Below are 72089 nucleotides of genomic sequence, written 5' to 3' on the forward strand. Positions count from 1 at the left end.
ATTTATTTGAGAGAGAGAGACAGAGGGCATGGGCAGGCCTGAAAGAGAGTGCAAGGGGAGGGGCAGGGTGGAGGGAGAAGCAGGCTTCCTGCTGAGCCAGGAGCCCAATGGGGGACTGGATCCTAGGACCCTGGGATCATGATCCCAGTCCAAGTCAGACCCTTAACTGACTGAGCCACCCGGATGCCTCCAAATATCTATCTTTAAGTGTTCAGCCAGAAACCCATTAAGGGCTTAGCCAGTCCCATTTGATAAGGAAAAGTATACTTGAGTCCCAGGTCTCCATCTTACAAATAGAGGCACAGTGCTGCTTAGTGGGCTGGTTGAGAACTGCACCTCTAGATGTATGTGTGGTTTGGAAAGCCTACAACTGCATTTTTTAGCTATTAAGAAGCAAGACGGTTTTTCTTAAAGTTTTGGATAGTTTGCTGTCCTAGAAGCACTGGGATGGACATATCATCCTGCCCAAACCTCACTGCTTACTCCTAGAGAGCAGTCCCAGAGCACTGCAGGGGATGCGATGTGGAGCAGAAGAGGAAGGAGGAAGGGGCCATGAGATGGAGAAGATTTCATACCATAGAATATATCCCAGGGAGAGCTCTAAGTGTGTTTGGAAGAAATTCTTTGATAAGCATCTTGGAGAGGAGCCTAGGGCGTCAAGGTCCTGCTCAGGCAACAGACAATGTAAGCTAAGCAGATATGCATGAAGCAAGAAAAAATATTTTTTGCTCCTGAAAAGGATGAAAATGTAGAACAGAGGAAATGGACTGAACCAGTAGGACAGCAGAAAACCTTACCTTCACCAAATCCTCAGAAAATCCTATAGAATCCACAAGCACCTGGTGTCAGTTGGTTTCCTGTAGTGATTCATGAAGGCAGAAGAGCAAGGAGACCCCAGCTAACGTCTGGGCTCCTTTCGAGAGCCGCATCTGGTCCTGACTGTGAAGGGGTGGGTGACAGTAACACGAGATAAACCACTTCCTCGGTCTCTCTGACTAGTCCCCGGCTTCTCCATCTCTTTGCCTCTGTGTTTGGTAACCACGTTATTGACCAGAAGGTAGGCCGTCGATTCTAGACAGCGACTGTCCAATGGCACACAGAGGCGTGAAACAGGTGTGAGAATGATCATCCCGTCCCGAGGAGGAATGAAGTATCACTACGCGATTTGCTAAAACAACACTGAATTTATCATTGGCGCCATCTGAATTTCTGCCAAGGAAAAACATCTAATCAGGGTGATTGCGCGAAGTGTTTCTCGCCCACTATGATGCTGCTGAAGTTAATCAACAAGCATTTATTAAGTACTTAATTACATGCCGTGCTGTGCTGGATATCCTCAGAGAGAACTGTGTGCACAGGCCCCTGCTCTCTGGCAGTTCACACATGGAGAATTGCGTAGGGGTAGGGGAGGAGACCCAAAGGAAGCAAAAATGCCGTGAGTTCCTCATATGGCCAAGTCCATGTACAGATTCGACATGCGCTTTTCTTGTAGATAAGGAAAAGGAGGTGCACAGGGGTCTGTCGTGGAGCTGAAGTTCAAACGGAGTTTTCCAGCTCTGAGGCTCTCTCTCCAGACCACATTGTGGGAGGAGGGCAGGCTGACGTGGGAAAGGGTGCTCAGAATAAAAGGACACCTTATAACAGTAAGATGACTTCTAAGCATTTAGGGGTGCAAGGCAGAGATACGTATGTTGCACGTAATTTGTGATCAAAGAAAATGTGCCGCGTAGATACTTTGTCTCAGGCCCTAAAATTTGAGATGAAAACATTCTACTCATGATCTCAGGCTTGAGGAGCGCTGTAGGGCAGTGGTCTGAGAATTAGCTGCGCTGCTCTCTCCTAACCCTCCCAACCCACCCCCCAGGTTATTTAAGAGATTCTGACACCGCCTTTAGGATTTTCTTTTTATGCCTTGCCTTGCCTTTCTCCTTGAGTAAGGTCAACTCAGCCACCATTTCTTGCATACTCAGTTCTGGGCTGTGTGTGATGGATTCTGACTTAGGATGTAGTAGGGGCTGGAATGGGGGAAGTAAGGCATGTCCAGGCAACTTTTAGTGATTACAGGGAATAATTATTATTGGGAGTCAGACAGGAACACCTGTCTCAGTTGGTAGATCATGTGGCTCTTGATCTTAGGGTTGTGAGTTCAAGCCCCACACTGGGCATAGAGATTACTTTAAAAAAATAAATAAAATAGAGACCTCGAGATGGCTCAGCCGGTTAAGTGTCCAACTTTTAGTTTCAGCTCAGGTCATGATTTCAGGATTATGAGCTCAAGCCTCAGTCCGGCTCCACACTGGGCATGAATCCTGCTTAAGATTCTTTCTCAGGGGCACCTGGGTGGCTCAGTGGGTTAAACCTCTGCCTTCCGCTCAGGTGGTGATCTCAAAGTCCTGGAATAGAGCCCCACATCAGGCTCTCTGCTCAGCAGGGAGCCTGCTTCCCCCCTCCCTCTGCCTAACCTCTCTGCCCACTTGTGACCTCTCTCTGTCAAATAAATAAATAAAATCTTTTTTTTTTTTTTAATTATCTTTCTCCCTCTGGCTGTATCCTGCATGCATGTATGCTATAAATAAATAAATAAATAAATAAATAAAATATTGGGAGTCAGACAAAAATGGTATGTGCTTGTATCTAAAGAGATAAGAAAGATTTTTGTCGTCTTTTTAGCCCTCTAAACTGTGAACACCTGGCTTAAAATTTGTTCATTTCTCACTCGATAAAAGATAAACATTGGTTAGAATAATGTAAAGAAAGAAAATGATACTTTTTAAAAAATTCAGGGTTATTACTTTCAAGTGGCTGGAGAAATATTGTTAGGGAAGGAAGAGGGAGTGGCATGTTGCTAACTTTTGTGAGTGTGTTGAGTGGGTAGACATTATTTCTGATAAGCCAGAGATGACTCTTGGTCTCAGCTCAGGTCATGATCTCATGGGTCCTGAGACCCAGAAGACCCCCCCCCCCACAACTCCCCCACACACTTCACCCCCCAGGCTCTGTGATCAGCAGGGAATCTGCTTAAAGATTCTCTCTCTGCCCCTCCCCCTACTTGCATGGCCACACACACTCTCTCTCAAATAAATAAATCTTTATATATATATATACATGATTTATATATAAATACATATATAAACTTCAAAAGCTGACACTGTTTCAGACATGGACTATGAGGAGGGTTCTTAACTCATTTTTCTCCAATTTTATTTCTCTTGGCTACTTTGCAATGACACACAAAAAAACACTTTAATCTTTTAGATATATATTCTATTTATATTGCAGGATATTTTTGTCTAAAAGAAATTTTTCTACCTATTTTCCAAAGCATGATTCTTTTCTAAACTTTTTTTTTTTAAGATTTTATTTATTTATTTGTCAGAGAGAGTGAGAGAGCAAGCACAAGCAGACAGAGTGGCAGGCAGAGGCAGAGGGAGAAGCAGGCTCCCCACCAAGCAAGGAGCCCGATGTGGGACTCCATCCCAGGGCGCTGGGATCATGACCTGAGCCGAAGGCAGCCGCTTAACCAACTGAGCCACCCAGGCGTCCTCTAAACTATTTTTCATTGTAAAACTAGAATACCTGCTAGAGAAATATACCTCTACTTATGCACTAAGTGGCACAAAGATACATAAAAAAAGAGGTAGAAGAATGTTCACTTACTGCATTGTTCAAAATAACAAATAACTGAAAGCAAACTAAATATCCATTATTTAATGACAGGTTAATAGACTATGGTATTCATAACTAAAACACTATTCAACAATTTTTAAAAATGAAGAATGTTTGGGCGCCTGGGTGGTTCAGTGGGTTAAGCCTCTGCTTTCAGCTCTGGTCGTGATTTCAGGGTCCTGGGATGGAACCCTGCATGGGGCTCTCTGCTCAGCAGGGAGTCTGCTTCCCCCTCTCTCTCTGCCTGCCTCTCTGTCCCCTTGTGATCTCTCTCTCTCTGTCAAATAAATAAATAAAATCTTTTAAAAAATTTTAATAAAAATAAAAATGAAGAGGATCTATTATATGTCATAAAAACAACAACAATCTGGTTCTGTAATGTAGGAAAAAATAATTAAAATATAATTTTATTTCTGGAAAAAATGTATATGGACTAGAAAAACCAAATGTGTGTGTGTGTGTGTGTGTGATTTATTGTTTTGTTTTGTTTTGTTTAAAGTAGGCTCTATGCCCATGGTGGAGTACAACACTGGGCTTGAACTCACAACCCTGAGAATAAGACCTGAGCTGAGATCAAGAGTCAGACACTTAATCAACTAAAGCGTCCCCAAAAACAAATGTTTTAATAAGCAAATATATGTTATAAAAGTGTACAAAAAAAATCTGGAGAAATACAAACACAAAGATGCTTATAAGTAGGCTTGAATCACCTGTTCAAAAATTTAGAACTTAAGTGTTTGAAAAGTCATACGTTGTAAAAATTTCAGAGTGCAGAAAAATTTAAAGTGGAAACAAAACATTTCTCTACATCCTCAGTCCTACTCAATAGAGGTAACTGAGAATGATTCTTGTATATTCCTATAGAACATTTTCATAAGTATACAAAGACAAATACATGAATAGTTATTTTGCCTCAAGTGAAAATACTTATGTATAATTGCAAATTGAAATTTTTTACTTAATATATCGTTCTGCAGCACATATTTATCAATGCATATCTATTCCTGTACTTTTTAATGGCACGTCTCATCAGCACAGTAATTTATTTAACTAGTTTTCTATTGTTGGAAATTTAGATTGTTGCTGTTTTTAATAGAGAATGTTCCAGAAACAATGTTGCAACAAATGTCCATAAACAAATATCTTTCTTATTTTTTCTAGCATAACTTAGGGAAAAGTTTAGCTACAATTAAAAAATAAATGTCTATTTTATTTTTAATTTTTTACGATAAATATTTAAAACTTGGATAAATGTTGATTTGGTAAGTTTGACACACTTTGCAAATTGTTCTCAAAATGTTGCTGTAATTCACAGGGTTTCTAACAGTGTGCAATTCTCACCAATACTTTTCATCTTTGTCAATCTAATAAATAAAATGGCATCTTTTGTTGCTTTCATTTGCATTTTAAAAATTATGAGTGAAGTTTGCATTGAACATTCTTATGTTGTATGCATTTCTATTTCTGTGAACTACTTTTTGTTTGCACATTTTTAAGAACTTTCTTGTTTGTCATTAACTTAGAAAGCTTTTTGCATAATAAAAGAATTGGCTCTTTATCACATGAGTTAGCATTAGGATCATGGCATGATTCATAATTACAGAGTAAACAATTTTGTGTTTGTATTCCAGACTTTTAAAAAACTATTATTTTTATTGTAGTAAAATATTTATAACATACCATTTGCCCTGTTAACCATTTTTAAGTGTACAATTTTGCGGCATTAATTACATTTATAATAATATGTGATGATCACCACTATTTATTTCCAAAAATGTTCATCATCTTAAACAGAAATCTTTAGCCATTATGGAATAATTCCAGTTCTCTCCTTTCCCCAGCCCATGGTAACTTCTAATCTACTTTCAGTTTCTCCTAGATATTTCACAAAAGTGGAATCATATAATATTTATCCTTTTCGATCTCACTTATTTCACTTAGCAAAATATTTTCAAGGTTTACCTCACCCACATTGCAGCAAGTATCAGAACTTCATTCCTTTTTATGGCTAGATAATATTCCATCTTATATATACATACTTTATTTTGTTTATCAGTTCATCTGGTGATGGACACTCAGGTTGTTTCCACATTCTGTCTATTGTGACCAGTGCTGTAATGGACATCTATGTACAAGTACCCATGTGAGTGCCTGCTTTCAAATTCTTTGGTTATACACCTAGAAGTGAAATTCTCTTATGGTAACTTTATGTTTACCATTTTGAAGAACTGTCAAACTCTTTTGGCTTCATCACTTAATTCCCATCAGCAATATACAAGAGTTCCAATTTTTCTACATTATCGACATTTGTTATCTTCCATTTTTCTAAGTATAGTAATTTTTGTCGCTGTGAAGTACCATCTCATTGTAGTTTGACTTGCATTTCTTTAATTGAGGAAAAGAGTTGAGCATATTTTCATATGCTTCTAGGGCATTTGGAGATCTTCTTTGGAAAAAATGCCTGTTCAAGTTCTTTGCCCTTTATTTTAATTGGGTAGTTTGGTTTTGTTATTATTATTGTCAGTGTTGGTGTTGTTCCTATTTTTGAGATGTAAGAGTTCTTTCTATATCCTGGATATTAAAACCCTCTCAGATATAGGATTCACAAATATTTTCTCATTCTGAGGGTTGCCTTTTCACTTTCTTGATAGTATCTTTTGATACACAAAAGTTTTTAAATACAATGGTGTCCAATTTATCTATTTTTACTTTTGGTGTCATATTTTTAAAACCATTGCTTAATTCAATCAAGGTCAAACAAATTTGCCTTATATTTTAACAGTTTTATAGCATTAGCTCTTAAATATATCCTTATTTATTTGTTTATTTATTTGAGAGCAAGAGAGAGAGAAAGAGCATGAGCAGGGTAAGGGGCTGAGCAGGGAGCCCTATGTGGGATTCAGTCCCAGGATTCTGGGATCATGACTTGAGCTGCAGGCAGATACTTACGGATTGAGCCACACAGGTGACCCTTAAGTTTATATCTTTAATCCCTTCTGTGTAATTTTTGTATATGGTGTGGATATTCAGCTTTTCCAACACAATGTGTTGAAGAGATCATCTTTTCCCTCATGAATGATCTTAGTATCCATGTTGAAAATCAACTGAACATAGATGTGTGGGTTTATTTCTCAGATATCAGTTCTATTCCACTGGCCAATACATCTAACTTTATGCTAGTAGCACACTTTTTTTTTTTTTTTAAACAGTGATTTTTTTCTTTAAAGGTTTTATTTATTTATTTGACAGAGAGGAATCACAAGTAGATGGAGAGGCAAGCAGAGAGAGAGAGAGAGGCAAGCAGGCTCCCTGCTGAGCAGAGAGCCCAATGCGGGACTCGATCCCAGGACCCTGAGATCATGACCTGAGCCGAAGGCAGCGGCCTAACCCACTGAGCCACCTAGGCGCCCAGTAGCACACTCTTTTGATCACTATGGCTCTGTAGAACGTTTTGAAATCAAGAAGTGTAAGTCTTCCCAATTAGCCCTTTTTTTTTTTTCAAGAATATTTTGGTGATGCTGGATTCCTTGAAATTCCCTGTGATTTTTATAATGGGTCCCATTTCTGAAAAAAAAAAATATTGTTACGCTTTTCCTAGTGATTACTTTGAATCTATATTATCCCTTTGGATAGTATGTGATCTTAACAATATTAATTCTTTTTTTTTTTTTTAAGATTTTATTTGTTTATTTGACAGAGATCACAGTAGACAGAGAGGCAGGCAGAGAGAGAGGAAAACAGGCTCCTTGCTGAGCAGAAAGCCCGATGCGGGACTCGATCCCAGGACCCTGAGATCATGACCCGAGCCGAAGGCAGCGGCTTAACCCACTGAGCCACCCAGGCGCCCCAACAATATTAATTCTTGCAATCCATGAACATAGGATGTCTTTTCATTTGTTTAGGTCTTTAATTTTTTTCAGCAATATTTCTTAGTTTTCAGTGTACAATCTTGAACCTCCTTGGTTAAATTTATTCTTAAGTGTTTTCTCTTGGTTTTGGCCCTGATCATGATCTCAGGGTCATGAGATTGAGCTCCACATCATGTTCTGTGCTCAGTGTGGAATATGCTTAAGAATATCCCTCTCCTTCTGCCCCTCCCCAATGTTCACTCTCTCTCATAAATAAATAAATATTCCTAAGTGTTTTATGTTTTCTGTTGCTTTTGTAAATGGAATTACTTTTCTTAACTCCTTTTTTGTAGTGTTTGTTGATTATATATAAAGATGCAACTCATTTTTTGAATTGACTTTATATCCTGAATCTTCCATGAATTTGTTTATTAATTCTAACAGTATTTTAGTAGATTCTTTAAAGTTTTTTAGATATAACATTATGTCTTCTTTTTTTAAATGATTTTATTTATTTATTTGACAGAGAGACATAGCGAGAGAGGGAACACAAGCAGGGGAGTGGGAGAGGAAGAATTAGGCTTCCCACTGAGCAGGGAGCCCAATGTGGAGCTTGATCCCAGGACCTTGGGAAGGCAGACTTTTAATGACTGAGTCACCCAGGCACCCCAACATCATGTCTTTTAAGAATAGAGGTAGTTTTAGTTTTTTCTCCCCAGTTTATTTTTTTAAGATTTTATTTATTTATTTGACAGACAGAGATCACATGTAGGCAGAGAGGCAGGCAGAGAGAGGAAGGGAAGAAGGCCACGCTGAGCAGAGAGCCTGACTCAGGGCTCCATCCCAGGACCCTGGGATCATGACCTGAGCCAAAGGCAGAGGCCTTAACCTACTGAGCCACCCAGGTGCCCCTTTTCTTCCCAGTTCAAATGCCTTTTATTTTTCTTGCCTAATTTCTCTAGCTTTGTATACTTTCATAGCATATATTTGCATATCAAAACATCTTTTTTATATGTGTATTCTTTTTTCATTAAAAAAAATAACATGGGGTGGCTGGGTGATGGACATCAGGGAGGGTATGTGTTGTGGTGAGCATTGTGTATTGTATAAGACTGATGAATCACACATCTACACCCCAAAACAAATAATGCATTATATGTTAAAAATAATTTAAAAATTGTTAAATAGAACATGACTATTATTTTGCTACTATTACTACTACTTTTATGACACACTATATTACAGAGCCTCTTTTTGCCAACATATATAGAGCTATCTTATTTTTAAAATTGTTGGATGATACCAAAGGGGAACCTGCACCTCAAAGTTTAGAGCAGCAATGTTCACAATAGCCAAACTATGGAAAGAGGCTAGATATTCATCAACAGATAAAAAGATAAAGAAGATGTGGTAAATATACAGAATGGAATATTATTTAGCTATCAAAAAAGTGAAATCTTGCCATTTGCAATGACTTGAATGGGACTAGAGGGCATTATGCTAAGTGAAATAAGTCAATTAGAGAAAGACAATAATCATACGATCTCACTCATATGTGGAATTTAAGAAACGAAACAGAGGATCATAGGGGAAGGGAAGGAAAAATAAAGCAAGATGAAATCAGAGAGGGAGACAAGCTATAAAAGACTCTTAATCATAGGAAACAAACTGAGGTTGCCAGAGGGGTGAGGAGTAGGGGAATGTGGTGGCTGGGTGATAGACATTTAAGAGGGCACATAATGTAATGAGCACTGGGTATTATATAAGACTGATGGGGACACGTGGGTGGCTCAGTGGATTAAAGCTTCTGCCTTCGGCTCAGGTCATCCATCTCAGGGTCCTGGGGTCGAGCCCCACATCGGGCTCTCTGCTCAGCAGGGAGCCTGCTCCCCCACCCCCGCCTCTCCGCCTACTTGTGATCTCTCTCTCTGTCAAATAAATAAATAAAATCTTAAAAAAAAAAAGACTGATGAAATCACTGAACTCTACCTCTGAAACTAATAGTACACTATATGTTAATTAATTGAATTTAAAATTAAAAAAAGATTTGTATCCAAAATCTATAAATAACTTATAAAATTCAACACCCCAAAAATTAATAATCCAGGTAAAAAATGGGCAGAAGACATGAATAGACACTTTTCCAAAGAAGACACACTGGTGTCCAACAGACCCATGAGAGGATGCTCAACATCACTGATTATCAGGGAAATGCAAATCAATACAATGAGCTATCATCTCACACCTTTCAGAATGGCTATAATCAACAACACAAGAAACGACAGGTGTTGGCGGGGATGTGGAGAAAAAGGAACGAACTGCACTGTTGGTGGGAATGCAAACTGGTGCAGCCACTCTGGAAAACAGAATACAAGTTCCTCCAAAAGTTAAAAAATAGAACTACCCTATGATCTAGCAATTGCCCTACTAGGTATTTCCCCAAGGTATACAAAAATACCAATTTGGGGGTGGATACCTGCTCCCCAATGTTCATAGCAGCATTATCTACAGTAGCCAAACTATGAAACAGCCAAAGTGTCCATCCACTGATGAAAGGATAAAGAAGATGGAATATTACTCCTCCATAAAAAAAGAATGAAATCTTGCTATTTGCAGCAATGCGGATGGAGTTAGCATTATGCCACGCAAAATAAATCAGTCAGAGAAAGACAAATACCGTATGATTTCACTCATACGTGGAATTTAAGAAACAAAACAAATAAACAAAGGGGGAAAAAAGAGAGAGAGAGGAAAACCAAGAAACAGACTCTTAACTGTAGAGAACAAACTGATGGTTGAAAGAGGGGAGGTGGGTGGGGGAATGGGTGAAATAGATGACAGGGATTAAGGAGTGCACTTGTGATGAGCATTCGTCCTACGGAAGTGTTGAATCACTCTATTGTACACCTGAAACTGATACTACACTGCTTGTTAACTAATTGGAACTTAAATGAAAACTTGAAAAAAAATTGTTGGATAATATCTAGGTATGGATACATAATTCACTTAACTATTCTACAAACAATAGATATTTGGGTTGTTTCCATTTACTTGGCATTTGACATTTATTTTATTTTTTTTTAAAGATATTATTTATTTATCAGAGAGGGGGTGGGGAGAGAGCGAGCACAGGCAGACAGAATGGCAGGCAGAGGCAGAGAGAGAAGCAGGCTCCCTGCCAAGCAAGGAGCCCGATGTGGGACTCGATCCCAGGATGCTGGGATCATGACCTGAGCCGAAGGCAGCTGCTTAACCAACTGAGCCACCCAGGCGTCCCATGGCATTTGACATTTATATTTTAATTTTAAGTTGTCTTCTTCTTTCCCATACAGAAGTTTGAAACTTTATGTAGTCAGATTGATTGCACTTTTTTCTTTAGTGCTCCTGGCTTTGGGGTCATGCATGGAAATTCCTCCTTTTCTTATAGACTATGTTACAGTATGTTTCCCCTAGAATTTTTGTTAATTTATTTTTAAGCTTGAATGTTTGAGCTATTAGGAATTTATTTTGGTTTAAGAACTTTGGGAGTGGGGCACCTGGGTGGCTCAGTGGGTTAAAGCCTCTGCCTTCGGCTCAGGTTATGATCTCAGGGTCCTGGGATGGAGCCCAGCGTTGGGCTCTCTGCTCAGCAGGGAGCCTGCTTCTCCTCTGTCTCTGCCTGCTGCTTTGCCTACTTGTGATCTCTCTGTGTCAAATAAATAAATAAAATCTTAAAAAAAAAAAAAAAACTATGGGAGTGATCCAGCTTTATTTTCTTCCAAGTGGCTAGCTGCTTTCCCCAATATCATTCATTAAATAATCCATCAACTTATAAAAGATATCTTATAAATTATACTTATAAAAGAAATATAAAGTTCAAGTTGAAAAAGGAGTAGGGCAGAGGTACCTGAATGGTTCAACTGGTTAAGTATTTGCCTTCAGCTTAGGTCACAATCCCCGGGTCCTGGGATAGAGCCCTGCATTGGGCTCCCTGCTTAGTAGGGAGCCTCCTTCTCTCTCTGCCCCACCCTCTCTACTCATGCTCTCCCTCTCTTTCTCTCAAATAAATAAAATCTTTTAAAAAAAGAAGAAGAAGGAGTAAGATCTTTTCACCCCCACAAGAGTTATATAGGCAAAGACAGACTCTGAGATTAAGTTTCCTTACTCTCAGAGAGTGAAGATTACTTACTTATCTTTCAGAATTGAATCAGAGCCAAATTAGGGAGCTCCTGCTCAGCTCAGTGTGGAAGACTATAGCTTCTAATTTGGGTTCTCTACTCATACCCTTCCGTCCAAGTCTCTCTCTCTTTCTAGTTTTCTCTGTGAAACCCAACTCAGTTGCCACTTCATCCATAAAGAAATTATTTCTTCATTCCCCAAAAGTTTATTTTTGGGGGCGCCGAGTGGCTCCGTGGGTTAAAGCCTCTGCCTTCAGCTCAGGTCATGATCCCGGGGTCCTGGGATCGAGCCCCACATCAGGCTTTCTGCTCAGCGGGGAGCCTGCTTCCTTCTCTCACTCTGCCTGCCTCTCTGCCTACTTGTGACCTGTCTGTCAAATAAATAAATAAATAAAATCTTAGAAAAAAAAAGTTTATTTTTGCTCCTGGTCTACTTTAAACACACATCAGAATGTCCAGCAATCCCCTTCAACACTTGGGTCCAAGACTAGAAAGAGGAAATAGGAAAGGGTTGACAGAAGATACCAGAGAATTGGGCTGAGGCTGGAGACCAGAACATAGTTAGAGAGCATAGTTAGGGGCTGCCTGTGTCGCTCAGTGGGCTAGACCTCTGCCATTGACTCAGGTCATGATTTCAGGGTCCTGGGATTGAGCTCCGCATCCGGCTCTCTGCTCAGCAGAGAGCCTGTTTCCCCCTCTCTCTCTGCCTGCCTCTCTGCCTACTTATGATCTCTCTCTGTCAAATAAATAAATAATTTAGAGAGAGAGAGAGCAGTTAGGAGAAAGCTGAGACCCAATGGGAACTCATGAATATAATTTACTCAGTCCCTGTGGAGGCTCATTTTAAAGACAAAAGGATAGGCAAAATCTGAGATTGGCATTTACAAAGACTAGCCAGAAAGCAAGGAATAGAAAAAAAGAAACATAGAACCTACTGATTGTTTTAGTTTCCTACAGGGCCTACCAGTGTCCCATATTGGAGATCTTTAATAAGTACTTATTGAGGAATGAAAAAATGAATAAGAGAGTACCAAACATAAAATCAAACTCCAATTCTATTATTAACAAGTGACCTTGGGCAAGTCATTTAAATTCTCTTACCAATTTTTTCAACTGTAAAATGCAAGTAATAATATTACACAATCCCAGCTCTGAGGACCGTCATAAGGACCAAAATAGTATGTTGTTTTCAAATGTAAACTTGAAAATTTTTGTAAAATTTTGTAAGTTGTCATGCCCACATAAACACTGCACCTAGGATCCTTCTTAAGGAAAGACAGGACATATACAACCCATGTACAAATTTACATATTATTTGCTTTTGTCTTTTGTTTTCTCTCCTTTTTAACACTCTAAGTAACTTAATTTTCATTTACTCTAAAGAATAAGTCCATGTCTTATATTAACTAAGGTGTTATAAACAACAGATCCCTGTGTATCCTAGCTTATTTCACATTGGTTCAAACAACTTCAGAGACTTAGAAGCTTTGAGGTTTTCTAAATATTGGAAAAATCAACGTAATTATTTTATAAGTTATTGGGGGGACATTTTCAAATGTGCTTCAAACTTCAGCACACAGAATTATGAATTGTATTTTAAAACAAAATTTTTAGGGGCGCCTGGATGGTTCAGGTGGTTAAGCATCTGCCTTTGGCTCAGGTCATGATCCCAGGGTCCTGGGGTCTAGCCCTGCATCAGGCTCCTTGCTCAGCAGGGAGCCTGCTTCTCCCTCTCCCTCTGCCTGCTGCTTCCCCTGCTTGTGCTATCTCTCTGACAAATAAATAAATAAAATCTAAAAAAACCCCCAAAATTTTACTTCTTACAGCTTCATTAAGCAGGATATCACTGCAAAAAGCTTAAAGCCCCATCTTCCAGTTATTCTGAAATAATGAAATCCTTCATGAAAATGCAGAAAACTAACCTGGCTGGATTACAGAACCTGGCACTTAGCATTACAGTAGAGCCAGAAGGGAGCAGAGATCAGATGAGGTTAGCTCTAGAATTACTAAGTAGTGGCCTTGATTTTCATGAAGGTTATAAATGAAGGTTACACTTTCATAAAGGCTACATTTTCATCCTGAGTTTCTGTAAATGTTTCTCTAAAACTTTATTTTTTATAAGATTATATTTATTCATTCAAGAGAGAGAGCGAGAGAGCGCAGTGGGGGAGAGGGGGAAAGGGAGAGGGAGAAGCAGACCTCACGCTGAGCAGCAAGCTCAACTCAGGGCTCAATCCCAGGACCCCAAGACCATGACCTCAACTGAAGGCAGATGCTTAAGCAGCTGAGCCACCCAGGCACCCCTGTTTTTCTAAAACTTTAAATGAAAACAATTTTTTTGGTCTAAAACTTCATATATTTGGTATCTATCCAAAAATAAATAATTTTTGGAAGTTTTAGCAAATTTGTTCTCCCACTCCCGAATTAGTCAGTGAAACCAAAATAAACTTTTCTGCCTTCAGAAACAAGTGTGTTTTTAAATGTCAGTACAAGAACTTTAGGAGAATACAAACCAATAATGTGGGAGGAGGTGATGGGTAACACATCTGAAATTTCATAGGTTCTGAGGACTTCTAATATACCTTTTTCATCCAAATATGAAATGTTTAGTTACAATTGGATCTATTTGTGGGACCTGGTGCTCTCAAAGGCCCACATATTTATGGAACAAATAAATAGAAGCTGCAGAATATTTCTGAGTGCTCACAATATCCTTAAATTCCTTTCTAGATAAAAAAAAAAAAAAAATTCCAGGAAAAGTATAAAAGCAAAAATAATTTGATATACTAAAATAACTGTTGACTTACTTTTCTGTCTGTTCATTGAAAGGGAAATTGTCAGCAGCATCTCTCTGGGTATCTAAGAGACACTTAGCTAGAAAGCATTATCCAAAGCCAGAGCTTGGGATTAGTGTATTCCTGACAGAAGAACGGGGAAGCTTAAGAGAATCATAGAAAAGTCTAGCTAAGATTGGCTCAATCTAAATTTTGATTAAAAAACCAAATTAAGGGCGCCTGGGTGGCTCAGTGGGTTTAGCAGCTGCCTTCGGCTCAGGTCATGATCTCAGGGTCCTGGGATCGAGTCCCGCATCGGGCTCTCTGCTCAGCGGGGAGCCTGCTTCCCTCTCTCTCTCTCTGCCTTCCTCTGTCTACTTGTGGTTTCTCTCTGTCAAATAAATAAATAAAATCTTTAAAAAAAAAACAAATTAAAAAAAAAATTTAAATTTAAAAAAATTAAAAAAAATAAAAGAAAACAAATTAAAATCAGTATTAGTAGCTAATGAGATCTCACTAGAGGGCGCCTGGGTGACTCAGTGGATTGAGCTGCTGCCTTCGGCTCAGGTCATGATCTCAGGGTCCTAGGATCGAGGCCCGCATCGGGCTCTCTGCTCAGCAGGGATCCTGCTTCCCTCTCCCTCTCTCTGCCTGCCTCTCCATCTACTTGTGATTTCTCTCTGTCAAGTAAATAAATAAAATCTTAAAAAAAAATAAAAAATAAGAAATATTAATTGAGCAACTATTGTTTACATGCTACATGTTACTATGGTCGGATGAATAAGGGAAGTTGTATTAGCAACACTATAAAGTGAATTAAGGACACATTTTACACTGATGTTAAAAAAAAAAGGAGATATTATTAACACTTCAATATCTGTGATTGGGCTAAGCACTGCTCGAAATAATGTTGATGGTGATAACACTTATAGCAAAGATAAAGCTTCAGACCTGAATCAAAAGGTCACCTGTTTGGCAGAAAAACAGTTTCTTCCTATCTTCTTATTCCTCAAGGTGAACAGATATAAGAACTTTCACTAAAAATATTTCAATCATGCCACAATGAAAAGTCACGTACCTTTATAAATATCATTTCTTTACAGGGTTTTGCTTATTTAAATTACTTTGATCAACACTAGAACATTATATGGACATTTTAATAATCTTTCCCGATAATGACTAAATTTTCATTCCCCATACATGTCATCTGTGCCTGAGTACTATAATAAATCCTTTTCAAATTTTTGGAGAGAGATCCACAGAACTGTATTCCTGCACCTAACCTATTGTTTCTGTTTATATCCCCTGAATATGAATATCAATGTCTTTTAGTGGCAATCATATGATTTTCTTTATCTCTAACTTTTGACCTGGGCATAGTAAACATAACTATGCTTGCATGGCTAGGCCTAAAGAAAATGATGAGGCAAAGACATATCTTCTTTCTAAGGACGCCAAGGTGGATCAGTCAGTTGAGCATCTGCCTTCAGCTCAGATGGTGCTGGGATCAAGTCTAGCATTGGGCTCTTCGCTCAGCAAGGAGCCTGTTTCTCCCTCTCTCTGTGCCAGCCGCTTCCCCTGCTTGTGCTCTCTCTCTCTCTCTCTGAAAAATAAATAAATAAAATCTTTAAAAAATAAACAGTCACCTTTGTCATTCCATAGGGCAACCTTTTCTCCTGCTCTTTCTAATCCTTGGGCCTCACAGCCTCCCACTGAGGCACAGCTCCTGGCCTGACAACCTCTCTCCTCTACCAACCCACTCCTATAAATTCTTGCAACGTTCAGAATTCTATTTCCTGGCACCATTGCTCCCTTCTGGTTTCCACAGGGTAATCACAGATTATTCCTACCCTAAAGCCTTTTAGCCGACCAAGTGCACCATCATCTTTCCCCCCCACTACTATTTTTATTTTGAAAAATTTCAACCTCCAGGAAAAAAAGACATACTGAACTATTTGAATAATGTAATATTTTAGTATACTATTAAAACAGCGACTGTATATGTTAATAATGTTTCAATAAACCTGACTTACACAAAAAAGTGACTAACATTTTGAGTGCTTAGAGATAGCACTGTAACAAGAGCATTACATGCATTATTTCATTTAATCAAAAATCCCTCCAAAATTGGATCTAGTAATATTTCCATTTTTACAGATAAAGAAACTGATTCCTAGAGAATTTAAATAAGGTGCCCAAGATCATACCCCTAGTAAGACAGAATTCAAATCTTCATGACTAATTCCAGAGCCTTGGTCTTAAACAGTATAATGTACTTATTAAAGTATACTGGGGTGCCTGGGTGGCTCAGGCTATTAGGAAACTGCCTTTGGCTTAGATTGTGATTCCAGGGTCCTGGGATTGAGCCCGGAATTAGGCTCCTTGCTCAGTAGGGAGCCTATTTCTCCCTCTCGTGCGGCTGCTCCCCCAGCTTGTATGTTAGCGCTCTCTCTCTCTGTGTCAAATAAATAAATAAAATCTTTTTAAAAATAATAAAATAATTTTTATACCTTATAATATTTATAAATATTATAAATAAAGGTATATTTGTAAATATACCTTTATTTATACCTCTTTTTATAACTAAAAACAACGTGTGAATCTTGACTGAATTTTAGATGATGGAAAAGAACTAAAAAAGGTATCTTAAAGAGCCCCTCAGTGGATCAGTTGGTTCAGCTTCTGAGTCTTGGCTCAGGTCATGATTTCTGCCTCCTAAGATGAAGGCACAGGAGGAGAAATGAGGGCAATCGCCTTGAGATTCTCTCTCTCTCCCTCTGCCCCTACCCCTGATTGTGCTCACTCTCTCTTTCACTCTCTAAAATAAGTAAGTCTTTTATTTTTTTTTAAAGATTTTATTTATTTATCTGACACACAGAAAGAGAGATCACAAGTAGGCAGAAGCAGGCAGAGAGAGAGGGGAAGCAGGCTCCCTGCTGAGCAGAGAGCCCGATGTGGTGCTCGATACCAGGACCCCAGGATTATGAGCCGAGCCAAAGGCAGAGGTTTAACCCACTGAGTCACCCAAGTGCCCCCATGAATAAGTCTTTTTAAAAGATTTTTAAAAATTAAAAAAATATTTTGGGGAAATTTTGGAAAATTTTTGCCATGAATTGTTTATTAGCAAACATGGAGCTACTTATTGGTTTCTTAGTTGTGATAATGATATTGTGGTGAAATAGGAAAGTGCCCTTATTTTCAGTCGATGAAGTATTTGGAATGAATTTTCATACTGTCCTCTAAGTATTTTCAAATGATTCCCTTAACATGTGCATGAACACTAGAGCACACATGCACACTCACTCACAGCGCTGTGGTATAATATGAACTGATGAATGGATGTGAGGGTCACATGGATGTTCACCGCACTAGTTTTAAAACACTTCCCTAGGTTTGAAAATTTTCAAGACCAAATGTTGAAGGAATATGAATGCCTGGAAATGGCTCTTGGAAAACAATTTATAGGTGGCGCCTGGGTGGCTCAGTTGGTTAAGGGACTTCCTTTGGCTCAGGTTATAATCCTGAAGTCCAGGGATGGAGTCTCATGTGGGGCTCCCTGCTCAGCGGGGAGTCTGATTCTCCTTCTGACCCTCCCCCTTCTCATGCTCTCTCTGTCAAAATAATAATAATAATTTATAGAACCTCAGGAAATTTTAAAATTTAGATTAGGTGGAGTCTTGTATCAGCTTTTCCTTGACTGATACTTGAGTAATTTTATTTCCAATGTCATAAACAGGATTACACCATATGCAATGCACAAATAAGCATTAAAAAGTATGAAAGTGTGCATATTCCCACTAGTAGCTGAGTCAGATCAGGAACTGATGTTTAACACAATTTTTTTAAACTTTCTTTCCATTTTTACAACATAAAAATCATGGATTTTGGGGCGCCTGGGTGGCTCAGTGGGTTAAAGCCTCTGCCTTCGGCTCAGGTCATGGTCCCAGGGTTCTGGGATCGAGCCCCGCATCAGGCTCTCTGCTCAGCAGGGACCCTGCTTCCTCCTCTCTCTCTCTGCCTGCTTCTCGGCCTACTTGTAATCTCTATCAAATAAATAAATAAAATCTTAAAAAAAAATCATGGATTTTCAGAAAAGTTTTATTTATTTATTACATTAAAAAGAAACAAAAGCCCTAAAAATCCTGAACTGCTTCATTTCCCATTAGTGAAATGTGTAAATATGTCATGTAGATTAGAATCTTTATTCTGTTCCTATCATCTACTGGTGGAGTTTCCAGCTATAAATGGCAGCGGTAGGATTCTATAGCTGGCTCTACTCATGCATGGAGCTGTGCCTCCAAACACAAACTAAGGAAGACTGAGAAAAGTTAATGTTTTTTAAAAAGAAACAAGTGGCGGCAAAAACAGTTAAATTCTTGGATTCGGAATGCAACCTTTAACACGCAAGCTCTGGCCACCACCCGACCTGATCAGAGATTGCCGGAAGCCAGGCGGTCAGTGCAGCTGCGGGAGGCCTACAGGCCTGTATCTCAGGGCGGGACACGCCCCCACATCTTGGCCAATCGCGAGTGAGGAGGCGGGGCTCGGGGGAAGACGGAGGCGGAGCGGGAGCAGGAGGGGGTGTGTCTGAAGTGGGGGAGGCTAAGTCTTAGAAGGTGGCAATTTTCCTAGGCCGGCGGCGCGGGGAGCAGGTGGAGAGGCCCGGCTGGCCGGGGCTTCGGCCTCAGGCTTCGGGAAATGGCCACGAGGGGCAGGATGGAGGACGTGAGTGCGCGGAAGTGGAGGGAGGCTGGTCCCGGAACCCCTTTCTTCCCTTGCTGGGCGCGCGGGGCGGAGACTGCCAGGGGAAGCCACCCTTCACCGCTGCGGCCGTGGCTGGAGGCGGCGCTTCCTGGGCAGGGCTGACCCGGGGCGCGGGATCCTGGGACGAGACCCCAGGAGGCAGTGGGGTCCGCGACGCGCCCGCCGGCTCTGGGCTTCTGTTCCCGGGTGGAGGTCGGGTGGGCTGCTGGGCGGTGGGTGCGCGGATGTGGGGTCCCCTGACGGGCGCCCAGCTCACGTGCGGAGCGCGTCTTTGATCCCGGAACTGGGAGCTTCACGTGATGCGCGTCTGGCCTGACAGCCCTCCCTCGGGCGCTTCTCTGCGCGGGCGGCTGGGCTGCGCTCACAGGTCCTGGGGCGCAGGGGCGTCAGTCTCCCTCGTCGTGGGTTCTCTGCGTGGGCTTTAGAGCGCCGTGGACCCGGAGCGGCTGTGACAGGCAGTCAGGCCGCCGCCATCCCACGGGCTGACTCGTCGCTGTCATTGCTCAGAAACCCGCACTAGAGAAAACCAGTGTTGTGATGTTTTGACTGCAAGCGTGATAGTCATGGGAGGATATTTTAAATTGCCTTACTTCATGGGTCCAAACCAGATTACTAAACAAACAAACCAACCATAGGCCTAGTTTACAGTCTGTATAGTACAAAGTGAAATCTTGACTTAAATATATTGAAACTTTCTTAGGGGAAACATGTAATTGTGCCCAGAATTAACTGGTTTGCCTCATTGACAATTTATCCTTGAGAAATGCAAAGTTGACAGTTACATTAAAGCAGTAATTTGGATAATTGCATAAACAGGAATATTACCGTGATCCTGTCATTGAATTAGGGGCATTAGGCAAGACACATAACAGTCCCAGGCCTACAAGAGCTTAGATTCTTATGTAAGTAACAACCACACTCAAAGTATCTTAACTAAGTATCTTAACTAAGATCCAAACAATTTTTAATGATAAAGCTAAAACCTACCATTTTTTTCAGTTGAAAAAATGTAAAACTAACTGTAAGACATTGAAGGTAGATTTGATATTCACATACATTTGAAGAAATAAATCATTGTTTCTGAATTTTTAAGGGTGACATTTGTAAGCTGACAGTGTATGGGGGAAAAATCGGAAAATATGTGCAGTAAATGCTTCTTGGTTGATGCTAAGTTGCCCCCAGATTTTTGAATCTATAGCTTTTAGTTTTAGGATGAGTACAATTCTAGAAATCTGTTCCAGCAAACAAATGGAGATTAATGTTTCACCAACAGTTACATATCTAAATCACTTTAGATCTGAGCAAGTTGCCTGTTTTGGGTAATTTGTGGCTATGATTTCTACCATTCAGTAAAAAGCTAAAAATACGGTGTATGCCATAGGCCTAGACACTTAAAAGAGTTAACAGAGGCAAAGGCTTTTCATTTAGGGTTCACTGTTTGCAAACTATGAAATCAACTCTGACTGATTTAAGGAAGAAAGGAATTTCTTTGAAATGATCAGAGTGAGTGAACACCTACGCCTCTGAAAGGACTCCAGTCAAGGGCGGCACAAGGGATCTAAGGGACGGGGGTCCTTTCAGAGTCTGCCCTGGACTGAATGTGCCTAGTCTCCCTTTGCTTTGTCGCTCACAGAAAGAATTGAATTGTCCGGCCCCCTTAGGTTCTACCAGAGGCCAGAGGTTCCACCTTCCCAGAGGAGGGTGAAAAGTACTGAAGGATGTTCCCATTGGGACTTAATGGAGAGGTAGACAGTGAGTCCCCAGAGGAGATCCAGTTATTATCACAAAAGAAGAGGAAAGAGATCTATGTGGGCAAAACAGAAGATATCTTGTCCAGGTCATGATGTAGTTCTTAAGAGTGTAAGCGAAGAAATTACATGGATTCCAGGAGTTATCTTCATTTTACCTTTCACATGGAAATGGTGAGTTGCCATCTGAGAGTGATGAGGCATTGTTACACATTTCCTGTAGAATCCACTAGACAGGGGATTTGATATAGCCTTCAAATATGTTTTATTTACTGAGTCTAATAAGTGATGTAAAGAAGAAACCATATTGGGGCGCCTGGGTGGCTCAGTGGTTTGGGCTGCTGCCTTCAGCTCAGGTCATGATCTCAGGGTCCTGGGCTCTCTGCTCTGCAGGAAGCCTGCTTCCCTCTCTCTCTCTCTCTCTCTCTCTCTCTCTCTGCCTGCCCCTCTGCGTACTTGTGATCTCTGTCTGTCAAATAAATAAATAAAATCTTTAGAAAAAAAAAAAAAAGAAAAGAAGAAACCATATTATCATTTCCAACCTGTTTAGTGTAATCAGGAGAAACAATACATATACATTAAAGAGGGAAAAATACAAGATAGCATTCATAAGGAAAAAATACAATACAGCTTTGGTGGCTGGGTGGGTTAAGCAGCTGCCTTTGGCTCAGGTCATGATCCTGGGGTCCTGGGATTGAGCCCCACATGGGGCTCCCTGCTCAGCAGGAAGTCTGCTTCTCCCTCTCCCTCTGCCCCTCCACCCCTGTGCATGCTCACTCTTGCTCACTCCTGCTTGCGCTCTCAAGTAAATAAATAAAATCTTGAAAAAAAAAAGAACTATTCCAAATTAATATTATGAGCAGTACATTTTATAGCGGTTGTGAAGTAGAAAGAAAACAGTTGGCAGGACAAGTTGTTTCTTTGTTTTTGTTTTTTAGAGGGGGTAGGGGAGAGATTGAATCTTAAGCAGGCTCACACCCAACTCGGAGCCTGACTGGGGCTCCATCTCAACCCTGAGATTATGACCTGAGGCGAAATCAAGAGTCTGACACTCAACCGACTGAATCACCCAGGAGCCCCTGCATAACAAGTTTTATAGAGAACTTAAGGCATGTATGGATTCTGAAAAAAATAAGAAGGATATTTGTGGGGCCGTCTAGAAAGGTCATTTAGGCTAGGGGAGGAGGGTCATGCAAGGGAGGTAAATGGGAGATAAATGGACAGTAGTCTTAGAGTTAAGGTCTCAAGGCCTGCTTTGTTGAAACTCTCAGGCCCCAAGTGTTCAAGAAGTTGGGCAATGTTTTGTTCACTACACATACATACTGAGCCTGTGCTCTATGTTAGATGCTAAAGGTATAATGAAGGTACAAAACAGTGTCTCTGCCCATGTGAAGCACACTTTTCCAACAACTTTGCTGTCCTGTGGTTAGCATTGGAAGTTGTAATAGACATGTGTGAGAATGCAGTAGGGACTTCTGTTCCTAGCCAGCATGGTGTAACAGGGACTGGATTCATTCTTCTGCCTGAAGTAACCAAAAAACTACATGCAATATCGGAAACAACATTTTTTTGAGCTATTGAACATTGGGCAGTGAAAGCCAGTGCTTTCCAAGAGGAGGGGGATGGAGTGAGTCATATGACTGCCCCAGCTGACCGCCTTGAGAGAGGCTGAGGGCTGTGACAGGAAAGGGTGCCCCGGCAGAGTTCAGCAGGCTCCCTGAGTTGAGGAGATGGAGCTGAGAGTCTGGGGAGACTGAGGCAATGAGAGTTCACGTGGCAGTACCTGGAGAGGAGAACTGAAAACGTGCAGAGTGCCCCTCAGGGAGTCCGCAGAGTCCTGCTCAGTATGGGCCTGTGAGGACATTGCCCACGGCCTGGAAAAGAACCACCTGAAATGACTAGAGGAAGCGGAACTTAGCGCTCACACAGGGCCAGGCATCGTGGCTAGTCCACTAGTCCAGCTGGAAACTCAGTAATTCACAGGATACTAGGTCTCACAGAGGTCTTACCTTCATAGTGGGGAAAAACTAGCCTTAGACTAAACATGGCTGTGGTCCCACAATAAATAAATAAACATGGTTGTGGTCCCACAATAAATAAAAAAAAGCAAGGCCAAAAAGACCAAACTGTTTCCAAGCAATTTAACTGTGTTCCAGAAAAAAACAAAAACTCAAGACTGTAGGAACACAAAACTGTCCCACACCCAAAGCAATAAATTGGGAAGTCTTTCATCCAATCCAAAATTACCAGGCACTGATGATTATGTAATGTAGTGAAGGTGTTAGGTAATGCTTCAGTGGGAATCATTTTGCAATATATATAAGTGTGTCATATTAACTCCTGGTACACTTTAAACTTACACAAAGCCATATGTCAACTGGATCTTAATAAGTTGAAAAAATTACCAAGCATGCAAAAGGCAGGAAAACATGACATATAAGTCAGTTGAAATGATTCAGAAATGACATGCTAAAAATAGCAAACAGGAACATTGAAAAATTATTATATCTGTTTTCTGTGTGTTCAAAGGGGTAAAAAGACATACGGAAGATATAAAAGAGATCCAAGTCAGACTTGGGGACATGAGAAGTACAGTGTTGGCTGACAGGGCAGTAGGAACAATGTTGAGGATCAGTGAAGCCAGTGTTCTTGCTAAGATAAGCCCTAGACACATGGGCCAAAGTAAGTAAAGGCACAGGGACTGAAAGAGATTTGTGAGGGATGGGCGCATGAGCAGTCAGCATCGGGAAGGAGAGAGAAGTAACGAGAGGCAAGACCCAAAAACTAGCTTGGGAAGGGATTCTAATACAGAGAGCCAGACTAAGAATTTGGATTTTGTGCAGAGGAGAATGGGGAGGGACTCAAGTTTTGGGGGAGAGAAACGTAAATGTTCATCTTAGAAGACATGGACTGCAGCAAGACGTTGCTAAGGTCTGGAGACTGGAAGGCAAAGGCCATGAGAAATAATGGGACCTAGCGAGAATAGTGAAGAATGGAGAGCAAGATGAGACTGAGGGGCCAGAGTGGTAAGGCATTCCATGGGGAGCAAGGGAAGAGCAAGTGGTAGAGACAGCAGCGGCTGATACTGACTGTCACGTCTGTGCCAGCCAGTGTTCCAGCCCTTTTATGAATAGTAACTCGTCTGATCTTCCCCCTCCCCAAGCTATGAAACAGTTGCTATTAGCAGCACTGTGTTTCCTGAGATGAGAAACAGGCACAGAGATGAAGTAACTCCCTCACCACTAAGGAAGCAGGAGAACTGGTATCTGAATGGGGCAGTTTCCTTAGGAGCTTACCTGTAAGCATAATACTTACTGCTTTTGCATCTGGTCAGAGCTGATTCTCCCCACAGCTCCTGATAACCTCTCCTGCTTAGCCCAGGTCTTTGACAACACCCTGACTGACTTAGGAACACTGCTGAGGTAGGATTGGAACAGTTATTCATTCATCATCTATTCCGTGGGTGCTAACCCCCAGTCCCTGTTGGGCGTTAAGATTACAAAGACAAATATGTGGTGGGGAGTTGGTAGGTCTCATGTAATCTACTTGGGAGGATAGGTAAGAGGTAGGACTGTCACAGGATAGTATGATAGAGGAGGCAAGCACCAAACTATGTGGGAGGGCGTGGAGGTGTGGTGTGATCTAGATGCTTGGCAGCCCAGGAAGGTTATGTGTAGGAATTGACCCAGCAGAACCTGGAAGGATGCGCAGATGGTAGCCAGAGGAAGCTCTGTGAAGATTGGGACATCTGTCTACTGACTGAGAGAAAGTGGAAAAGAACAGAGTGTGGAAAAGAACAGAAATAATCAGAATCATATCGTAAGTTACAGCAAACTAAACAGGAAGCTATATGTAGGCACTGAATGAAAAAAAAAATTTGCAAAGCAGCATTGAATGCCTGAGTTTGGAAACTGAGAAGCCCGCCCCAGATCTGAATTAGGCTCCAGATTATTATTTTTATCTTTGTAATCTGGTGCCCAGAAACCATCCCTATACCATTTGTCTCACTCTACCCCTTCCAAAGAGCGCTTATCTGCTTCCAAATGCTATTCTCAGGCTTCCCTTTTCCGATGAAATCTTTATTTCCATCCTATTTTTGTCCAGTTAGCTCACTTATAATATTATTTCATCCTGTATACCTTTATCCCCAGCTTCCCCAATGAAAATGTAATCTTTTGGACAGGGACTGTGTTTTATAATTTTTTCATCTTATAGTATCTTATATATAATAGTTTTCAGCAAGGGTCTTAGATTAAGAGATGGTTATATGGGGGCGCCTGGGTGGCTCAGTGGGTTAGGCCGCTGCCTTCGGCTCAGGTCATGATCTCAGGGTCCTGGGATCGAGTCCCGCATCGGGCTCTCTGCTCAGCAGGGAGCCTGCTTCCCTCTCTCTCTCTGCCTGCCTCTCCGACTACTTGTGATTTCTCTCTGTCAAATAAATAAATAAAATCATTATTTATTTAAGAAAAAAAAAAAAAAAAGAGATGGTTATATGAGCCAGAGATCTGGTAGTACTGTTCCTGCCGAGACAGCACCTTTAAATGAGTCAGACTGAATTTTTAGGTTGCAGCTCAATGCCATCAGCTACTTCCAGTACTTTGCAAGTTGTTTTCATTGAGACTCTGGTATCTGTCAACTCAAGTCTCCTGGAACCTCTATCATGGTGATCTGTTTCCTTCTCTAAAACATTTCTATCATAACTGAAAGTTTAATAAAGCCTCCACCAACTTTCCAAAATTTTGTGGAACATCAGGTTGTAGTTTAAGAATTGGAACCATATGTAATTATTTCATCAATAATCTAAGTAATGTTAGATAAATCAATATCTAAGTTTGAGGACTTAAAGAAAACATTGTTTGCTTTAATCTCATTATGTAATACCTTACTTGAAGATAATTGAAGTAAGATTTCCTCAACCCATTTTAACACTTGTTTTCACCAACATGTATACAGTAGTTACCTAGAAGTTTATGTTATTTTTAAACTCACTTTATGTAGGGAAGTTATTTTTCTTGCCTCTAACTTGTGTAATGGTTTTTAATGCTTTAGAATTTAGTAGATTTGTCTTAGAAACATAATCTGGAAAAATGGGGATTAAAAGATTGCTTCTGTTTTTCCGTACCTCAGGGTTCCTTGGATCTCACCCAAAGTATTGAAGATGACCCTCTTCTGGACACCCAGCATCTTCTACACCATTCATTACATGCTCAGTTTAGACCCAGATTCCACCCTCTTCCTACAGTCATCATAGCAAATCTTCTCTTATTAATTCATGTAAGTTGGCTGGGACAATAATCCATACAGAGGCAATGTTCTTAAAAAATATATATATAAGCTCAGGATGCCTGGGTGGCTCAGTTAGCTAAGCGTTTGCCTTCAGCTCAGGTCATGATCCCAGGGTCCTGGGATCCAGCCCTGTGTCAGGCTCCCTGCTTAGCAGGGAGCCTGCTTCTCCCCTTCCCTCTGCTGCTGCCACTGCTATGCTCTCTGTCTCTCTGTCAGATGAATAAATCTTTGAAAAAAAAATAATACACACACACACACACACACACATATATATAAGCTCTTATGTATATATAAAATGTAATAATAATAATATGTGTGTGTGTGTGTATGATCTTCAGAGGGCACTTTGGCTACATCTACCAACTTTTTTTTTTTTTTAAAGATTTTATTTATTTATTTGACAGAGAAAGATCACAAGTAGGCAGAAAGGCAGGCAGAGAGCCTGATGTGGGGCTAGATCCCAGGACCCTGGGATTACAACCCGAGCTGAAGGCAGAGGCTTTAATCCACTGAACCACCCAGGCGCCCCTACATCTACAACATTTAAAATGTACATACTTTTTTATTATATCTCTACTCCAAAGAATTTATTACAAATATATTTGCACATGTGTAAGGATATTGTTAATAATAGTAATGTTGTCTGTAATATCAAGATATTGCAACTACCACCATTCAGAGGACACTTTGTATTTCCCATCCATATGAAGGAATGCTCTGCAACTGTTGGGAAAAAAAACCAGGGTGGATGTGTATATATTAATTAGACTAGCCTTCATGCTTACATTGTTGAGTATTCACAAACACAGGTTTACATTCGGGTTTGCATGGAATGTTCCCATTTGCACATTTTAAAAGATAATTGAGAGGGCTGGTGTGTATGTTTATTCCCATATATAAACAGAAAATTTCTAGAAGCATTCACAAGATCCTTTAACACTAGGTGTCACTGTGGTGGAGGTCTGAGGTCCTCAGTAGAAGGCATACCTGATACATTTTACTATTTGCCTTTTGTACTATTTGAAATGTCTTTTTACCATATGCATGTGTTTTTCAGTTACTAAAATTAAAAAAATGTAGATAAATATATATATTTTGCCACAGAAATTTATCAATTTATCTACACTTAGAAAATAATGTTAAGGAGAGAAGTCCAGTTGCAGCAGAACACTAAAGATGTATGTGTTGCAACTAGTAGATAAATAAGTTCTGGAGAGGGCAACCCTGTCAGGACCCCTCTAACTCCTGAGAGCTTTTTCTGCATCCTTGCTTTAAAAAATTCTATCACTTTAAAAAAAGAAAAAAGTACTGGAGATCAAATGCATAGCCTAGTTTCTACAGTCAGCCATATTTTACATATTATGAACTTCAGAGTTGCCAAGAGATTAGATATCTTAATTGTCACCACAAAAAGGAAGCGGTCATGATGTGAAGTGATAGAGGTGTTAGCTAACACTGGGAAAGTAATTATATTGCAACACATAAATGTATCAAATCAACCAGTTGTAGGGACACCTGGCTGTCTCAGTTGGAGAAGGGTGTGACTCTTGATCTCAGGGTCATGGGTTTGAGCCCCATATTGGCTGTTGAGATTACTGAAACTAAAATAAAAAGTTTTTAAAAAAAGAAAGAAAAAACAAACCAAAAGCCAAGTTGTCCTCTTTAAACTGACACAATGGCATATGCCAGTTATATCAACAAGAATAAAGAAGTAAATAAATTCAACATCACATGCACACAAAAAGAAACCCCTAAATGGAAAAACAAATAAGCAAAACACCTGTACATGTGAACGGTCTTGGTGTAAGCTTATCGATGGCTCTGCATCCAGTCTGTTAATCATCTCCATTTTGGTCACTGAGATCTGAAGCACGAGGGGATATAGTTATTCTTTGCTACAGTGTGAAAAGTCAGGAGTTCTTAGCGATCCCAAGTCTTTATGAGAAGAATGAATGTGGTTCATTGACTCGTTCAGCCTCTGCTCCAGTGACACACACCATGTAGACTTGAATTCACAACTGAATACCCTGAGGAGAGAGGAGCATCCTTTTTCCTTGTATAGATGTAGTTAAGTGTGGCCTGGTTCTACCAGGGCTTCCCAATCCCCGGATTATCAACTGAAGAGGTGGCCTCTTGGTCCCTGGATTATGGCCTGTTTTCTTCTTTTTTTTTAATAACGTATCTTTAATTTGTGTAACATACTCTCTATGTATTTATACCCCCACATACACACAAACATACACACACATGACTTTGAAAAACCTTTTTATATTAAAATGCCTGCCTACAGGGGCATCTGGGTGGCTCAGTGGGTTAAGCTCAGCTCTGCCTTCAGTTCAGGTCATGATCTCAGGGTCCTGGGATTGAGCCCCACATCAGGCTCTCTGCTCAGCAGGGAGCCTGGCTCCCCCTCTTTCTCTGCCTGCCTCTCTGTCTACTTATGATCTCTCTCTCTCTCTCTTTCTCTGTCAAATAAATTTAAAAAAAAAAATCTTTAAAATGCCTGCCTATGATACTGTGGGATCGATTGCCCTCATTTTAGGACTAAGAAACTCTTATGTTAAAAAGCAAGAAAAATACCAGCATTACCCTGATACCCAAACCAGATAAAGACACCACAAAAAAAGAACCATAGGCAAACATCTCTGATGAACATAGACACAAAAATCTTCAACAAAATACTAGCAAACCAAATCCAACAAAACATTTAAAAAATTCATTTACCACAATCAAGTGAGATTTATTCCTGGGTTGCAAAGGTTGTTCAATATTTGTAAATCAATCAACATGATTCATCACATTAATTATTTTAAAAAGGATAAGAACCATGCCATCATTTCAATGGATCAGAAAAAAATTTTGACAGAGTACAATATCCATTCATAAGAAACCCTCAACAAAATACGTTTAGAAGAAACATACCTCAACATAATAAAGGCCATCTATGAAAAACCACAGCTAGCATCATCCTAAATGGGAAAAAAAAAAAAACTGAGCTTTCTCTTAAAGATTTTATTTATTTGTCAGAGAGAGAGAGAGAGAGAGAGAGAGAGAGCACAAGCAGGGGGAGCAGCAGAGGCAGAGGGAGAAGCAGACTCCCCACTGAGCAAGAAGCCCAATGTGGGGCTCGATCCCAGGATCCTGGGATCATGACCTGAGCCGAAGGCAGACACTTAACCAGCTGAACTACCTAGGCGTCCTGTGCTTTTTCTTTATAGCCAAGAACAACAAGGACTGTCCACTCTCACCACTTTTATTCAACATAGTACTAGAAGTCCCAGCCTCAGCAATCCAACAACAAAAAGAAAGAAAGGCATCCGAATCAGCAAAGAAGAAGTAAAACTTTCAGTTTGTACATGACATGAGACCACACATAGAAAGCCTGAAAGATCCACCAAAAAACTGCTAGAACTAATAACAAATTCAGTAAAGTCACGGGATACAAAATCAATGTGCAGAAATCTTTTGCATATCTATACACCCAATCATGAAGCAGTGGAAAGAGAAACCAAGGAATCAGTCCTATTTACAATTGCACCCAAACCCAAAAGCTACCTAGGAATAAACCTAACCATAGAGGTAAAAGACCTATACTCTGAAAACTATAAAACACTGATGAAGAATTGGAAGATGACATAAAGAAATGGGAAATCATTCCACACTCCTGGATTCAAAGAAAAAAATATTGTTAAAATGCCTATACTACCCAAAGCAATCTACACATTTAATTCAATCCCTGTCAAATACCAAAATACCAACAGCATTTTTCAGAAAACTAGAACAAACAATCCTAAAATTTGTATGGAGCCACAGAAGACCCCAAATAGCCACAGCAACCTTGAAAAAGAAAAGCAAAGCTGGAGGCATCACAATTCCTGACTTCAAGTTCTAGGACAAAGCTATAGTGATCAAGACAGTATGGTACTGGCACAAAAATAGACACATAGGTCAATGGAACAGAATAGAAAACCCAGAAATGAACCCTCAATTACTTGGTCAGTTAATCTTCAACAAAGCAGGAAAGAATATCCAATGGAAAAAAGACAGTCTCTTCAATAAACAGTGCAGGGAAACTGGACAGCAACATGCAAAAGAATTAAACTACACCATTCTCTTTTATCATACACAAAAATACACTCAAACTGGATGAAAGACCTAAATGTGAGACCTGAAGCCACAAAACTTGAGGAAAATACAGGCAGTAATTTCTCTGCCATTAGCCATAGCAACTTTTTCTAGAAAAATCTTCTGAGGCAAGAGAAACAAGTTAAACTATTGGGACTACATCAAAATAAAACGCTTCTGCACAGCGAAGGAAACAAACAACAAAACTAAAAGGCAACCTACAGAATGGGAGAAGATATTTGCCAATGACAAATCTAATAAAGGGTTAGTATCCAAAACATACAAAGAACTTAAAAACTCAACACCCAAAAAACAATCCAATTAAAAAATGGGCAGAAGACATGAACACGTATTTCTCCGAAGAAGACATCCACCTGGCCAATAGACACATGAAAGTATGCCTAACATCACTTATCATCAGGGACATGCAAATCAAAACTACATGAGATATCTCCTCACACCTGTCAGAATGGGTAAAATCAACAACACAAGAAACAACAGATGTTGGCAAGGATGTGGAGAAAAAGAAACCCATCAGCATTGTTGGTGGGAATGCAAACTGGCGCAGCCAATCTGGAAAACAGTACAGAGGTTCAACCAAAAGTTAAAAATAGAGCTACCAGCAGTCGCACTACTAGGTATTTACCCAAAGAATGCAAAAACATGGGGCCCCTGGGTGGCTCAGTGGGTTAAGGCCTCTGCCTTCTGCTCAGGTCATGGTCCCAGGGTCCTGGGATCGAGCCCCGCGTCGGGGTCTCTGCTCAGAGGGGAGCCTGTATCCTCGTCTCTCTCTCTGCCTGCCTCTCTGCCTACTTGTGATCTCTGTCAAATAAATAAATGAGATCTTTAAAAAAAAAATGCAAAAACATGAATTCAAAGGGATACATGCTCCCTGTTGTTTATAGCAGTATTATTTACAATAACCAAATTATGAAAACAGTCCCAAGTGTCCATCAGCTGATGAATGGATAAAGAAGAGGTCATAAGGGACGCCTGGGTGGCTCAGTTGGTTAAGCAGCTGCCTTCGGCTCAGGTCATGATCCCAGCGTCCTGGGATCGAGTCCCACATCGGGCTCCTTGCTCAGCGGGGAGCCTGCTTCTCCCTCTGCCTCTGCCTGCCTCTCTGTCTGCCTGTGCTCGCTTTCGCTCGCGTTCTCTCTGACAAATAAATAAATAAAATCTTTAAAAAAAAAAAAAAAAAAGAAGAAGAGGTCATAAAAAAGAATGAAATCTTACCATTTGCAATGATAAATGGATGGAGCTGGAGAGTATTAATGCTAAGCAAAATAGTCAGAGAAAGACAAATGCCATGTGATTTCACTCATGTGGAATTTAACAAAACAAATGAGCAAAGGGGAAAAAAAAAAGAGACAAACCAAAAAAGAGACTCTTAATTATAGAGAACAGACTGATGGGGGGATAGGAGAAGTAGGTGATGGGGATGAAGGAGGCACTTGCCATGAGCACCGGGTTGTGTACAGTTGTTGAATTACTATATTGTACACCTGAAACAAACATTAAATTTCCACTCCATATACATTAATTAACTGAAATTTAAGTAAAAATTTAAACAAGCAAAATGTCTATATGCTACTTCATAATAAATGGATCAGTTTGCTTCAATGTACAGTGTTTTCATGTATAGGGATTTCTCGACCTTTCAGTTTTTTCCTTTATGGTAATAGGCATCTTGAGTTGCCCTAGCAAATATGACTGCTCTTGACAAATCACATAGACAAATCATATATATTTTAAGTAGATTTATTATATGCTAGGATGGCCTACTATTGGTGTTTGGTGATGAATACCAAGGATACATTTTTCTTTATTTGATTTTTAAAATTACAAAATAACTTCCTTATCGTAACAAGTAAAACATTACCAAAGCGTACAAAGATGAAATCCTATCTTCTCTTTTATCTGCTTCAGCCCTTTTCTCTGAGTTAATAAATGGGTGTATCTCAGTGCCTTTCGTTCAGTTCGTACAAAAAGAGGGTGCCTGGGAGGCTCTGTCGGTTAAGTGACCGACTGACTGTTGATCTCAGCTCAGGTCTTGATCTCAGGGTCCTGAGTTCAGCCCTGTGTTGGGCTCCAACCTGGGCATGGAGCCTGCTTAACATACACACATACACACACATTCATACATATTTTAAAGGATTTCCCCTATTTCTTCCCTCCGCCCCCCAGTTGGATAATACTGTATTTATCACTCTGCCCAAGTGTTGCACACACTTAAGCCTGTGTCAGACTGCCCAGCAGGCTTGTTAAACTAGATAGCTTGGTGACATTTCCAGATTCTCCTGGTTTTGGGTGGGGCCTGATAATTTGCATTTCTGACTAGCTCCCTTGTGATGCTGATTGTGCTGGTCTGTAAACCACACTTTGAACTACTACTCTATAACTTACTAATCCTAACATACAGACACCCATCCAAATTAATACAGGAAGATTTAGTTAATTCTTTAATAGCTCAATACTACTCTGTTTTATGAGTAGATGTATTTTAATTTACTCAAGCATTCTGCTATGGATGAACACATATCCTTGGGCAATTTTCCGTGTTTTTGCAAATAATAGAGAATGCTGTAATAAATATTGGTAGTCATAGAGCTGTCTGAACTGGGGCTGTTACTTCTGATGAGTAGAGTTCTTAGGACAGGATCAAGATGCTTCCAGATTCTTTTTCCACATCTCTTCCCAGACCAGCAATATATGAGAATATATGAGAATTTCTGTTTGCCTGTATTTTGGCACCAGTCTTTTAATTTTTTGTTGATCTAATTGCATACTTGTTTTTGTTCTCTTAAAACTGAAACTAGAAATAAAGTTTTTTAAGTCATGATTTTTATTAGTTACCTCTGAAGCACTAAATTAACTGCTTTTACTCTTTTCAATAAAAGAGAAGTGGGCAAGAAATTGTTTAAGTACTCATCTCTGTTAGGTGGGATTTGGGGTGACTTCTCTTATTTGTGATTTGTTTCCAAATTTTCTGCAAATTTTTCTCCAAATTTTCTGTTTAAAATATTTGTAAAATGGGGAGAAAAAAGTTTGTAAATTCATTTATAAAAATAGGATCGCAAAAGTCATAGGTATGACTATGTGCTTGGGTGGTAAATATCATTTCTTAATTCTAAATATTGAATATTAATCCTACTGCTTTCATTTCCACCAGGTTGTATTTGTCATTTTAGCATTTTTAACAGGTGTGCTTTGTTCTTACCCTAATCCAATTGAGGACAAGTGCCCAGGAAACTATACCAACCCACTGAAGGTTCAGACAGTCATAATCCTTGGAAAAGTTATTTTGTGGATTCTGCATTTCCTTCTTGAACGCTACATCCAGTATCACCACAACAAAGTTAGAAACCAAGGCTATAACACGATCTACCTAGCTACGAGGCATCTTAAAGGACTTGCACTGATGATACACTCAACCGGTGAGTCTGGCTCAGCTTGTCTGTGGCTTGCTTGTGTGGTGGAATTGCTAGCAGAAGGCAAATGGGGGGTTTGACTTTATAATCAAATATAGTCTCTCATATTTGTGAGAGTGATGTGTGTTGTGGCCACTAAAATAAGATCAGCTTATTGTCTTGAAGCTTTTTAAATAATATGGTCTTAATTTTCTTTCTTTTTTTTTTTTTTTTTTAAGATTTTACTTATTTAGGGGCACCTGGGTGGCTCAGTGTGTTAAGGCTCTGCCTTCGGCTCAGGTCATGATCTCAGGGTCCTGGGAGAGAGCCCCACATCAGGCTCTCTGCTTAGCAGAGAGCCTGCTTCCCCCTCTCTGCCTACTGCTCTGACTACTTGTGATCTCTCTCTCTCTGTGTCAAATAAATTAAAAAAAAAAAATCTTAAAAAAAAAAATTTTACTTACTTATTTGACAGAGAGAGAGAGAGAGAGAAACACAAGCAGGAGGAGGGGCAGGCAGATGAAGAATAAAAAGCAGGCTCCCCCCTGAGCAGAGAGCCCAAGGTAGGGCTCAATTCCAGGACCCTAGGATCATGACCTGAGCTGAAGGCAGACCCTTAACTGACTGAGCCACCCAGGTGCCCCAGTATAGTCTTAATTTTCCTTTCACATCTGTGTTTGTTATCATGGCGGGGGTGTGAAAAAATTTCCCTCTTCTGGGAAGATTTTTGGTTGAGACCCCACTATAATAAAAAGTTAACAAGAAAAAATAAACAAATTTATTAACATGCATACTTCCTGGGGCACCTGGGTGGCTCAGTGGGTTAAAGCCTCTGCCTTCGGCTCAGATCATGATCCCAGGGTTCTGGGATGGAGCCCCACATCGGGCTCTCTGCTCAGTGGGGAGCCTGCTTCTTCCTCTCTCTCTCTCTCTGCCTAGTTGTGATCTCTGTCAAATAAATAAATAAAATATTTAAAAAAAAACAACAACAAGGTGCATACCTCCTGTGTTTCATGGGAGAGACCCCAAAAAACCGAGTAACTCTCTAAAAGGGGCCACACCACCACCTTTAATACCATCTCTAGCCAGAGAGACCATAGACATTGTGGTGAGGCAGTGGGAGGAATAATGGGAGGGTGAGCAGTAAAAGCTCTGGAAACAACGTTAAGATTATTATGCAGATTTAAGTCTGCCTTCTCTGTGGATAATAGTTTCTAAGCCTTCTTTTCCTGGTACAGAAAGGACACGCTTACAAACTAGTTTTCCTTTGTAACTGTCTCTTACAAAAGGGTATCTTCCAGGGCACCTGGGTGGCTCAGTCAGTTAAGTGTCAGCCTTCAGCTCAGGTCATGATCCTGGGGTCCTGGGATGGAGCCACACATCGGCCTCCCTGCTTGATGCAGAGCCTGCTTCTCCCTCTCCCTCTGGTGTTCCCCCTCTCCCTCTGCTGCTCCCCCTGAGAGAATAATGCTCTCTTATTCTCTCTCAAATAAGTAAATAAAAGTTTTTTAGAAAGGTAACTTCCATCAGCTTTCTGGGATTCACCCGTGTCTGCTGTTTCTTAAAACTAATCAGCTTAAAATAACCCTTATGTCAGGGTGGCTGAGTCGGTTAAGCGTCTGCCTTTAGCTCAGGTCATGATCTTGAGATCCTGGGATCAAGCCCCAAGTCGGGCTCCCCGCCCAGTGGGGAGTCTGTTTCTCCCTCTGCCACTCCCCTTACTTCTCTCTCTCTCAAATAAGTAAAATCTTAAGAAAAAAATAATCCTTATGCCCCAAAGCATATTTTGGGGTGACATTTCCTTGCCCGCATTGTGAACATTGTGTCCACGTATCTGCCTGTGCATGATGTAGACTTTTCCCCCCTTCTGGTATGAGCCGTGTTAATCATCTCAAGAAGATAAGCTGCTGTTGCTATTTGATACTTGTAGGGTGAGAGGAAGAAATTGGCTTTACTTTAAATGAAGTTCAGTGTTTCTTTTAGTGAGAGACTGTGATATTATAAAATGCATTATCCAAAATGGAAAACAAAAGGTTGGAAAGTCTGCACAGGACTTAGCTGCATTAGTACCCACTTTGTTGATTTTGCAAACATCTTAAAAAGGCGGAATGGAATTAAATTGAACTTCTTTAGGCATTTTTGCCTTGGTGTTTTGCCTTTTTAGAGAACCTCGTTTTCGGATTGAGTCCAGAATAAATACTTAAACATTTTGAAACCAGATTTGAAGATAATTTTTTCCCCCAGAAAAACAGCTCTACAGAATTTAAATTTTTTTTCTTCTGTGTTCTATTAATACATTTTCTTAAAGGGCAGGTGCGAGTTCATCTACTCTGCGATGTTCTCAGTGGCAGCTGCAGGGCCATGTGATAACAGAGAAGCATTTTATAGAGATGGCTGGTTTTGACTCACTGTGGGGTGGAAGGGGGACATTTTTACCTCTTCCTTGAGGAAGAGCTTGGCTTGTTATGTTCTGTGCTGATGTGTAATACTTGTTTTTGGCCAGAAGATGCCACTATAACCTTTCCTCCCACCCACTGAAGATAAAAGCAAAAACCCATTTTTAACTTAAAGACGGTATATGCAGTATAACCAAAGTAATGTTCAGTCTCTTAAGTGATCGGTCTGGAAATAGTACTTTTGAGGCCCACCAAGGGTTGTCTGATCCTTACCTTTCTGCTCACTTTCAAATTCTTGCTAACATATGACCCTTAATATTTCTAAGCAATTAGACCCTTACTTTTAATTGCAGATGGCATGACTTTTATGTTGCTCATATAAGGACCCAGAAGATCAAAGAAACTGGGGCAGGTATTGACCTTGTTTCTACTCTAAGTATTTTATCTTATATGAAGAATGAAAAGGTAAATCCATGAGGATGTAGAACATCCAGCTAATCAGATGAGTGTTTCTATGGCATGTGATAGTATTGTGGGCTAGTGATTAACTTCATCCTGATACCTTTTCTCTATAAAATCGGTGAAATAATATTTCTCACACAAACTCTGTTGCAGGAGGAAGTGAACTAACAGTACCTAGTAGGTAAAAGCTTCTGCCTTCAGCTCAGGTCATGATCCCAGGGTTTGGGGATCAAGTCCCGCCGGGGCTCCCTGCTCGGCAGGGCGTGTTTCTCCCTCTGCCTGCCATTCCCCCTGCTTGTGTGTGCTCTCTCCCTCTGACAAATAAAGAAACTCTTTAAAAATAAAACTACTACTACTAATTTTGGTTTTGTATAATCTTTAAAAATCCCAGGCACACTGCCCTACAACCCTTCCTCCAAGCAAGTCCCTGTGGCAAACTCACAGTCATACCTTACATGATGCCAAGACCCAGCCTCTTTGCTCCAGAAGTTTACTTTTCTTCTGCGCTGTATTCTTCAAAATGAAAGTACAAAACAAGGCTAATGATCTTTAAAACCAAATAATGGATATGCTAAGTGTGTGTGGGGAGGAACAGTTCATATTGATCATATAGTATCCAAGCACCATCCCAAGTATTTTTCACATATTAACTTCATTCATTCCTCACAAGAGCACTGTGAGGAAGGTACTGTTGTTCCCATTTTTCAGACAAAGAAGTTGAGGAGCAGATGTGTCAGGTCATTTGTCCATAGTCAGCAGCATGTCCCAGATGTCCAGCCAGGTGGTCCACATAACTGCAACATTCTTAACTTCTGTGCAGTTTTCTGCTGGTACATTATGTGACCAGGATGGGCAACCATGGTCCTCAAGAGCCTCTGGGTTCAGAAGAACTGGGATAATGCAAATTTCCAGAAATTTCATCCTTATGTATTTATTTATTTGAGAAAGAGAGAGTAGGGGGAGGAGCAGAGGGAGAGGGACAAGCAGACTCCCTACTGAGCACGAAGCCCAACAGGAGGCTGGATCCCATGACCCTGAGACCATGACCTGATCCAAAATCAAGAGTCAAACACTCAACCGGCTGAGCCACCCAGGCATCACTGCATCCCTTTTTAAATGCACAGGGGACTTCATGCAATGTCATTATTAATAATTGTAGAGAACAAAAAATCGTAACTTGGTTTTTAAGAAAATCCAGATTCTTATTAACTCTTAGTTGCATTGGGGGTTTTTCCCTCTAGAAAGCAGCAGTTTGGGGTTTTTACCAACGCTCCCTTCACCGCTCCATATAACAGGGCCTGGGTATGCACCTGCCTTGTGGACCCCATCTGGGCTCTGCTAACCCTGCACTTCTCTGTCCTCTGCAGGCAGCACAGCTCTCCTCCTCGTGCTGTGCGTGCAGCACTCCTTCCCGGAGCCCAGCAGGCTGTATCTTGACCTCATCCTGGCCATCCTGGGCCTGGAACTGATCTGTTCCCTGACCTGTCTGCTCATTTACACAGGTGAGAATTACAGCGAGACTGTTGGGCCAAAGATCATTAACCAGTTGTTTCATCCCTGATCATGGAAGCGTGGCCATTATCTTTGCGGCAAGGTTTTCCTAGCGGCTGGGAGCCTGTTGAGCACCTGTACTTTTCATTGCTGACCACTTGGAAACTTGCATGATTTCAAACCAACAGCAACATACCAGTGATGCTTCTAAATTTGTGTCATAAACTAATTTTTGTCAAAAACAAAACAAAACAATACAAAAACCCAATTTTTATCAAGTCAAGTGACACCTTATCTTTAAAAAGGACCAAAAACAAAAAAATTGAAAAGACCCACAGACATTTGCTTCTTCAAAGGCAACTGAGATGTAAGTCTGGCATTTAAATTCAAAATGACAAAATACAAAATAAATGAGTAAATATGTGTGCAAAACTGCATTTAGCCTAGACTTGCTTTAGGATAAACCATTTAGGAACTCATTTTCTAAATTTAGAGCTGTCTAAGGATTGATCTATTTGTCTCTCTGTGTCTCTCTCTCTTTCTCAGAACTCTCAGGGGTTAAAATTAAAGGAAGCTTTACTTTAGAGGGGTGCCTGCGTGGCTCAGTTGGTTAAGTGGCTGATTCTTGATTTCGGCCCAGGTTAGGATCTCAGAATCCTGGGATCAAGCCCCACATCAGGCTCTGTGCTCAGTGGGGAATCTGCTAGAGGATTCTCTCTCTCTCTCTCTCCCCCTGCGCGTACTCTCCCTCTAAAATAAACAATCTTAAAAAAAAAAAAAAAAAAGCTTTAGATATATTAACGTGAAAAACAGTTGGAAGAATACTTTTTTTTTTTTTTTGGAAGAATACTTTTAACAGAAAAAAATGCAAGCCCTGGAAAAATCTAGGTTTCATTCCTGCTGCAATATGGACACGCAGTAAAATCTGTCCAGAATAGTAGCTAATTTTCTGGCACTGCTTAACAGTTATTTTGTGATAATAAAATATCTTGTGTATCCATTTTGAAAAAGGTCATTTCTTTTTGCCAAGAAGGGCAAAGTCACACAGGTCACAGCTTATGTTTCACTTTACTGATTTTTTTTTTTTTTTCTGTGCATCTCCTTAGGCCAATAGGAGAGCATTTAGAATATGAATGGTATTACTACTTTGTAAATGTGAATGTCACATTATTGATTGATCTTTATAAATGTTTCTATAATTATTAGCTAACAATGAGCCAAATTATGGATAGGATTACATTTTGTACCTCTTTTTAAAAAAATAAATGTATATCACCCACTTAACTTCCTAGAAAAGAATGAAACTAGTTGTTTTGTTGTTGTTGTTGTTTTAAGATTTTATTTATTTATTTGAGAGAGAGAGAGAAATCATACGAAAGGAGGGTGGGGCAGACAGAAAGAGAAGCAGGCTTTCGGCTGAGCAGGGAATCCAATGCAGGACTTGATTCTGGGACTCCAGGATCATGACCTGAGCTGAAGGCAGTCCCTTAACCAACTGAGCCACCCAGGCCCCCAGAATGAGACTAGTTTTAAAGTAAGATTAGTTTTTCAATATATAAGAAACAGCTTGCTATTTCAGTAAAGTGATCCATATGACAAATGAATACTGAATTACCTTTTTGATTGAGATCAGTTCCAGTCTACGACATGTCTGTCAGATGCTATAAATAAGGTTATAGTTTAGGTCTGAATAGAGAATTCACTTACCCCGTTACTTTAGTACTCTACAACTTTTATTTACTACAAGGGGTGCAGGCCTTCTTGTAGTAAAGATCTATAGAATGCTCTGTGACATAGAAGGAGGTAACAACAATATTCCAAAGATCATGTGAATGTCAATCATGTAAATAAGGGAAATTAATACTATTAAAATGTAGTCCAAGATTTATTTCTCTAGGACTTACTGTACTATTTTTAAAGGATTTAAAAGGATTTGCTGTAGCATCTATAATTAATTATAAATAAGACATCTAAGAGATAAAAACAAAAACAAAATCCTGAGAGTGTTTAAGAGTTAAAGGAAACAGATATTCCAAGAATCCTGACAGGAACTCATTTTTACATTTGGACACAAGTAGTTACATGACACCTAAAATTAAACAAAAAGGGTTTTATTTCATTCTTTTCCATTTATTTTAATATATTGCCTTCTAATTAAAAAGAATTGCTTTATTCTATACTCAAAGACTTTGTAGCATATTTCTTCTTTACTTTATATTAATTTTTAAATTTTTATCTGAATAAAAACACCATTAAAAAACTATCTTGTTGGGGTGCCTAGGTGCCTCAGTGGGTTAAGCCTGTGTCTTCAGCTCGGGTTATGATCTCAGGGTCCTGGGATCAAGTTCCACATCAGGATCTGCTCAGCGGGGAGCCTGCTTCCTCCTCTCTCTCTCTCTGCCTGCCTCTCTGCCTACTTATGATCTCTCTCTCTGTCAAATAAATAAATGAAATCTTTAAAAAAAAAAAACTATCTTGTTAAATCTCAAATGAATATGCTTCCTACTGTAAGAAAACCTGATAATTGGTAATTCACACTCTCAAAGTAAATAGATGGTTTAGATAGGAAAGGTTTATGATAATTGTAATTATAAACTTAGGGTTTCTGCAAATACTTAATTTCTTTAGAAGATTCAAGTATGAGTGTTTTACCTCCACATCCTCAAGAGTAAGCTTAATTTATTAAATTACAATGTTTCCTTAAATATACTATAGGGTTTTTGGGGTTTTTTTTAAGCAGGCTTACCGAGCCCAGTGCGAGGCTTGATGCAGGGCTCAGTGTGGGGCTCCATCCCAGGAACCTGGGATCATGACCTGAATGGAAGGCAGACCTTAACCTACTGAGCCACCCAGGTGCCCAAGACCTTTTTATTTTGTCAGACTGTTGTGTGTCTTTTATTTCTGTCCCCTTTTACTTTAATACTATGTAGCTGTTATTTCCTGTCCCCCAGTTCAAGAAACTTACATTTTTTTCTAAGCTTCTTCCTTTATTCAGGGATTATTTCGGGAAAATACCATTTTAGAAAACTAAGATGTAAACACTGAACAGTTCAGATTCACTCGTAGACATCACATAACAGGTTCAATTCTCAGCCTTCATTTTTACTGGATGACCTTGGACATAGTTTACCTCCTGGAAGCTTACCCCTCACTAGCTTCAGGCCTCTGGTTTTTCTGGTTTCCTGCCTGCCTCAATGGGGCTCCCTAGTCTGCTCTGTTGAGGGCTCTCCCTGACCTGTTGGAGGGAGCTCCGCAGCTCGGTCTGTCTCCTCTAACCTGCAAGCTAGAGCACATCAGGTTTTGTGCCAGTGCCATTCAAAGCCAGAAGGTGCTTCTCATTTCCAACTTCCTTGCTGTACCTGAAAGTCAAAGGCATCTAGGTACTGGGCACGCTTGGTTCTTCTGGTGGCATACTGTGTGCTTCCTCCTGGTCCTTCCTGGTGGACCCTCTGCACATCTCCCAACTTTCTCACTTTTTAAATTTTATTTCATCTATTTATTTGAGATAGAATAAGAGTGAGAGAGAGAGCACAAGCACGGGGAGCAGCAGGCAGAGGGAGAGGTTAGACTCCCTGCGGCAGGGAGCCGGATGTGGGACTCAATGCAAGGACCCTGGGATCATGACCTGAGCTGAAGACAGCTGCTTAACTGACTGAGCCACTTAGCCCCCCCCCCCACCACACAACTTTCTCACTTTTAACCTCTTCACTCCAACTTCTTGAGCCTAATTCTCAGCTGAAAGTACACATTCGAATCACATGAGGAGCCTGGAAGTTCCACAAAAGGAGAAACAGAGTGTCTCATGACTCTGCGTATATATCCAAGACATTTCCACAAAAACACATACACAGTTGTTCAAAGAAGTGCTGCTTATAATAGCCCAAAGGGGAAAACATCTAATTGATGTTATGATAAACTGATGGATAGATAAACAAAATGTGTTCAATCTATACAACAGAATATTACTCAGTCCTAAAATGGAATGACTACATGGACTGATGTACTAGTATGTGCTGCAATGTGGATGAACGTTGAAAACATTATGCTAAGTAGAACCAGTCATTGCGAAGACAGTCTATGTATGAGCCCATGGATATGCAATGCCCAGAACAGGCACATGTACAGAGAGGAAATAGATGAGCAGTTACCTAGAGCCAGAGGGCAGGGGGCAAATAGAGAATGACCACTAATGGATACTGGGTTTCTCTTTGGGGGTATGAATGTGTTCTAAAATTGACTGTGGAGGTGATTGCCTAGTGCTCTGAAATACTGAACCATTGACTTGTATACTTCCAATGGGTGAATGCATGATATGTGAATTATATCTGAAAACTTGTCATGAAAAAGGAAATAATGGCATGTGGAGCTTTTACAAAATGTAATGTGGGGGTCTGACCTGCCCCTCCCCCCGCCCCAGCCCATTCCCATGGCAGATACTCTCATCTATTTGGTGTAATTCTCATGTCCATTCGGGGTTGACAGTCACTGCCTCCTTCTCCCCTGGTTTTTTCCCCCCTCGTAGCCATCTCTGGGGGAGACAACTCATGTCAGCCCGGTCCCAGAGTTATTGTTCAGGCAGGGGAGAGCCCAGCCCAGTTAACTGCTGTCCAGGGTGCAAATTGCCCCAGTTGCTGTCACCCCTGAGAGGTGGAGTGGCCTTACCGTGTCTGCTTCTCTGCCTCTTTGCCACTGACTTCCCCCACTTGCAGTACCGGGACTAGGTGGCTGAAGCCACACAGATTCATTTTCTCACAGTTCTGGAGGCTGGCCTGTCCAAGGTCAAGGCATGGACAGGCTTGGTTTCTCCTGAGCCTCCCTTCCTGAGCTGCCTTCTGTGGGTGTCTTCACATGGCCTTGTGCTCTGTGCAAGCACATTTCTCCTGTCTGATCAGGGCCCCACCCTTATTACCTCATTTAATGTTAAATACCTCACTGGAGGCCGTATCTCTAAAGACCATTGCTTCGGGGTGAGGGCTTCAGCATGTCAATTTTCAGGGAACACGGTTCAGTCCATAACATCACTTACCCTCACAAGCTGCCAAGTTCATCAATGGCCTCCAAACTGCTGCATCCCCTGGGTCCTCTCCATGTCTTCACCTTCCTGGCAGTGACTGCTCTTTCCCGGTTCTCCTCCCTCTCTGGAGATGCATTTTCATTCCTTTTAACAGATTCTTCCCATCTCTTTACTATTAGTGGGTGTCAGCTTTCCCGCATCCTTTTTCTCTACCTACTGAAAGTTACGGTCCCCACACTAGTAGACAGTCCTCAGGTGAAGAGAGTCATCCAGACCTTTGTATTCACCTGCTCAGTGATCATTTCCATGCTGGTGTTCCAGTGTACCAAGACAGAAGTGACCTGAACATCTGTCTCTTCTTCCAAACCTTCCCCCATCCTGTCCCTCCTCCCCTCTCTCTGCTAAGAGCATCAGCCTGCAGCTCCTGCTCAATTCAAAACCTTTTTGTCATCCTGGATTCTTTCTTCCCACTTACTCTCTCCCCTCCCTCAGTCATCAATCCTGTTCAGTTGGCCTGTCTCCCATATCTGTCTCCTCCCCTCTGTCACTGTCACTGCCTCAATGAGACACTCATCACATCCTGTGTGGATAATTCCCATAGGCTTGCTACTGCTGTCCCTTCCTTGTTCTCTTAACTTTGTATTCCTTCCTTCTGCCAATGTAATTGTATTCAGAAGTAACTCTTATCATTAACAATTTCCCTGTTCAGAGTTTTCTGAAGTCTTGGTGTGGCATAAAAGACCCTCCATGAGGGGTACCTGGGTGGCTCAATGGGTTAGGCCTCTACCTTCGGCTCAGGTTATGGTATCAGGGTCATGGAATCGAGCCCCACCATCTGTCTCTCTCTGCCTGCCTTTCTGCCTACTTGTGATCTCTCTCTGTCAAATAAATAAAAAAATCTTTAAAAAAAAAAAAAAAAGGAAAATAAAGAAAAGGTCCACCATGAGCTGGCCCTACTCATCCCTGCCCTTCAGGGGTGATGGTGAGCTTCTTTCAGTGACTCCCATATACTCTCAGGACAAAATATCAATGCCTTGGCAGTCACTCATGTCTTGCCTGCCTACCTTTCCACCCGCTCATACACACACACAAACACACACCCCTTGTGAGTGCACACACACACCCCTTCTCAAGGTCTAAGTATTTGTTCAGGCTCTTCCCACACCTAAATCACCCTTCTTCTCTCCTCCCCTAGTCCGTGCAGTTCGTTTTCCTGTTTCCCCCAAGACTGGACTCAAGCCCCTCCATCCTCCTCCATGATCGTCCCTCCCATCCCAGTTCTGCTGAGTTAAGGGGCTGCTTTCCAGGGCTGCCACAAGCTCCTCATGCAAGCTTCGATTTTGGTTCTTTTCATACTGTCTTGGAATGTAGACTGATGATCTGTATTTTTCCCTGAAATAGTAGCTCTTTCTATAGGATAGTATCAACAGTGGAGGTTGTTGGAAAAAAGTCATGGTTCCTGGACTGGAAACCCCCTACTTATTTAACTTCTCTGGGCTTCACTTTATTGTAGAAGGTAGGGGTCATAAGGGCATCTGCTTCAGGGGGTGGTTCTGAGAACTGGATGAGGCTGTCCATGCACAATAGTTCACCTGTGCCTTCTGTCTTTTAAATTTTCCAAAAAATCGTAGCTGTTATTATGACCAGTAATAATGACACTCTCTGTAGTCCAGTGTTTATTTCAGGCCTGCTCACAGATTTTCAATAAACCTGTTTTTTCACTTTATGAAGCATTTTCGTCCATATTAACTTACTTGAAAAGCATAGCCAATTATTATAATTTGAAAAAATGGACGTAAAAGTTTTTTTCATAATTAGGTAACCTGACTATAATGACTTTATTATTTCAGTGAAAATTCGAAAATTTAATAAAGCCAAACCACAACCTGATGTACTTGAAGAAGAAAAAATCTATGCTTACCCCAGCAATATTACCTCGGAGATTGGATTCAGGTAAGCTTCGGGTGGGGAATGAAAGACTAGAGAAAGAGAATTATGAGGCTCCCCTGCCTTGAAAATCTAGGAAACATTCTTATGCTTGGAATTTATGATTATGCATATGTGCCTTAGATTTAAGTTTGATTTGCTTACTCCCATTCCCCTGGATAAAACCAAGTCTGATGAAAGAACCTCATTTTGGAATATTACCTTGGCTTACAGCATCTTAAGAAAAAGTCCCAAATACAATACGCTGTACTGGAAACTGGGAGGGGACCCATTTGCAAAGAGACAAGCGAGTATTGGTGAATATATTGATTCTTCGCAGGCCTATTTCAAGCCTAGAAGAGATCGTTGAAAAGCAAGGAGACATAATTGCCTACCTGAAGCGACACAATGCCCTGTTGAGTAAGCGCTTGTTGACTTTCACTTCCTCTGACCTTGACTCTCCGCCTGGTCACCTGTGAGCTGCTCAAGGTCAGGAGAGCAGTTGCAGAGGAATGCAGAGGAATCTAAGACTGATCGATGACCTGACAAGCTCTTCTCAGGAATGCCAGTTTTTGCCAGATAACATTTGACAATTTTGGTTGGAAACTTTAATTTTGCTCTCACCTGCATGGCTCTTTAGTAGGTGAGACTTTTGGGTCACTTGAAAGCATTTCATAGAGCCTGGATATCTCGAGGAGAACGTCTGTTTTTGCACATTTTGAAGTTGTTTAACTGTCTGGTTTATCCTACGATCAAAGGTGTAGTTTAAACGACTCTTCCTGCCCAAGATTAGAACCCGGTAATAATTTGGCTATGTATATGGAGGTAATCTGACGCGATGATCTAGTTGAAACAATGGTTTGATCAAGTAAGTTTTCTCCACTCTTAAACTGATGAGAGAAGTCATTATTTTTTGTGGTTAATGTTGTTTTCCCCTGCAGAGCCTCATCATGTACTCGAAGTGCTTGTGTGCTTGTAGGGATGACAGCTTGGCCTCTGTAGCTCTTATGGAGAACATCCTCTTTGTACGACCAGTCTCAGTAGGTGGTTGACTATGCAAACTCCTGTAGTTTTCCATTCTCCAGAAATAAGATAATCAAGATCACTTGGACCAGTGTCAGACTGACCAGTGTTGCTTGTTACGTCAGCAGCACCTTCCACTTACAACAGCTGACATACTTCAGAGAAAACTTGAGAACATTCCCCTTATTTTAATCCCTCTTCAAGAAGTTGCCATGTGTTTCAGTATTGACTATACCTTGATTCGATCAAGAAAAGTATGTTCTTTGGCTTTAAGTTGATCCAAAAAACATCTTTTTTAGCCTTGAATTATGCTTTCTTAAGTTTTATTTATTTGAATAATCTCTATACCCTGTGTGAGGCTCGAACTCACAACCCAGAGATCAAGAGTCACATGCTTTTCCAACTGAGCCATCTGGTCCACCTTGGATTATACTTTAAAATTATGAGACTAAGATGTCACATAAACTTACATATAGATATCAATCATATCTAATTCTCCAGGTGAAATGAAGCATTTTTATGAGTAAAGGGCATTATTTCCCCAGTTTTCCTAGTTTGCCCCTTTAATTCATCCATTTGCATTGGCACCTTTATGCGCTGCCCTAGAAAGCTTAATTGAGGGGAGGCGCTATTTGCAATCATGTGTGTTGGTCCATTAACTGAATAATCAAGATCTCATTTGAAAATCCATACACTATACACAACTATTTGGCAGGGGCTGTATTGATTTTGTCACATCCAGGTACTTAGGAGGACGAACACCGGTTTCCTTTAGATCTAGTCACTGCTGGGACATTCTAAAAGTTCTCTGTCAAGAGAAAAGTGATGGTGTGTCACCCATAGTCAGTCCCCTTGAGGCCCCAAAATGGCAACATTCACAAACTAAAGCCAAATAGCATTTTTAAAAATTCAGATCATATCCAAGTTTCCTAACTTATTTTCTCCCTTCTTCTTCTTCTTTTTTTTTTTTTCCTCTTTCCTTCCTTTTTAATAAGTATATCTCAAAGCCATTGCCTTCTCCGGAAATCTGTCTCTGTGTTCTGGAAGAATCTGTAAACTGCTTTTGTTGGTCTGCAAACTCCTCAAGAGCTTTCCTGGGTATAATCTGAAACTGGCCCTTGTACATGGAGGGCTGGGAGAGACCAAAGAAAGGGGCAGACCCCTCCATACTGCTTAATAAACCAAGAAACTGACTTGTATTTACAAGGCTTGTCTGGGGTGCCCACAAGGTGAGCAGATCCCTGCATCCACCCGCCAGAATCTTCAAAGTGTATAAGGAGGCCTTAACTGGGTTCAGTCACGTAGACCATCCAGAGCTGTCAACAGCATACCGCTGTCTCAAATCTGTGTCCTTAGGCCAGCTCCCATTGTGCCAACGGTGTGCAGAACATACATTCCAAGGACAGGAGAGGGGGTGAGCAGCCTCTGATGGCCCAAGTCCAGCTCGTGGGTGAACTGGCAGTCATATCCTCTCAATGACCTCCCCACAACAGCCTTCAGCTATTTTCCTTTTAAAAAGGAAAACACCAGGGTACCTAGGTGTCTCAGTGGGTTAAGCCTCTGCCTTTGGCTCAGGTCCTAGGATTGAGCCCTGCATTGGCCTCTCTGCTCAGTGGGGAGCATACCCCCCCAACCAACGCCTGTCTCTCTGCCTACTTGTGATCTCCGTCAAATAAATAAATAAAATCTTTTTAAAAATAAATTAATAAATAAATAAGGAAAACACCAGTAGTAGATGATTCTTACTTAGTTTTAAGTTCACTTGGAGTCTGTAGTCAGTTTCTAGTGTTTATAGGATGAACTTTGGCTTACAGAGAAAGCTATAGTTAAAAAGTTGGCATACTCAGATTCTGCTTGCTGTCTGTAGAACCACAAAGACTTTTCTAAACTCAATAATGAACATATCAAACAATAAGAAAAATTTAACAAGGTATCAAAACCAGGAAAACAGGGTAATGAACAAAGCATTTTAAATGCTATTCACCAGGAAGGTGGTGTGCTAGTACAGCAGATAAAATTAAGATGACCCTGGTTTGTAAGGAGGAAGGAGGGGACTAGGATTTCTAGGCTCTGTGCTAAGTGAAATAATGGCTGTCAGCCCAAGGAACTGGAACTTGGGTACCAGAGTACCAGTACCATAGTAGGGAAGGGGCTGTAGGAACTCCAGGCAAATCAGTGAGTCAAGCAAGGCAGCTACAAAGGTTACCAGCACTGTGTCAAGTTTGAACCAAAAAAATGAGGGAGTGGGGCGCCTGGGTGGCTCCGTGGGTTAAAGCCTCTGCCTTTAGCTCAGGTCATGATCCCAGCGTCCTGGGAACCAGCCCCACATCAGGCTCTCTGCTCAGCAGGGAACTAGGGCAGGCACAGTTACATTGAAAGTCAATGTATATATGTATAATATGTATTTCTATAATTTGGGGATTTTATTTCAGATGACAATAGCATCATGACTTACAAGCTAAAAGCTCGTTTTTTAGAAGACACTGTTGAAAATTATAAGGAAAAAAATAATTTGAAATCCCACTGCCAAGGAATTGTACCAATACTGCCTGCAGTCCTGTGTCTCACCCATTGTGGGTATTATCAGTCTGTTTCATTCTAGCCCATCTGATGGATTAAAATACATCATTGTTTCTCATTGTATTTCCTTGAATTTCCTTTCAATACTAATGACATTGAGCATTTTCCTCCATATTTCTCTGGCCTTTTATCAGGCCTTTGTGATATATATGGATCAGGTCTTTTGCTTATTTTTCTTCTGGGATAGTCTTTTTCTTAACAAACATAATATTCCTTTATATACCAGGATAGTCCTCAGTTTCTGTTTGTTGGAGATATTTCATTGTTTTGTGTTCTGCCATGTTCTCTTCCTACACTGCAGCCTCGATTTTATCTGCTGCAGCTCGGGTGACAAAGTTCATACCAGTGAATCCCTACAAGCCACATCAGATGTTTTCTTGTGTGAGAGCCAACAGTATCTGGAGTGAATGCTGCTGCCGCTTTCTTCTCCATCAGTACCCACTCTCTTGGTTATCTTGTGGCTTTAATACAGTTTACAATCTCACAGTTCCCAAATGTGTACCTCCAGCCAGGTCTTGAACTCCAGGCTCATGTACCCAGCTGCCTCATCTAGAACTCTAATGTCCAAGACACCTCAAACATAACATGTCCAAAGCAGGGCTGTCTGCCAAAGCTGTTCCCTGTCTCCATGGTGATGGTTCCTCTACCCCTCACATCCCATACACAGTCTCTCAGCAAATCCTGCTGAATTTTCCTTTAAAACTGATCTAGAAGCTTTCGTCTTCACGTGGATTATTGTAATAGTCTCTTAAGTGGTCTTCTAGCTTCTAACTGCCACAGTCCACTCCCCCAAACCTCTCACACACCCTTCCGAAACATCAGAATTTAATAAAATAACAAAGAGATTCTTCTAAAACATCCATCAGATTGGGGTACTCTAGTGGCTCCCTTTATCTCAGTAAAACCAAAGCCGGACAGGGACCTCCAGGGCTCTAGAAAATCTGCCCCATCTCCCACCTTTAACTCCTCTCTCTCATCCTACTCTCCCACTGCTGACTGTTTCAGCTCCATTGTGAGGCCCACCTCAGACCTTTGTAGCTGCTGTTCCATCTACTTGGGATGATCAATTCCCATATACCCTTCATCCTTCAAGTCTTTGTAAAATGTTACTTTCTCAGTGAGGCCTGCTCTGGACCACTATTTAAAACTACGGGCAGGCGTCTACGGCCATACCACCCTGAATGCGCCCGATCTCGTCTGATCATAAAACTACAGCTTTCCACACACTCAGTACTTTCTATCTCCCTTACCCTTGTAGGGGCTTATACTCTGTCACCCCAAAATAGGCCACTTTGACTTATTATTTGGAATTAAAGATGCTTGAGAAACAGCAAATGCAGGGACACCTTTGCCTGCCTCTGTCCCCCTGACAGGAGATTATAAATCTCCCCAGTGAAAAGTGTCCTCCCTGTAGCAGGAGGGTAGAAGACACCCATATGACCAGGGATAGGATTTTGGGCTAGAGACTATAGAGATTTTTTTTTTTTTTTTTTAACAGACAGAGATCACAAGTAGGCAGAGAGATAGGCAGCAGGATCCCTGTCGAGCAGAGCCTGATGCGGGGCCCGATCCCAGGACCCTGGGACCATGACCTGAGCCGAAGGCAGAAGCCTAACCCATTGAACCACCCAGGCACTCCGGGCTAGAGACTATATAAATGAACCTTGTTACTTCTTTATCAGTTCACTACCCCCAAGCCCAAACCCCTTTGTCTTGTCCATTTTTCATAAATGTATTGTTTCTTTCTCTTAAAGGTTTGTAAGTTTCCTGCATTGATCGCTTGAGTCTCATCTTTTTTATGGGGCTTTTTTGATGGAACTTCAAACCACCACCAAAGGGCACCTGGGTGGCTCAGTCCTTAAGTGTCTGCCTTCAGCTCTGGTCATGATCCGAGGTTCTGGGATCCAGCCCCACATAGGGCTTCCTGCTCTGCAGGAAGCCTGCTTCTCCTTCTCCCCCTCCCCCGGCTTGTGTTCCCTCTCTCATTGTGTGTCTCTCTCTGTCAAATAAATAAAAAAATTTTTTGAAAAACAAAACAAAACAAAAGTTCATCCAGTAAATGGTGTTGAGACAGCGAGGTAACCCATTAAGGGAAAAAACGGGTTTGTGAAAGGCTTTCCATCTGAAATGGAACTGGAGAATATGAAATGGAGAACATCACATAGGCCTTTAGAAGCATGGAATTTAAGAAGTGAGACTGATTTCCCATAAATGCCTGTTTTTCAGAAGATAGACTTATCTCCTAACCAATGAACATCAACCAAGAATCTCTCCCCATCCTCAAGCAATGAATTTATTGTTTGAACTCTAGCGGGACCCCCCCGCACCCCCCCCCCCGCCAACTCCTTGCCCATAAATACAGTCTGTCCCAAATCCTTAACAAACTCACCTGTAGCTTGCTAGAACTTGCATTCCCTGAATTGCAGTTCCTCTGCTATTCCCGGATAAACTCAAATTTCTGATAATTTGAGCTTGCTTCAGTTTACCCCTTGATTTAGGTTAATAGATTATTATATCTCTACCTTAGAATTCGTATCTAATAAATCCTAGCTGACTCAAAGACTTCACTGTTTAAAATGAAACTATGAAAGTACTATAAATTATGGGAGAGGTTTTTAAAATTCAGAGTAAGGTAACTTTTTGAAGTTTGGCATAGAAGCCATAAATGAAAAACCTGACATATTTAACTACATAAAAATTTGAATTTCCCCTTGCACAACCTCTTATGAGATGAATAAACCAAAAGAAGACAAAAAACTGGATTAAAAAAAATATTTACAGGGATGGTTGGGTGGCTCGGTTGGTTAAGCCTCCGCCTTCGGCTCAGGTCATGATCTCAGCGTCCTGGGATGGAGCCCTGTGTCGGGCTCCCTGATCATCGGGGAATCTGCTTCTCCCTCTGTCTGCCACTTGCTCTGTCTGTATGCCTTCTCTCTCTCTCTCTCTGACAAATAAGTAAATGAAATATTAAAAAGATACATTTACAATTAATGTCACAGACTGTGACTGATTTATAAAAGGGAAATGTGTAGTTGGCATAGGCTCCTAAAACCCTTGAAATTTCCTAAAAGCTCTAGGACCATCTTTTGTTGTAACAGTTGGTCTTTAAGCGGGTTTCTGAATAGTCCCAGAGCCACAAAAATGAAAGGAGTGGCTTATTTTTCATAACAAGCCCCTTTCAACCACACCTGAGTTTTTGGTAAATCCCCTAAGGAAAGGGGCTGGTTGCCTGGAAGACCAATCACATGACAGAGAGTCTGAACTTTTTTTTTTTTTTTTTTTTAATTTGACAGCTAAAGAGAACACAAGTAAACAAAGCGTTAGAGAGAGGGGGAGAGAGAGCAACAGGCTCTCCGCTGAGCAGGGAGCCTGATGCGGGGCTCGATCCCAGGACCCTGGAATCATGACCCCAGCCGAAGGCAGCCGCCCAACCAACTGAGCCACCCAGGTGCCCCGGAACTTTTTTTTTTTTTTCTTTTTAAGATTATTTATTTATTTGACAGAAGAGAGAGTAGAAGAGCACAAGCAGGGGGAGAGGCAAAAGGAGAGGGAGCAGCGGTCACCTGCCAAGCCGGGAGCCTGATGTGGAACTTGATCCCAGGACCCTGGAATCATGACCTGAGCCGAAGGCAGTCACTTGACCCACGGAGCCACTCAGGCACCCTGAGTTGGAACTTACAGTCCTCCTATGCTGACCTGTGGTGGAGGAAAGAAACTAGGTAGCTAGGAGATGAGTGGGGGTGAGACTGAACTGTATAATCCCTTTCTACCTCTTGAATTTTGAAACTTGATTTTTATACCGATTCAAATATTACATTAAGTTTTTTTTTTAAGATTATTTATTTATTTGGGGCGCCTGGGTGGCTCCGTGGGTTAAAGCCTCTGCCTTCGGCTCAGGTCATGATCCCAGGGTCCTGGGATCTAGCCCCGCATCGGGTTCTCTGCTCAGCAGGGAGCCTGCTTCCCTTCCTTTCTCTCTGCCTGCCTCTCTGTCAAATAAATAAAATCTTTAAATATATATATATATATATATATATATATATATATTTATTTATTTATTTATTTAAGAGAGGGTGGGGGAGGAGCTGAGGGAGAGGAACAAGCTGACTCCACACTCAGCATGGGAGGGAACCTTGATCCTACTGAGCCAAAACCAAAATGGTCATTTAACCAAACTGAGCCACCAGATGCCCCTACATTTAAGATTTTAGAAAGGAAAGCAAAAAACACGCAGCTCACAGGTCAAACATAGTGGCTAAAAATCATGTGAAAAAATGTTCCACCTTATTTTTAAGATTTTATTTACTTATTTGACAGGTGGGGGGTGGGCAGGCTCCCTGCTGAAGCAGAAGGCCTGATGCAGGACTCAATCCTAGGACCCTGGGATCATGACCGGAGCTGAAAGCAGAGGCCCCAACCCACTGAGGTACCCAGGCGCCCCAATGTTCCACCTTATTACCTATGTGGGAATAGAAATTAAACTGGGTATACTGCCAGAGAGGGAGACAAACTGTAAGACTCTTAACTAGAGGTTCATATACGTTAATGGTGTTGGATTCAGCTGCCTCCCCTTTCTAAACTCCCCTACATGTTCTCCAACTGACCAATACTGACCCATAGCTAGGGACATTTCTATACCCCTTATTCATCAGGAAGACATTACAGAAGATGAAACCTTCCACCTACAACAACCTTAAAGATACAAGGTCAAATTTGTTCAGGGGGGAAACGATGAGGGAGCCGAAGGCTAGCTAAAGACAAAGCATAGGCTGACACCCTGCAACCTCCCCCTCTCCCTCCACACTCCTGGGTGGGACAAGTGTGACGTTCTACCAGAATCTCCCAACTATCTTAAAGTTAATGCCTTGCTAGAGGGGAAAACAATCTTAACTTGACAATAGCAGGGCCTCTGGTATCTTGTAGGTCCTCTAGCATATGAAAGTTCTTTTGAAAATCTCCCTTTTCCTTACTTCCCCCAACCCTGAACTGTATAATTAGCCACCCCTCACAATCCCAGTGCAGCAGCTCCTTCTGCCCATGGGTCCTGCCTCCGTGCTATAACAAACCACCATTTTACACCAAAAAAAAAGCAGGGGGTGGGGGGCGCTCTTAACTATAGGAAACAAGCTGAGGGGTGCTGGAGGGAAGAAAGGGGGGCTGGGGTAACTGGGTGATGGAGAATAAGGAGGCATGTGATGAGCACTGGGTATTATATACAATAGATAAATCACTGAACTCTACCTCTGAAACTAATAACACATTATATGTTAGTTAACTGAATTTAAATTAAAAAGAGTAGCAAGAGTGGGATTAGCAATACCAATTTAGCTGGAGTATGCACAAACGGATATATCAATAATGGTCAAATAAGTGGGAAAACATTCTAAGTGGTAACTTGACCTAATAATTTTGACTCCATCTTTCCTACAAAATTATTCATGTGTGAAAAGTTATATGAGTGAAGGTTTACTTCATTATTTTCTCTTTTTTTACAGATTTTATTTATTTGAGAAAAAGAGCATGAATGGGGGGGGGGAGGGAGAAAGAGAAGCAGATGCGCCTCTCAGCACAGCAGGGAGCCTGATGCAGTACTCAATCCCAGGACCCCGGGATTCATGACCTGACCCGCAGGCAGATGCTTAACTAAGTCTCCCAGGTGCCCCTACTTCATTATTTTCATATTGAGTATATGAAATGAAATGGATTCAGTAGGTGAAGGCCTCTGCCTTCGGCTCAGGTCATGATCCCGGGGTCCTGGGATCGAGTCCTGCATTGGGCTCTCTGCTCGGCGGGGAGCCTGCTGCTCTGTCTCTCTCTGCCTGCCTCTCTGCCTACTTGTGATCTCTGTCTGTCAAATAAATAAATAAAATCTTTAAAAAAAATTTATGTATATACACATAGCAGCATGAAATAATGCCTCTAATATATTGTTAAGTGAAAGAAGCATGTTGTTCAACATAGTTGTATAATGTTGTGGCATTCCACTTAGGTTAAAAATTGTGTGTGTGTGTGTGTGAGAGAGAAAACGGAGACAGAAGGATATAAAACAAACTTAATACTTCATACTGTAAAGATTGTGTAACTGTGGAATGGGAGAATGAAAGGTAGAAGGGTTGAAGGAGACTAAAGAATTTTTGGCTTTTTATTCTATTTCTGTATTCAAAATTTTTAGAGTGACTATTATTTTCTAATTAATAAAGAAATATTCCATATATAATAAATTAAAAATGTAAGTTACAACTCAGTTTATTTAGTACAACTGCTTTTTTTTTTCTTTTTTTTTTTTTAAATATTTTATTTGATTATTTTGACAGAGAGAAATCACAAATAGGCAGAGAGGCAGGCAGAGAGAGAGGAAGGGAAGCAGGCCCCCTGCTGAGCAGAGAGGCCAACGCGGGACTCGATCCCAGAACCCTGAGATCATGACCTGAGCCGAAGGCAGCGGCTTAACCCACTGAGCCACCCAGGCGCCCCTTTTTTTTTCTTTTTTTACAATTCTGCTTATTTGAGAGAGAGAGAGGGAGAGAGGGAAGAGAGGGAGAAGCATGGCTCCCCAGCTGAACAGGGAGCCCAACATGGGGCTCCATCCCAGGACCCGAGCTAAAGGCAGTCGCTTAACTTACTGAGCCACCCAGGCACTCCTACAACTGCTTTTTTAAGTAATAGTGCATGCTATACATACAAAGAAAAGATGGTACTTGAAAGAAAAGATGGTGGGAATACACAAATTTCCCATGTTTCTTCCCTAAACCACACTAAAATAGTAAAGAATTTGTTTTTTTTTTTTTTTTTTTAAAGATTTTATTTATTAATTTGACAGAGAGAGATCACAAGTAAGCAGAGAGGCAGGCAGAGAGAGAGGAAGGGAAGCAGGCTCCCTGCTGAGGAGAGAGCCCGATGTGGGACTCGATCCCAAGACCCTGAGATCATGACCTGAGCCGAAGCAGCGGCTTAACCCACTGAGCCACCCAGGCGCCCAGTAAAGAATTTGTTAAGCACGAACTCAGAATGACTGAAGAAAAGGAGAGGAAACAATTTTTTTTTTTTTAAACATAAAGCAGCAAAACTCTTCCAGAGTGTTGCTATTTCTGCTCCAAGTGTGATCTCTGGTCTGGTGCTGGCACCTGGCAAGCAGCTCACAAGAAGAGGAGGCTGGAGAGCCAAGACGTAAATCAGCTCTGTCACTAAGCATTAAGATCAGGGGACTTTTTTTTTTTTTTCCATAGCAAGATTTCTGAATCATGAAGCAGTGTGCTGATTTAAATTCCGGTGCAAACTCCTTATCTCCTAGAGGACTAGTAACTCTCTGTTAATGGTTCAAGGATTGGCTACCTGAGTGGCAGTGGTTTTCCTTAACTGTCTTTACTCCTTTGCTTCTCTCTTGAACCCACACTTCTGTCTGGCTTTTGCTTCCATTACTCCCCAGAAACTACGGTTGTCAAATAGTTGACTAGAGGCTTCCATGTTTCTCGGTCACTACTCACCCCTTACTGTCTTGGATCTCGAGAGCATCTGAGTTCATCATGGCCTCCCTGCCATTATTCTAGTCTATTCTATTCATCTATCTATTTATTTGACAGAGACAGAGATTGAGCATAAGCAGGGGGAGCCAGCAACAGAGGGAGAGGAAGAAGCTGACTCCCCACTGAGCAGGGAACCTGATCTGGGACTCAATCCCAGGACCCTGGGATCATGACCTGAGACAAAGGAAGATGCTTAACCAAGAGAACCACCCAGGCGCCCCACCTCCCTGATATTCTTGCTTTGCTCAGCTACCAGGTCTCCACAAACTTTTGGTATCTTCTCACATTCCTGGTGATCTCTTCTTAGTCTCCTTTGCTGTTTCCTCATTTTCTAGACCCAGTTCCAACAGTTATATGTAGCAAAATTCATGTTTAGTATGATGTTCTGTGATTTTTTTTTTTTTTTAAAGTACAGACGGGCACGTGGGTGGCTCAGTAAGTTTAAAGCCTCTGCCTTCAGCTCAGGTCATGGTCTCAGGGTTCTGGGATCGAGCCCCACATCGGGCTCTCTGCTCGGTGGGGAGCCTGCTTCCTCCTCTCTCTCTGCCTGCCACTCTGCCTACTTGTGATCTCTCTCTCTCTGTCAAATAAATAAATAGATGTCTTTAAAAAATCATAAATAAATAAATAAATAAATAAAAAGTACAGACAAAGTTGTATGACCTATACCACAACAGTAATAAGTTGAAACTCTGGGGAGGTTGAGATGAGGTGAAGGGGGGAGGGGAGGTAGTTTCCTTTTTTTTTTTTTTTAAAGATTTTTTTTTTTTTTTAATTTATTTGACAGAGAGTGAGCAATCACAAGTAGGCAGAAAGGCAGGCAGAGAGAGGGGGGAAGCCTCCCCACTGAGAGGAGAGCCCAATGCTGGGCTTGACCCCAGGACGCTGAGATCATAACCTGAGCTGAAGACAGAGGCTTAACCCACTGAGCCACCCAGGCACCCAAGATTATTTATTTATTTGACAGAGAGAGCACAGCAGGGGGAGTGGCAGACAGAAAAGGCAGAGGGGGGAAGCAGACTCCCTGCTAAGCAGGAACTTGATTCCAGGACCCTGGAATCAGGACCCGAGCTGAAGGCAGCTGCCTGACTGACTGAACCACCTTCCCCTCTTTGTTGTTTTTAAAATTGTTTTTTAATTTGTAAGTAAACTCTACACCCAATATGGAGCTTGAACTCAAGACCCTGAGATCAATAGTTACATGCTCTACCAACTGAGCCAGCCAGACAACCCTAGATGAATGTGCTTTGCATATAGGACACATGGGAATCTTTGGGGTCAGACAGTGGGCTGTGGTGGACAAGATAACGAACCTTCTCCAAAGATGTTCTTGTCTTAATTCCAAGAACCTGTTTGTTAACTTAAGTGGCAAAAGAGACTTGCGGGTCTAATGAAATTAAATCTCATGAATGATGGAGAGATTATCTGAAAATGCTCGTATTGGTCCCGTGTAATCACAAGGGTCCTTAAAAGGGGAAGAAGGGAGCAGAAGCGTAAGAGGCAGTGGAAGACAGTAAATTTGTGTTGTTTTAAGCCACAGAGGTGTGATTCATTTGTGATAGCAGCAATAAGAAACTATTACAACAATCAAGATAAATAACTTCATCAGCCCTTTCCCCCCAATTATCGAATTCTATATTCCCTTTGTAATTAAACCCTCCCCTATTAACCACTGACGAGGATCAACCCGTTTTATATCTATATAGTTTTGTCATTCCCAATTATGTTGTATAAATGGAATCATACGGTATGTAGCCTGCCTGTTAGGTCTGTCTTCTTTCACTTAGCTGGTACATTTGAGATCCATCCATGTTATGATTATCAACAGTTCAGTCTTTTTTATTGCTGAATAGTATTCCACGAGCATACCCGTTTATCCCTTTCTCAGCTGAGACATTTGGGTTGCTCCCCCTTCAAAGGTCCTATGAATAAATCTGCTATAAACATTTGCATTCATTTTTTTAAAAGATTTTATTTATTTGACAACAGAGATCACAGGTAGACAGAGAGACAGGGCAGAGAGAGAGGGAAGCAGTCTCCCTGCTGAGCAGAGAGTCCCATGCGGGGCTCCATCCCAAGATCCTGGGATCATGACCGGAGGCGAAGGCAGAGGCTTTAACCCACTGAGCCACTCAGGCGCCCCTGCATTAATGTTTCTGTGTGAACTTCGTTGAAATGATATTTTCATTTCATTTGAGTAAATACATATGAATGGGATTGCCAAGTAATATGGTAGGTGTATCTTTAACTTTATAAGAAATATAAGAAATTGCCAAACAATTTTCTGAAATTGCATTCCTAGCAGTACCATAATAAAAATTCTAGCTTCTCTGCATACTTGCCAGAGCCTGACATTATTACTTTTGAAAAATTTTAGCTATTCTAATAGGTGTGTCATAGTATCTTACTGTGTTTATGTTCATTTAACCAGCCGCTACAATCTTAACCATCTTTTCATGTGCTTATTTGCCATCTGTTTGTGTTCTTCAATAAAATGTCTGTTCTAAACTTTTATCCATTTTTTTACTGGGCTGCTTGCTTTCTTAGTGTTGATTTTTAATTCTTTTTATATCTTATCTGTCCATTGTGCAAACCACTGCGGAGTTGTCTGGGACTTCTTGAGGGTTTGCGTTGTAGTACATTCTCAAAGCATTTCCTTTGCTTCTTTGGGTTGTTTTCTTATGCTCAGCTATGGGTGAGCCTGGAAATAGTCACAGAAAGGGAATTCCCTTCTCTTCCTTCCCTCCCCACTTTCTTGACTCCCTTTTCCAATGATCTGTGACAGATAGATGGGGTTTTCTTGCAAATTTAACTTCTGTGTAATTGTGCCTTTCTGTACAAATGGGCCTGCACTACGGACAAAGCAATAAAATAACAGCGAGGGGTCCTCTACCACTCCTTCAAGGAGGGGTCTGCTTTCCTGGTTCCCACTGCCTGGGAGTGCAGATCCCCAACTGGAATTAGGTCTGGCTTCTGGGAAAAACTAAGAGGGAGAAAAAAAAAATCCCATCCCGGGGCCTTTTTTCTGGCCCTCTCCCAGGATGGATTGCTCTCTGAGTTTTTGCTCTCTTTGATTCATTATCTCACTCAGATCAAAGCTGAGAGATAAAAGGAGAAACGCCCCAGGAAGTCCCAGAGACCAACTTACAGGATACTCTTCAAGTGTGTCCGTGAACACTATCTGCTATTTACTTTTTGGAGTCCCCAGATAATTGCTTTTCTCTCCCTGGATTTTCAAGGTTGGAGAGCCCAAGGGTTCAGTCCTGGGCCCTTGTCTCATCTCTGATTACACACACTCCCTTCCTGATTTCCTCCAGTGTCACTGCCTAAATGATTCTCCAAATTTATATTGCCAGGCTTTCTCCTGAACTCCAGAACTGCTGGTCCAAATGTATGGTTGACACTTGGATATCTTATAAACATTTAAAAATTAATCTTTTCAAAACTGAACTCCTGATCTCCCCTACCCCAAACCTGCTCCAACCATCTTCCCCATTTCAGTAAAGGCAAGACCATCCTTGCCTTTGTTCAGGGCAAAAAAATTCATGCCATCTTTAATGTTTGAGAGACATAAAGAATCAGCACTTTGTGCATTAAATAATATATAGAACACTACGCTCAAAGGGAAGATTAACTTGAGAAAAAGTTAACATGTATAAAAAATGAAAAATGATTAGAGAAAAAAGTGACCAGAGCATTCCCTGTCATAACTTAAACACTGACTATTAAGTTAACAAAAATAAGAATAAAAGTAAATGGTAGATTTGGATGAAAAAAGACTGCATGTGTGAGTTGGGATGGAAAGGAAGGCTGGTAGACAGTTGCTACGCAATAGAAGAATGTTATTAAGAAATATGGAGATATGGGGCGCCTGGGTGGCTTAGTCCTTCAGTGAGTCTGCCTTCAGCTCAGGTCATGGTCCCAGGGTTCTGGAATGGAGCCCTACAACAATGTGCTCCCCACTGGGCAGGAAGCCTGCTTCTCCCTCGCCCACTCCCCCTGCTTTTGTTCCCTCTCTTGCTGTGTCTCTGTCAAATAAATCTAAAAAGAAAAAATGGAGATAAATGCCAAAAGACCCTCTGAAGGGCTGAAAGTAGTTATCTCTGAGAAGAGAGGGGTCGGGGACACTTGAGATTGAGGTTTTTTAGAAGTTGTGGAGAACTTTTTGGCTTTGAAGCATATACATGTATAACTCTAATAAAATAAAAATGGTGGAGGATACATACCAAATTGTTAAGATAATAACAAGCGTTCTTTTGTGAACTTAGCCTTTCATTTACAAATTATATATTCCTATTATACCTGAATTTTCTTAAGGAGCATATATTATAGTTTTATTTAAAAAGCATAATTGGGGGCACCTGGGTGGCTCAGTGGGTTAAAGCCTCTGCCTTCGGCTCGGGTTGTGATCCTGGGGTCCTGGGATCAAGCCCCGCATCAGGCTCTCTGCTTGGCAGGAAGCCTGCCTCCTCCTCTCTCTCTCTCTGCTTACTTGTGATTTCTGTCAAATAAATAAATAAAATCTTTTTTTTTTAAAAAAAAGCATAAAGTATATTAGTCAGGGATCTTCAAACAGGAGGTATCTATCTTCTGTTAGATACTAGGTTATCTATATAACACAAGATATCTGTATCTCTTAAGATTCCTAATATTAAAAAACAAAGATATACTTTGTTTTTAAAAAATAGAATATATATGATACAAATCATCAATGTATCATCATACATATTATATAGAGAGAGGAGATATTATATAGAGAGCAAAAAACATATATATAGAGAGAGAGAGAGAGAGAGAGAAGCCACATACTTTGAGGAACTGGCTTTGATCATGGAGGCTAAGTCTGGTGACCTGCCATTTACAAACAGAAACCTAGCAAAGCTAGTGGTGTGATTCCTTCTGAATCCAAAGGTAGATAAGAGATGTGGCAGCTCAAGTAGACAGAAAAGAAGAGTGAATTCTTTCTTCTGCTTTTATTCATTCTATTCAAGCCCTCAACAGATTGGATGAAGCTCACCCACGCATGGGGAGGTCCATCTTCTAGTACACCCCGATTCAAATGCTAATTTCCTCTGGAAACACCCTCACAGTCACACACAGAAATGTTTAATCGGGGTACCCTATGTCCAGTCAAGTTGATATATATAATTAACCTTAATATGAAGATGTAAGAAAATATTGGGTACCGAATTTGCAATCTTGGTATAAGCATCACTTTCTAAGGACCTGAAACTAGAATCCACAAAATTTTAAGTGTCTTTCAGTAATTTATACCAAGAAAGATTTTTAAATAAATATTATTAAAATGAAAATATGTAGATTAAAAACAGAACCTCTCAGCTGGGAACTCCCTCAACTTCTGTAATGTACTGAATCGACCCAATCTCATCTGTAGAGGCGACCCAATCTCATCTGTAGAGGCGCTTTTAAGCAAACAGGCTTGGACGATGGAATGCAGAAAGGGTCCACAGCAAACACCCCCCCACCCCCGTTGAACAAATAGGCCCATCAGGGGACCCACCTCAAAATAGCCACAGGCTCTTACTGACCCATGGGCTACTTACAACTAGGCAGTAACCAAAAAAGGGATGATCCCATTTGTCCCCAACCTTTTCACCAGCCCCTACTTCCTCCAGGCCAACAGCGACCCTGCCCACCATTCTCTAGCACTGCATTCAATCAACTTCTTTGTTCCACCTCAGGCGAATTCTTTCACCTCCCGCCACCACTTTCACCCTATCACTGCCCCACATTTAGGGGCCCCCATCTGATTGAGACACCCCATTTAGACACCACACCACCCATCCTCTTTACCTTCCTTTTAAGTCAAGATATTAACTGTCAAGATCAAAGACTAAATATTCCTGTGTTCTGTATTCCATTCTTTCCCTCTAAATTTTAAGGGAGTGGTTCTCATCTTTTACTCAGGACTCCTCTACACATGTAGGGGGCTAAAATAAACTTCCACCTATCTTCCTAGTTCTTGCTCCTCAGTCTTCTGTTGGCTTCTCGGCAAGTCCTATGAATTGTCATTTTCAAACTATATCCTTTCTCCCAAGTTTTCTTACCTCTCCCAGTGCTTGTTTCTAAGCATTTACTGAGGACTCCAAAATTTAGATCTCCAACTCACACCACAAATCTGAGTGTCAGAGTGATATGGCCAGTAAGAAATCTGACTGTACCCAGTTCCCTGATTCAAGCCCCTTAGTGGCTTCCCATTTTTACTTAAATCCTAATTAATATACTTGCATGGCTCCTTACAGTCTGCTTTCTTCCCATCTTTTCTGCCCCTAATATTGGCCTTGTTACAAATTAGTTCACATAAAAAGGACTTTATATATACTGATTTATGGATTTAGTCATCACTACAATTATACACAAAAATGTTAGCACGGTTAATGTGTGTACATGGAAGGTTACACCAATAACTTCTATATGCCTATCATTTTAATTGGAGTAACCATGTTGTATTAATTGGAGTAACCATGTTGGAATTTGCCAAAAAAGTTGTCCAGGGGTGCCTGGGTCACCAGTAGGTTAAGAGTTGGTTAAGAGTCCTACTCTTGACTTCAGATCAGGTCATAATCTCTGGGTTCTGAGATCAAGTCCCATGCTGGGCATGAAGCCTGTTTAAGAGTCTCTCCCCTCTTTGCCTCCCCACCCCCCATCTCCCTCTCTAAAAAAAGTTGTTCTATTGAAAACAAAAGGACAGCAAAACGTAATCTTGAGAAGTTCATCATGGTTCATATATATAAAATTAGGCAACAGACAACAGAAGATGAAAAGCATCTTTTGTTATACTACTGCAGTAAAAAAAAATACAAAGCCAACAGAGAGACCACTTGGACAGGCCCATCAGGCCACCCATCTGAAAGGTACTGCTCAAAAGATATCCAATTTGCATTCTTTCTAAGGAAATGGGCAGTTAATATTTGTAGTTCAGTAACAGCCCGTTTTTTCATGAAACTTGGAACTAGCCAAAATCAACACAACTGCTTTTAGACAAGATGAGGAATAAACAGGTTCATTCAACTGCAAATGCACCCTTTCAAACTTCAGGGGGGACCAAAAACCTTACCCCAGAACACAAACGGAAACCACCTTTGCTTGTTCTTTTTATTTTAAAGTAAGTAATAGAAAAAGCACATGAAGTGAAATGTCCATATACCATCATCTAGATTCCACAGTTAATCAGCATTTTGTCACATCTGGCTTGACATTTGGCTTCATTTATTGCACTCTGTCCTCCCATTTTTTTTTTTTTTTTTTGCTGGTGTTCTTTATAAATGTAAATTATAAAAACAAAATTGCACCGATTACATTTCACCAGAATCTCTAATTAGAATATTTCCTGAATCATGTATTTTTAAGCATATCTTTAACATGCCACCGTATTCCCACTTCCCTCAGTCAGGAATGTCTTTTTCAATTGTTCAAATCAAGCTCTAAAACATGACTCACACATTCATTATGTCTATTTTCTTAAAAAATATAAAGATTTTTGGTAGAAGAAAAAAAAAAGAGGAAATGATATACAATTCAAAACAGGGAAAGATATGAAAGTTTGGAGCATATACACATACATATAAAATTTCGTTGTCATGCAAAGTAAGTATTATCTACAACTTGTAATTAATTTAAGTCCATCATAGAAAATGAGCAGAACCTAGGTCCTTCTGGTGAATTCAGTAGTGTCCGGGAGTTAAACAGGAGCAGGCATCCTTAAGAGCATAGCATTTGCTTTGAAAAAACGGTTAACTCCTGAGACACATAGTCAGGGATCAGTACAAATTAGTTATTACACTTTTAAGAAAATGCTGAATAAAAATAAATATGCCATCATTCCTGAGTAGTTTTTACTACCTGGTGATCCATTTTATTCTCTGGCATGGTATCTAACTATATCTGTTATTACTAAGACTTTCCAATTCTCCACAATGTCTAAAACAAAGAACTAGGGGCACCTGGGTGGCTCCATCGTTAAAGGTCTCCCTTTGGCTCAGGTCATGATCCCAGAGTCCCAGCATCAAGCCACCCATCACGCTCCCTGCTCAATGGGGAGCCTGCTTGTGCTCTCTCAATAAATAAAATCTTTTAAAAAAAGGGGGGAGGCAATTTAGAATGAAATGAAAACTATGTAAAGGGTTTCTAAGAAAGCAGATGTAGCAAGTGCCACCAGCAGCTGGCTCCTTAGGGTAAGGGGAAAAGCTGTCAAACACTGGTATGTTAAAGGCTCTCTCTGATGCCCACCCCCAACCCCTTCAAATTGAGTGCTTAGAGAAAACCAAGGTTACAATTGGCTCCTGTCTAGTACACAACTTGTACATGGCAGCAAGAGCAGTTTGTTTTTTTAAGACTTTTTTATTTGACAGATCCTGCAAGTAGGCAGAACAGCAGGCAAAGGGAGAGGAGGGAGAAGCAGGCTCCCTCCTGAATAGGGAGGCTGAGGCAGGGCCTGATCCTAGGACTGTGGTATCAAAACCTGAGTGGAAGGCAACCGCTTGACTAAGCCACCCACATTCCCTGAGCACAATGTTTTAATAGCACAAGTTCAGAGCTGAGGCTAAGGTGACCAGTTGTTTTGGTTATTAATCCCTTGCAAACTCCATCTACACTCTGACAAACTTATCACCCACAGACCCAGCAAACCCCTTTATTCCTGGAGAGAGGCATTACTGTTTTCTAGAGAATTGGTGAAACAAAATAGAACTTTCTTCTTGGATTAAAATGAGAAAGAAAAAAAACTGGGGGAAGTGGAAAAATTAGCTTTACTGACATATTAATACACTAGCCCATCCACCTTCCATTCTTTAAAACTAACTAACTACTAAGATGATCCAGGCAGTTTTCACTCACAATCTGTCCCCATACAGATCCTGAGAGGTTTTGAATCAGGTCCTACATAGAAATAAGGCCTAAGAGGTCTAGTAAAAGTGTCAGTGAAAGTATAGATGTGAGATTTTTCAGTCCTGTTATAAAATGAGATCTCACCCAGCTCATAGTCCAAGAAAATGCCAATGCCTCTGGGGTTCACAGCCAAAAGCAGCACGGTTGCCGTGGCTCCCACCACCTCATAGCGATCTTCCTGCCGCTGAATCACCCAGCAGCCCTGCCATGCCTGCGAAGATCTCCTGGCCTTAGGGGGGAGTGAGTCTTTGCAAATCCCCACAGCCCATTCAGATTTGTCTCCCACTTCTACCTCCCAGTAATGCCTGCCAGAGTAAAAATATGGAAAACCCAGGACAACTGTGTTGGCTGTAAACCTTTTTGGAAAATGAGGAACATTCTGTTTTCTCTTCGAAAACGTCACGTATTTCTTATCCTCTGAGACAATCAAGTTGGGGTGTGCCGTCTCGTGGTCTAGGATAATGTCTACTCTAAATTTGTTTATAATTTTCTGCAAAGCAGAATACTGGGGAGGAAAGCTGCAGCCTTCTCTTCTTAACTGGATTGAGAAAATTGATGGACTGATCTCATCCTCAGACCTCCTGTAGAAATTTTTAATTTGTGACAGCAATTCCACTTCAGACAGCACACTGTTCTCAACTACTTTACTAAGCAGACCTCTGAGTACGGAGATGTAGTTTGAAAATGCGGTGATGTTTGCACTGAGTTTCTGCTGAATGTCTTTCTCTTCATCAGCTAGCCTCAAAAGAACGGCTTCTTGATCACGGTCTAAAAATTGCTTCAAGCACTCAAATTCAGAGAGTAATTCCTGCCTTTGATTTTCCACCTTTTCTTTCAGCTCTAAGGGTTTTTTGCTTTGAATGTTTATTAATTTCTGAACATTTTCCATCTGCTTCTTCAAGGGCTCAATGTAACGGCTGAGCCTCTGCCTGTGATGAGAGGCAGCCTCCACCATGGGCCTCACCAAGTGGCCCTGGTGGTCAGGGGGCTGTGTGCACGTGGGACACAACACCTCGAGGTCCTCCTCACAGAAAAGGGTCAGGACCTGGTTGTGCTTCTCACACAAATGTTTCTCTTCCGGCCTCCTCTTCTTGGTCCTGGTGATGTGGAGGAGCTTGGCAATGTCAATCATCCTTCCCAGCTGGGTGTTGCTCCTCAAGTGCCTCTCCTGGCACGTGTGACGGCACACAGGGCACGGGAACCTGTCCTTGAGATCAGCCCAGGACTGCTGGATGCAGCAGCGACAGAAGTTGTGCCCACATTCGGTGGTGACAGGGTCTCTGAGGTAATCCAGACAGACGGGACAGTTGGCTTCTGCCTGGAGTCCTGCCAGGGCTGCTGGGACTGCCATTGGGCTGTGAATGAAGACCTGGACTGAGGTGGGTTTCCTTCAGGAGCGTGGGCCCCACGCTCAGTGGGCCCAGTATTCAGTGAGAACTGGATACACCCTAAAATCTCAGGTGTCACTCTACTGCAATCTCCTGAAGTATGATCTTCAGGCCTTTTAATTCCAGCTGCCACCAGGAGCTCCTCCGCATCTGTAGCCAGTCACAACTCAGCTAGACAACTACTCTTCAGCCTCTGGAAATAGAAAATAAAGCCAAGCTAAGCAGCTCTCCCAGGAGAATTATTTCCTCACATCATTAATTACTACAGAGAAGTTATTACTTCCTTAAAGCAAAATAAAAAACTCTGGATTTGTTTCAGGGGGTCCTACCCACTTACCAGAGTCTAGTCTGATTATCCTTTACTAACCCCCGTCTTTTGTTCCCATGCCTTTGTTTCTATGCCCCATCTATTCCTACCCACCCAGTACCACAATCTCTGTATCCCATCAACCTCCCATTAACCCCAAGTTGGGCTGTGGCAAGCTCATGAGCTCTGGGACAGGAAGATGTGTAACACCCAAATTAAGGCACAGCCTTGGTCACCTATTGGTATAACTTGGAGGAATTCATTTTACATGCCATTAGTCTGTGAATTATTTAGAGATAAAGGCAATCGAGACTCAATCAAGAAAGGCCTTTTACCTCCATCTTGATTGGCTTCAAAAAATAATTTCCCCATTCGTGGGGGAAATCTGCAATTATAAATAGGGAATTTACATTATATGAGGTCCCTGGTAAAAAGAGAGCTATTACCAAAGAGAACTTTTTCATGTAAGAAACTTATGTGTGTAACATAACAACCTTTGTTTACCACAGATTTTTTTTTCCCACTCATCTTCCTAGGAATTGCCTCCCTCAATGCCAGAAGTCCTGATCTCTGGATGGTATGAAGTCTCAATCTCGTGGTGGTCTTTTGAGTCTATCTTTGTGACATTCCCGTGCACAAATACATAATTAAATTTTTTCCTGTTAATCTATTCTACCTCAATTCTTACACTAAGCATAGAACCTAAAAGCACAGAGAGAATTTTTCTTCCCCTATAATCCCAAACTCTTAGAATCAGGTAAGTAGAACTCTAACAACACTATAAATTTTTGTTTTATGAGATTACAGTATTTAAGGAAACTTCCTCAATTTTGAAGCTTGAAACATAGTTTCTCTGATGGCTCAGAATTCACATATACCAAATTTGGTTTGCTTTTTTCATCTTTGGTCCTAGAGGGGAGGAAATACTATTTTCCCTCTATCTTCCTAGGTTCTTGGCCAACACTCCACACTAATCAAAAGATGTATTAACACAAAAAAAAAACCACGTAATTTTTATAATATACATACATCCTGTACCCAAGGGAGATACTGAGCAAAAGTGAGTAACTCCCCAAAATGGCCCAAGCCACCACCTTAGAAACCATCCCAGGTAGAAAAAGATGGTGGGAGTGGGGGCCAGTTTGAAGTTATCAGGCTAAGCAGAGTAAACAAGGTCAAGGTTAGGCAGATTTGAATCCTAGCACTCTCCAAAGATAAGGGTTTCCAGAGATTTAGTCCTGCCCCTCTTCCTGATAGAGATCAAGAAACCCTTACAAATGGGTATTTCTCTGAGGAATTTCAATTTCCCTTACAAAGGGCAACATCTATTCTATTTTTAAGGAAGGATTCTCCAGCATTTGCTGTCTTTTGAAAGTAATTAGCTTGAAAAAATCTCTTTACACTGTGAAAGAGCATATTTTGGGATGGGAAACCCAAAACAAGTAAAACAATTAAAACCATCCTTTATAGGTTATAAAAAGCTTCATGTCAGATGAAGTTTTGCCAAGTACATTTTGCACCAAATTTATCAAAGACTTATTTTATAACTTTTTGAGTTTCAGACTTGTAGACATTTCAGGATGACCATGTGACCTGGAGCGTGAGGGAACTGTGCTCCCGGCATTTCTGCCTCTGCTTACACAGGTGCAGGATTTAGAGAGTGCTCAGTTACCCAAATCCTTTACTGGGCCCACAAGACCCCTCCATGGTCTGACCCTTTATCTGCTACCCTCCCTGTGCCCCAAGCTAGCTCCAGCCTCAGTTCTTCACTTTCTCCAAGGTGACCAACCTCTGGCCCCACGACACTGGCATACTGCTGACTAAGGTCCAGCAAAGCTCTAGCCCATTTCCTCCTCTTCCCTCAGATCTCACATATCCCCATCTGTCCTCAATACCCTAGGTTCAAGGTTCTTATCAGACACGTCCCTCTAGAAATCTTGGTGTTGTGGTTTGAGATCACACTGTCTTCCACACTAACCACCAGAAACAGTAAGGCTGGATCCTTATTTATCCTAAACGACCTTTAAACATCCAGCTCAGGAACTCATTAAATGTTAGTTTTAGATTCCTGGTGCTCCCTTTACAAGCTGTGACTTGGGGTAAACTACTTGACCTGAGACTTAAGTCTGCTCTGTTAAGAAAACAGATAGGTTAAATTAAGACCAAGGCCACGCGGGGCTTCAGAATCAGGCGTACAGAGGCCCATGGCTCTCAGCCCCCCACTTTCCCCACCACAAACCACTTTTCACCAAGACATCCTGTATAGAGAGTTCCACATTCAATGTCAGACCCACCCCTCTCTGGGCTTTGTCACACACAGATATTAATTCCCCTTTAGGACAGGGTGGGACCTGGGTACTATGTGTGTAGCAAGCATTTCTGGTGATTCTGTACAAGGTTGTTTGAGAGACAGGGAACACTTAACACATGTTTTGAAATAAGCCAAGCCCAAGTGTTATTCCTGACCAGGTGCGCTCTCTAGGCGCAGTCTCTTGCAGGTACTAACTCAGGGGCCCACAGATCTTCCCGCTCCAGCCTCCTGCGCCCACATCCTCCCATCTCCAGGCTGACCTACAGCAGCAGCCTCCACTAACGCCCCTTCATTTGAGCAGAGAACCATATATAGGAGGGAAACCCGCATTAGGTGTGGGAAGGGGCGGCGGAGAGGACTCTAGCTCGCAAAGGTGGTTCTTCCTGTAAGTGTGAGGGGCATGGACAATGGATGGAATGGATGGATGGAGGTGTGGAGGGAGATTCCTGTGATTATAGAAGTGTCTTTGGCCTAAGAACTTGAGTCTTCCTCACAGTAACCACCTAGGGCATTTTCATTTCATTTATTTACTAATTTACTTACGTATTTTTAGACAGAGAAGTGGGGAGAGGCAGAGGGAGAGGGAGAGAGAATCTCTCAGTAGACTCCCTGCTCCTACTGAGGCCGGAGCACTTTAGGGCTCCATCCCAGGACCCTAAGACCATGACCTGAGCCAAGGAGTCTGAGGCTTAACCAGCTGAACCACCCAGGATTTCCATTCACTCATTTTTATTTTTTTTTTTAAGATTTATTATTTCTGTATTTGAGAGTAAGTGAGCCTGTGTGAGAGAGGAGCAGAGGGAGAAGCAGAATTCCCTCTGAGCAGGAAGCCTGAGCGGGACTCCATCTCAGGACCCTGAGATCATGACCTGAGCCAAAGGCAGATGCCCAACCGACTGAGCCACCAGACACCCCTAGACAAGTTTCTTATTAACTTCCTTGAATCTTGTTTCTCTCATCTGTATTACAAAAACACACATACATAAATAAGAATACATCACTGGGCAGATCTTGTTTGGACCCTATACCCAACAAATCAACTGTAAAAAAATAAAAACTGTGCGACAGCTTGGAAAATCTGAGAACAGAGGGATTATTTGCTGATCTTGGTGTTAGGTTGAATTTTTTATGGGTGGGGGCACCTATCTGGCTCAGCCACAGAGCTTGATCTCGGGGTCATGAGTTCAAGTCCCATTTTGGGTGGAAAGATTACTTGAAGAGAGATAGGTACTGAAGTTCATTCAGATGAAGTGATATGTCTTCAAATAATATATTATGTAAACATTATCTAAGTGAAGAGAGGAGAGGCAGAACCAGAGTTGGAAGATAAAATAAGACTGGCCACATGTGGATGACTATTGAGAATTACTGCTTATGAGCATCTGTTATCCTATTCTCTTTACTTACGTATATATTTTAAGTTTCTTATAATTAAAAAATATGGGAAAAATATGGGTGTATGTAAGGAGCTTCATAAATAATTTGAAATACTAATATTATTGCTCCAATGTCATAGTTTACTCTGTCAAATAAATAAATAAAATCTTTAAAAAAAAAAACAAAACCACCACCCTTAAAAGGATCTTACACCATTCTAGAAAGAGCCCACCACCCTTCCTCACGTGATAGGTAGATGACAAAAACCTGAATGGGTGACAGATGCATGGCGGGTTAATCAGATTAACGCAGCCCCCCAACAAGCTCCTAAAAACTCCTAGATCTAATCTCTGAACTGGTAACCCTTTTGGGTCCCCTCCCTCTTTAGGAGCTATGTATTATCGCTCATTAAACTTTACTTTGCCACCTACCACTCCGTCTGGTCTACCTCTTCCTTCTCTGAAGAGGTGTGCCAAGTACCTCAGACACAAAAGAAAAAGAAAGTAACAGCTAAATAATTTACTTCTTTTTGACACTGCACAGGAGTCCCTCTCCGGGATGTGTCCCGGTTTATTTATGCACTCACCTACTGAACAGTAAAACTTGTTTCCAAGTTTTGTTACTGATTTGAGAGACAAAAAAAGAGTGCCTGGCAGCAGATCAGGGGCAAAGAGAATCCTCAAGCAGATTGCCGGCTGAGGATGGAGCTTGCTGAGGCTCATCCCAGATCCCATAACCTATGAGATGACGACCTGAGCCAAAACCAAGAGTTGGAAGATTTTAACCAACTGAGCCACTCAGGCACCACCAATTATTTTGCTTTTAAAAGAGTGTATCATTTAAAATAAAGACGTGGGTGATTGTTCCCACACGAACCCTAGTTCCTAATGGATCCTCCCCACCCACGTAACTGTCTTAACTCATCTTCCAGACTGAGGTCAAAACCCAAGTTTTCCTTTTCCTATTTGAAGCTACAAACATAAGCTTCTATTACCCCCTTTACTCCATTCCCTTTACCAATTTCCTAATTCTATGCTTTCTGAACTCAAATATAATACTATTATTGTTCCACTTCAAGCACTGGAATAGCTTTTCAATACTCTCACAATAACGCTCTGAGGACACCAACATCTCAGAGAACTCCTATTTTCTGGCTCCACATATCTTTCCTACCACATAACTCAGCGGAGATTTTACATTTATTTTTGTTAACGTTTGGTTAATGACGCGACATTGGAGTGTAGAGTTCATGATCTGAATTCTCCCTTGTTTTCCCTCAAAATTGTACTACCTATTCTTATTCTTATGGCTATTCGTAGTGTAGGCTGAATAAATAGGAAGCCAAAAGGTAAGTCTTGCGGTAGGTTCCAACAGCCAAGATTCTCCTTGCTGTGACCTTACTTGATACTTAACATATCTGAGCAAAATTTCACATCTGTAAAATGTGAATGATAGTTCCTTACCTGCAAAACCCCTGTGAGGGCCAGAGGATGGGTCAGTCTGCCGGGGAGATGCTGGCGCTGTTGGGGGTGGATCTTCCCCTAACAGCCCCCACAATAATGCCGTCAAGATCTCCTTGCTGCTTCTCCAACAGGCCAGAGACGGA

The 72089-nt window shown here is 41.2% G+C and overlaps 2 protein-coding genes across 3 annotated transcripts; one reads left to right on the plus strand and one right to left on the minus strand.

The window, feature by feature from the left end:
• The first annotated feature begins 19029 nt into the window (after positions 1-19029).
• Positions 19030-48733, plus strand: TMEM192 (transmembrane protein 192). Of its 2 annotated transcripts, XM_059374220.1 has the most exons (6): positions 19030-19170; positions 26085-26231; positions 33541-33805; positions 38004-38138; positions 44992-45094; positions 45408-48733. In XM_059374220.1, the coding sequence occupies exons 1-6, from the start codon at positions 19144-19146 to the stop codon at positions 45544-45546; spliced, it is 816 nt and encodes a 271-aa protein (XP_059230203.1). In that variant the 5' UTR covers positions 19030-19143; the 3' UTR covers positions 45547-48733. The 2 variants fall into 2 exon arrangements, with proteins under 2 accessions (XP_059230203.1, XP_059230211.1); XM_059374228.1 differs by lacking the exon at positions 38004-38138.
• A 16303-nt stretch (positions 48734-65036) lies between these two features.
• On the minus strand, positions 65037-66451 carry LOC132013717 (tripartite motif-containing protein 75-like). The gene has a single exon (XM_059393901.1). The coding sequence runs from the start codon at positions 66449-66451 to the stop codon at positions 65042-65044; it is 1410 nt and encodes a 469-aa protein (XP_059249884.1). The 3' UTR covers positions 65037-65041.
• Between the last annotated feature and the right edge of the window lie 5638 nt (positions 66452-72089).

Source organism: Mustela nigripes, chromosome 1 (assembly GCF_022355385.1).
Source record: "Mustela nigripes isolate SB6536 chromosome 1, MUSNIG.SB6536, whole genome shotgun sequence".
NCBI classification, from domain to species: Eukaryota; Metazoa; Chordata; class Mammalia; order Carnivora; family Mustelidae; genus Mustela; species Mustela nigripes.

Excerpts from the sequence above, each read along its gene's own strand:
- TMEM192 (XM_059374220.1), top strand. The coding sequence starts at position 19,144 with ATGGCCACGAGGGGCAGGATGGAGGAC. Across the intron at positions 26,232-33,540 it reads ATCTTCTCTTATTAATTCAT|GTTGTATTTGTCATTTTAGC; the intron begins GTAAGTTGGCTG and ends CATTTCCACCAG. Across the intron at positions 38,139-44,991 it reads CTGTCTGCTCATTTACACAG|TGAAAATTCGAAAATTTAAT; the intron begins GTGAGAATTACA and ends TTATTATTTCAG.
- LOC132013717 (XM_059393901.1), bottom strand. The coding sequence starts at position 66,451 with ATGGCAGTCCCAGCAGCCCTGGCAGGACTCCAGGCAGAAGCCAACTGT.